The sequence below is a fragment of the Apteryx rowi genome, unplaced genomic scaffold (genome assembly GCF_003343035.1).
Source record: "Apteryx rowi isolate R43461 unplaced genomic scaffold, aptRow1 scaffold_49, whole genome shotgun sequence".
NCBI classification, from domain to species: Eukaryota; Metazoa; Chordata; class Aves; order Apterygiformes; family Apterygidae; genus Apteryx; species Apteryx rowi.
Window position 1 is genome coordinate 540233 of NW_020450749.1, and position 60948 is coordinate 601180.

Genomic DNA, 60948 nt, shown 5'->3' on the forward strand with positions numbered 1-60948 from the left:
AAGCCTAACATGAAGTAACTAGTCTGTGAAACTGTTATCTGTCAAGAGTAAATCCTGAATGTCCTCACTTATACCAAATGGTCCACAGCCTCAGCCTTCAAATCAGCCAGAGATCCACTTTTCTGGATTGAGGATCTTTTAGGGGAATCAAGCAGTTTTTGTAAAAAGGAAAGAAGAAGGGGGGGGGGGGGAAGCTTCACAGCTGTCTCCAGTAATGAAACCTGTAATGAAACCTGGCACTCCTCTTTGCCCTCAATAGCAGGAAAAATATATATTTTTAATCATTAATTGCCCATCGATCTTGCCTACAAATTTGTAGCAAGAATAAATAAGATGCACTGAATACCAAGCCCTCAATCAGTGTGCACTAACAAAACTAAAATTGGGCAAAAAATGCAGCATCAAGGGGACTGAAGCTATTTGCAAATTTGCGTCACATTCAATTAGTAGCTTGGCCAAAGGAAAGAGGAAAATTAAAAAAATATATTTACTGTATTTAAAGAGAAATGAAAAAGTGGACTTTTCATTCAGAAGCACATTTTCTACCTGGAACTTTATATTCTTTAAAGGATTAATAAAGGGTTTAGTGACCTGAAACTAAAGAAGCATTTTTAGCTTCCAGTTGGGAAAAAAAAAAGATACAAAACAAGAAATCCTCAATGACACCCTGGGGTCTGACATTTTTCTGTAAACTTGAAAAGAAAATGTTTTCAGTTTTAACTCACACTGATTCTTTTAAGAGTTAGTCCAGTCTCAGAACTGGAAAAACCCCCACATCTAGTCAACACTTAAGATTTGTCCTTGCTTAACAAGTAACCAAACTGTCATCTGTCTGACAAACTCAGTGACTCCCTAAAGTTCCTGAGCGAGGACAACTAACGCATCAGAAGATGAAGCGGTGACTTTGCAACAAAGTGCCACTTCAAATATGCCAAAAGGCTCCATAATCTGCTAGAAAAACTGACTCGACACATTAGAAAATGGGGACCACATGGAAAGAACATTAGTGGGATGCTTCTGCTAATAGGAGTCAATAACAAATTGAAGTATACTCACACAGCTCTGTAAAGCAAACTGACCCCTCGTAGGCTTACTCCCTGAAATCTTTGATTCTGGAGCTTCTGACTAAAGATGGTTTCTACAGCAAACCCCGGGCTGTAATTCTGGAAACTGTGTGAGGCCCTGATGAGCAAACATTCCATAGGTGACTTCTAATACAACTAGAAATCACATTTAACATCAACAAAAAGGAAGAAAGAAACAGGAAATTCTCCTGAGTTTTCAAGAGGGTTCTTACAGCAACAGCAGCTTGAACTGTGTGGAAAATTGAAGAGCCAGAAGTGCAGCTGCACTGAGGACACGAGGAAAGGTTGTGCAGCAGGCTCATGTGCCGAAGTGGCAGTCAGGTGGGATGGCGTCTCTTCCTGGCAGTAACAGCTGAGCAGTAAGGCCAGTGGGAACATCTACCAAATTCACAGAGATATCGTGGCGCTTTCTTTTTTCTTTTTTTTTTTTTTGAATGAACAATAAAAATAAGGGTTTTGTACAGCTACAGAATCCCTCTGAACTTAGTGTGGCAGAAATGCGTGGAAAATACTGAAGAGGGATATTCATTTCCAGCAGCATTTAAAATAAAATACTAGAGATATTCTTTATGTAGGGTTGTTTTTTTTCTGCAAATCTTTTTGAAAAAATGTTTATAGGTGAGACAACATTTAAGATAGAATTCCAAGGCTGAGTGAGACCTCTGTGCACTAGTATACAAGTGTCAACAARTAACTGCAGGTATCCACTTCACTGAAGGATGTAAAGCAACTGTGGATCTCTCTATAAGAACTGCTCTCAAAAAAGTATGAGCTACTATTATGAAAGTTATGCAGCTAAATACGAAAACTCATGTACTAATTTAAAAGATCTAAATAAACTGTCTATTAAGAAAAAAAAAAACAACTTTGAAAAGTTATTTTTTATGACTACGGCTATGAAGAGAATGATGTCTTTTCCCTCCCAAGTAATTCTCTCCTTCAGCACATGCATTATTTTTTTGCTGACTGGTGGTAACACTTGCTAACGATTACATGTCGTACCACACATTTCCTAAGAGAAGCCCTGTTCTTTTATTGTACAAGATTTTTCTTTTAAGTCTATTTTCTCAAAGTTGAATATTTTTTCATAGCAACGTATGTTCCACTGTTTCACTCTATAGTATTAGTTAAGAAAACAACTCTGACTCTCACTAGCACAAAGGCCAATTTACAGTGCCCTGGAAAAGAGCTTTAAAGTTAGACACAATTGTGATTGATAGAGCCAAAAATCATTCTGAGTATACAATCAGAACTGACAAGTAATATAAATGAAAATTGTGTTCTGTTTTATTATTAAATACCCTAAGAGACCAGTTCATAAAAAATAGTAAAGAGTAAATAGTAAAGAGCATTAGCTGGTTTATATGAATAAGTTTAAAAAACTAGTTTGTAGGGAATTTTACTTCTTGGTAGGAGACTGATGTCTGGAAACAATCGCAGGCATTTCTCAGTCTGAGTCCATGGCTCCTCAGTAGATACCTGGCCAGGCATGCGCAGGCATAAATACTACGTCTGCTCATTTGATACCACATGCAGACATGTCAAAGCCACCTGTACAGGGTGTAATTCCTGGACTCTGATCATCTCTCATATTTGTAATTATTCCCAATTCTTTTTTTTCCCCTCATGGTTTTAAGTAGCTGTTCCAGAATGCTTTCCCCAGGCTATATTTATCTCCTGCGGTAAGAAGGCAACACACGAGTTAGTGGAAACTTTCTGCAAGTCTCCATTTTAGCAGTCCAAATGTAAATGGGGATGTCATGCGCTGAGGCTCAGCCATGGAAGTTTTGCATGTACAGTCATCTCCAGCCTGTTTTTCATCTACAGTGTAACAGCAATGCAGTGAGGACAATAAGAACATACCGTATCCAGCTGGAGAGCACTGACAAGTGATGATTTTCACACATGTGCCAGGGATACATCCTCAGCACAAGCTCAGTATAACTCTGGTCAGAACAAGCAAGATAACCTGAAAATACTTCTACATATTCGCAGTCCTCAAGTCAGCCAGGGCTTCTCTCAATTGCCTATTCAATCAGTTAGGACATCACCATATCATAAAAAAGCACCAGCCATTTCCCCATTTACTTATATTTTGGGCCATGAAAACTCAAGATACTGTAAGATGATGGATGGATCATGTTAGAATTAGATAAAAATTCTGCCCTCATCTACTCCTTGGCAACACAGCTGCCTACACTGTGCAGTCAGTCATTGCCCTGTAATTGGAGGAATACATAAATAATGAGTAAGGAATAGTTGGTGTTTAATACTTGTGTGTAATCTGCTTTCTAGTGAAATGACATGCCTTATATAAAAGTTACTTGCGTTATTCTGGTATAATGAAAGGGAAGTATTTTGTGTAATTTATAGATGTAGTCACTTTTCTACATGTGATTACTATGGTATTTTAAACATAGTAAGCACATTCACTAATAACTATTCAATTACACATGGGTTTAGATATACCATTAGAAAAGACAATACCCCATAATATTTATCATCCAGAAAGTACATCTTCCCTTCATTGTGCATTCCAATAGTGTAACAGAAAGTTCTGTGCATCTATTGTTGTTTGGCTAAATGTATAGAAATGTGAATGCTTACATAACTTCAAAAAAATATAGCTTTACAGCAATAGTACAATTTAGGATAAATGATTAGAAGAAAGCCAGACAATTTAATACACTCATATAGCTTTTCCATTTAAACAATCCAACCACAAAATATGCCACCCACTCCATTTTTACCTATCAATAAATATCGACACAAAACAGTTGCAATCAAATCCTCTATTCCGAGAAGAAAAGAAACATTACAAAGTACATTGTACCAACCTTTTAACTCTGAAATCACTGTTGAGGTATTTATATGTTGGTTGGTGAATGAACTTGTTTCTACTAGTAGCTTGGGCCTTCTCACAATCTGGTCTTTATTTGCATCCGAATCATTTGCTGGTAGTGATAGCCCACCAGATGCCACATGCACTGATTTCTTTATAACAACGCTGATTTCTCTGAAAACAGAAAACTTCGACATACCCATATGTATGGATTCTGTCACGGGAGAAGCTGCCTTCCACTGTGTGAAGAAAAAGCATCCTGGAGTCAGAAACTCAATGAAGGCACCTCAGTCATCTCAGTTCTTTCTATTCTCTTAACTGACTGCAGTCTCCATATGAACAATCTGATGTCTAAGTCACTGCGATGAACTGGAATTCTCACCCAGTTGAAGACAGAGGTGTAGTATAATCACAACTGACTGCTCTTCAGTTTTTCATTCCCGCTATGCATGTCACTCCTCTGCACAAAGACAGGGGCTGTCTGCTTTGCATTATCATGGAACAGTTTACAGTTCCTGTTGTCCTACCTGGTTGAGACTCTGTACTGAGGAATCTGCTTAATCACAATTATGTGTGAACAATCAAAATGGAAACATGCATCTCTCTCTCTCCTCCCTTGCTGTTGGAATTGCTGCGAATCAGAAACTGTTCCTGCTCCTCCTCTGCAAATTTAAACTTTTATGCTGGACAGAGGGGAACAAAAAGAAATATTATTACTTGAAAAAAATTACAGTTAGTCAGTTTCAGAGGATAACTCCAAAAAGCTATTTCACCCTGTCAACGAAAACAAGAGTTTAATTAAAGACCCAATTTCCTGCTCAGTGTTTCTGATGGAATGTTTTTTATCTACTCTTATTTACACTCTCTCTGCTAAGTGGCAGTAACATTCAAAATCCTCTCACTGTTCATCAGCATGAACATGGAGTTTCAGCCTCCCTCTTGCTAAAGCATCCAAAACTGCTTAGGGGAAGGAGAGAGAGAAGAGAACAAGAAGTCAGAGAAAAGAAACTTTTGAGAGGGGAGAAAAAGCTTTATATAAAGAATAACTTAACATCTTTCCATCCCATTTCTCTACAGGTTAGAAGAGTCTTTGTCCTCAAAAGAGCTGTCAGATTTCTATCTATACTCTGTTTATGTTGGGACAGTCCCAGTCTCTCCCCCAAATTTACTTTTAAGCATCATATAAACAAAAGTCAATTACAGCTATTGAAAAATAATGAGTTCTACTGATGTCTGGAAGAGAAGTGGTGAGAAAAGATGAGGATGAGCCAAGAAAAGGGGTGGTGGGGGGAGAAACTAAGCTTTAAAGATTGTTTGAGAAAAGGAAGAGGGACTGAAATTCAATGTGAATGCTTAGAACCTCAGCATAACAATAACAACCTTCCATAAAAAGGATCTCCAGGGCTAAGGCATCCCTTCAGATTTCAACTTTGGGCCTCAGTCCAGCAAAGTACTTAAGCCTGTGAGTAGTATTATTGAACTCAACCTATGTCAATGAGATTGGCTCATATGCTTAAATTTCAGCATGTACTTAAGTTCTTTGCTGAATTGAAGCCTTACATGTTCTAGGATACGGTTACCCTGCAAGTGGGAAGTAATTACCAGGCACAATCACCTTTCAAATGTGCAAGGGATATCCATTGCTAGTCATGTAGCAAGTCCTGCGATGCTGGATGAAGCAGCTATCTGCAGCACTTCAGATACCACATTTTTACCATGCAGACAAACACTCTAAATTGAGCACTAGTCACTGGGACTTAAGTATCCAAGAGCTGTGAGTCTGCAATATACTTGTTAGAAACTAATTCCTTAAAGCATTCTTCCAGTGGCTGTTATACTAATAGTTTAGCACCCTCCTGGGACATCTTACTTATCCAGCCCCACAGAAAATGTGTTTCGTTTTTTCCCTGTAGTCCATGATCCTCTAAAATATGGAGCATGTTCCACTTTGAGAAAGTGCCATTCTAGAGAACAGAATTGTATCAATTTTTTTCCCTTGTCTGTCTCCATTTCCTCTCTCATCTCAGATGCTTTCAGTGAAGACCAAGAATAGTCTGAGGTATCTTGCTGTAAATATGCATAGCTCCTGGGCTACAAAATGCTGTACCATTACTTGTTTCTCCAATAATGAAGCAAACACAAACCTAGTAATAAAAAAAGTATTCCAGCAGAGACCCCCCAATATTCCAGCAGAGGCAAACAAGAACACACTTTTTGCTGCCTTCCTTGAGAAAAGCAAAAGAAAACATCCTAGTTAGTCTCCATGAAAACTGTTGCATGACTTGCCCACCTGGAGCTTCCTCAGATTTCAAGTCTGCAAAAAGGGATTTTCAGAATCTGCTCCAGAAATTTCTGAAAGTCAGAAAAAACAACTTCCCTGAGAACAAGAACAATGACAAAAGATAAAATGGTCAGATAAACCCTGGAGAACGAATTCAGCATCAGGATCAAACTCTTATTAGCTTATGGTAAATTGATAATGAAGGATTTTTAGACTCATCTGATTTATAATCCTAAGGGTCAGCTTCTTACAGGTAGCATGTTAACTTCTCTACACTAGACCTTTCTGGTTTTTAAATGGCATAAAGGTGACGCAGTTTGTTCACATCAACACAGTTCCTAGGGGAACACTTTGGTGAAAAACAGCTAAGAATTCTGCAGCATCTACCCTGACTCTGACCCAACTCTACCAATTCAAAAAAAATCAACATACAGCTAAAGCATACGGAAAGCATAAATCATCTACTGTGTAGAAAACTTCTTACAGGCTGATAGACATCCTTTGACACAAAAACACAGTCCTTAGTCCTGTTTTTAGAGTAAGAGGGTTTCTACCACCTTATATTCTGAGTTTAAATCTCTTATTTGTCAAGTGATGAGATTTGCATGTGTGCTACTTATATGCAACAGATAAAAACCCTACTGATGTGTGTATATATGTACATATATAAACAGACACACCCTTTCATGTATATAATTTTGAAATACAGAAAAAATAATTAATAATCATGATCTAAAATGAACTTTGAACTTTTAAAAGATGTCCATGGTCATGGGCTAAATAAGGGCTAAATTGTCAGTTATTAAAGTGATATTGCCAGTAATAGGTCAAAGATTTCACATTGCTAGTATCCGTAAAAGCACTAAACAAAGATATTCCCTACCCTGTAGCGAGTTTCATGATTCTGATCCATGACGCTTCACATTTTTTGCCTGCATACAGGCACGCACACACACTCAGAGCAGATGTGAAAGTCACAAGTCTCTAATGTAATTCATGCTCCAGTTTAGCAATGACGAGGGTATGCTGAAGACAACACTGTGACTAACACGGCCAATAAATTCCTAAGAGAATAAGAATGATTGTTAACAGTTCTGAGAAACTCTTCCTCTGGGTTATTATCCCATAGAGAGAGATAATGGGTCTAAGCAGTCTTAACCAAACAAACAGCTCTGAGAAACTAGACATATTCCCTCCGAGATTAGAGCAAAGGAAATACATAAAAGCAGCTTGTGTTAAAAGCAGCCTGAAGCATACTTGATACTGTCAGTGAAGCACTCGGACTTGTTCCTGCTTTTTACATCAGACCAGAATTTCTATGCTCCCAAAGGAAACGAAGTATTGGCTGGATAAAAGAGAAAGTCCCATTTATCCTACTGTTATCTTTTCACAGCTGGCTTGATTCTCTACAGAAGAACAGGAATGAGGCATGGGCACATGTAGTGACTATTACAGCTGCCAGAAAACAATGCAGCAGCAAATCAAATGGATGCCTGTTCAAAAGATTTACGTCAGGAACCCTCTGCTGACACACATCAAAGCCTAACTGAAAAGAAAGTTGCTTGAAGATTGTATTTTCTTGTAGCTTTGTCCAACTCCTTGAGCTAGCTGGCAAGTTAAAGACGTGATCTAGTCCCATGGCACTGAAAGTTAGAAATAAAGTAAAAAACTACCTGATTAATGGCTTAAGATGATTGAGATTTCACAATTGTCAGCCTCCTTTTTCTAACACCACCTCCGTACATTGCCTAAAGCAACTTTGCCATCATAACACAAGGTCAAAATTAGCAAAGTAACACTTTCCTAAATACATGAAGTAATGAGCAGTAGCTGTTTCCTCAGCTGCCTCTCATGCATTTTAAGCTGTATCCAAGCAAATGAAGTTAACAGGGTAGATGGGGTGAAGAGAGACAATTCTGTGACTAAGCAGCAAGGCTACAACTCAACTGTTGGTACTCCCACAGATTTCCCAACTCAGTCTTCTGTGCTCCTTTTCTCTCTGGAAAAATAACAACAGTAAAAATACTTCTAATCTTTTAAATTTTGTGTCACATTTCTTATGTGCTGAGAGAATGATTACCACAGTCAAACACTGTTGCAGGCTGAAGTTCATTACTGGTGTATTACTGTGATTCCCTATCCCCCCGATACATTTATAAAACCCCAGCGCATCCCTTAAGAGAACATTTGATAGCGTCACTCACCTGCATCGTCACACAGCACAGATGGTTGCAAAATGTAGGCAGCCGGGAGCCAGAGCAGCAGCAGGAGTACATCCTGCTGCAATTCCCCCTCTGGTGCTAATCTCGATGCATTTGGATAGTCTGTTGGTTAGGAAGTCTACAGCTTTGGGTGAATGCACCCGGAGGCCTAGCAAGGGAAGTACAAGGGAGCAGCTCCACTCTGTAGCTTGCCCACTAACAGAGGAACACAAATTTGCCAATAAAACCTCAGTAAAAGGTCACTGGCCACTAAGGCCAGTGACTATTCCCTACTGTGCGGGGTGAATTTTCTTTCCAGTTCCAGAAGGTTGGTATTCTGTTGCAAATGGGACAATTCTTAAAGATTTACTCAGAAATCTGTGCATTTCAGCAGATTACTATGTAGAAAACCCCAAGCAAAGAGGAAACAAGACTTCTTGCATTTGGCAAAAATCAATTTTATTTCTGGATTAGTTGTAAGAGTTAAAATTTTAAACATTCTAACATGTGTACCCTACCAGACATATTAATTGCCTTACTGGAACAATACTGCAAATAAAACAAAGTCAACATAATTACTCATCTCCATATAAGTACAGAGTTCTCAGGAATGTAATTGTTATTTTTCTGTGTTATATAAAGGAGGGTTTGCAAACTTTAAGAAGGTAAGGCAGTGTCAGTGGGAACTTGATATGCCAAAGAAATATAAACTTTTGCTCTCATTAGCCCAGATAAGAAAAATCTGAACACAATTTGAAGACCACTATACAAACTGGCAACTACAATGCCTTTGCATAGCTGTTCTGAAGCCTGGTATTTCAAGAGGTTTATGAAAACATTCGATCTTATTATATAAGAAAGCTACTACAGTTTGCTTCTTGCCTTCTGTATTTAAAACTACAGGGTGTAGAATATGTCAGATTTTATGGTTAATTAAGGAAACATTTAAATAATGTTAAATCTAGCATTAGCTTTAACCTATTTTTTTCTTTCTAAAGTGTCTGAGGTTTTGTATTGCTTATTTATCTGCATATATTTTTAGGTATATTATTTATGGAAAACAGTTACATTTCCAAGGAGAGCTCTTGATAATTTAAAGAAATGACTAAGTCTACAATTTTAATCAGACTTATTTGAAGTCAGGTTAATATAGATTCTATGGTCTAGAGGGAGTTACTTAAGCAGAAGACGGGTAGTCCCTGACAGTAAAGTTTTGTACTTGGTGTCTTCCTGCGGAGCTTACTTTCATGAATAGCCTCCCTGAGAACAAAGTACGTAAGTACAGACTGTGAATCACACAAGTTTTTCACCCATGAATATCTGAAGGAGCAGTTTCCACCACCAGTATGAAGATTCAGTAGTACAAATGCAACTGCACATAATGATTTTATCTGGAATATTTGCTAGCTAAGGAAAATGGACAAAATTTACTTTGTTGGCAGATAAGATCCCTTATACAACATAAGCATGACTAAAATTATTCAATATAATGCTAGCACTCCTGGTATAGCTGATATAGAGGGCCCTTGCAGAGGCAGAGTTTTCATACTCACAACGTATGGGCAACAGAATCAAACATTAGACTTACAGGGATATCAGTGAGAGCAGAAGCTACTCATATATACTCCCATTTCCCCATGGAAAAATATTACATACAGAGTAAAAATATAATCCTTTTGCCACCCAAACCGGCCTGTGAACATGTAATCACAAACATATGTGGGAACAGACATCTGTGTCCAATCTACATTTGTCATTTTGGTGTCCATTCCTAGGAAAACTGGAAGTTAGTTTGCAAAATTTGGCCCTCCAAGATGGAGAAAAAGAGATTTTGAGTTCTCACAGACCAAACTATGTTCATTGGCAGTCTCTCTCAATGGTCTCAATTTATTGCTGTAAGTTTATAGAAAGATTTGCAATTACTCAAATTACCTGAAGAATCTAAAGTCTCTAGTTCAATTTTCAGATCCAATTGTTCATATTTCTTTCAAACAAAGATGGATTCTACATGGCTATTGATTTGATATTAATTTACAGAGCAGCAGGTTTCTGCAAGGGAAAGACTTCATTTCTCCAGTGTAGCCTTCTTTATTTTAAAAAAATGTCCTGAMAAAAAAAAAAAGAGAGAGAGAGAGAAAAAGCTGCAGTTAGCTGCAGTGCAATTTTTTTTCATCTTTCTGGTAAGTACAGTTTTATATAACTAGATCTCAGCTGGCTCATTTTGATCTATATTATAAGTAACAATTGAGAAGACCACAAAATGCTTCACGCAACATGAATTCTTACCTGTCTTTTCTAGAGATCTATGACTGTACTTACAGAAACAACAACATAGAGAAAGTATACATGGTAAACTGAGTTTGTGAAACAAGGATCATTTGGGGACAAACCCAGAATATAGTGACAAATTAATAAAAGCCAATTTCAGTGAAAAACAAAAAGACATGAATATTTGTTTACATGCACATCGTAGTATAATACAAATGGAAACTTGTTCTTTGGACAAGCCTTATGGATGAAGTAATTTTCTAGTTACTTATATACTTATGAATTCACAAAGCCACAGCAGTGGTCCTCAGATAAGGAAAAAAAAGAACAAAGAAATTGTCTAGGCAGGGCGTATTTGTAATTAGGTGGATGATGAACCAATTCTGTAGAGGACTTCTATGAAGTGTAGACATTATGAAGCGTAAACTAAATACTTAAATTTTGTTAGGACAGACATGGCAAAAGCCCAAAGAACACTCCAACATGCCATGAACAAAAGCAAACTGTGGCATGCAACGCACAGGCAAGCACATGCTGGAAAATAACACAGCCTCACAATGGACAGTCATGTTAACCCAGGTCTGGCTATTCACCATGAGGGAACACTGCAGTGGCTACAGCTGCAGGAGATACCCTTGTCTGTACACAGGTGCACTGCCTTCAAAAACCTTTCTGTGTGTGTTGGGACTGACTGTTGATGAGGGAATAGTAGGGCTAAATATACAGAATATGAAAACACAAATAACAATGAAAGTTATTTCCTTGTTTGTCAGCTTATGTACAGGTATTAAACACAATTTTATAGCAACCTTCAGTTGGTGTTAGCCAGTAAAACTATACTGATTTAGAACAGCTAATAATCTAGCACTCTGCATAGAAGGAGTCCGGTTTAACAGTGACTACAAAACTTCCCTCTACCATTTTACTTGGTAGTAAGGGTATCTTCAAATCTTTTCCTTCAGTCAAGTTAGAAAACAACAGTCTTGCTTTGGAAGGCTAGATGTATCAAACTGATACAACTATCAAACTTTAAGCAATGGATTCTTCTGTTTCACACCTACACTGATTATCTTTAAAAGAAGTGTCTTTCTGAATGTCACAAATTGCCAAGACACCCAAACCACTTAGTCCTTTTGAAAATGTTACGGTTAGGCTGGTTAGTTCATTTAGACAAAGATAATAACTGTGATATAGCAACAATAATAATAAAACCCAGAATTAAATCTCTGGATGTGATGAAGAATGTTTGTAGCCATTTGTTTCCCCAAATTATGATCCATGGGACCACAGTTAATGGTCCAGATTTGAAATAAGCAGCTTTTCCAAAAAAGTCCTCAAACTGTAAACTGAAAATAAGAACGTGTGGCCACGTACAACCAATTTTGAGATTCACCATTTCAAAAAGTCTGGGAACCACTGCTGTACTGCATGATAGCTAATTCAACAACTACGTGATGCAGAAGGTTATGTAGTCCACAGTAAGTATTTTAAACATTATCTGTCTGATAAAGGGCAAACTGTACAGATTATTGTTACTAGCCATTTAATCCCCACAGAAAGAAAGCTTATGCACTTACATTTCATCATCATATTCCTTTGGAGGTGACACTGCAATGACTAAGTCAATCCAATCCTGCAACAGAAATGCATAGGCAAATGTGTGCTGCTAAATACTGCTGTCAGAGATGGTTATTGTACCACCATGAAATGTCAGATAAAGAATAAGAACGGTAATCTAGTCCTGGAAAAGTACAGGGAGCAGTAGAAAGATCTCTTTTAAACAGTTCTATAGGAGGGCTGTTTTAACATTCAGCTGTTAGATTTGCACCCTTAAATTAAAGAAACATCTACTCACTTTACAACAAGCTTTTAAAATAATAATTTCAAAAAATTCATCCTATATTTGCAGTTATTTCCAGTTTAGCAATTACTTCTTTCCAACTGATCGATTAATACATTTCTTGCAGAGAAAATGCTCATGTAGCTGAAGTGCAATGTTATTTGTACATTATTTCTCAAGGATTAGATAAGCTAAAATGTTATCATAAAGTTCCTAGCAGCTTCCAAATAATTTTCAATATTAAAGAGATATTCTACAGATAAATATACTATAAACACTCAAAAAAGTAATGTGTCTAAACACAGATCTTGACAAATGGCTAAACAACATCAACTTTCAGAGTAAACCATAGGCATGATTTTCAGAGTTGCTATATGCCAGTATCTCTTGCAGATGTCAGCTCACTTCAGTGATACATGGCATATCTACACTTTTAACCTTTGCAACCTTATTTGTATTGATGTGGCAAAATGTCATGAAACAAAAAAACACATCATATGAGAACTGTAGGTAGAATGGAAAAGTATGCCCAGGTACTTACCCCACCCACGTTCCAAGCTTTTGCTAGAGTCGCCTGCGCTTCTGCCAGCATATCATCAACTAAAATCTTGCCATTTACAGCCAGTATTTCATCCCCTTTCACTATGCCTCCTGGTGAAAGACCAATCAGGCATACATACCATAGTAAGCAAAATAATTTCTGCAACAGTTTTCTCTGTCCCATATTTATTTAGTGCTAAGTACTGCATAGTACTAAACACTACAGTGAAAAGTAGCTTCACTAGATGCCTAGGTTTATACTAGAAGTTGACATAGATGAAAAGGTTTGCTACAGGCAAAAGAAAAAGGAAGCTTTAGGTATGGAAGAGAAGCCAATCTTCTCTTATTGATTGTGACCTGTAAGACACTTGTTCAATGAAATTTTCTGAAGCAGCAGTTTGTCTGAGTAACCCATCAATACAGCTTATAAATTCTGATTGATTGTAGGCTGTTACTACCATGAAAACGGCAGCATTACTTAAACACCTCAGTGTATAAGTGGTTTTGTCAAGGGTTTGCAAGACTGTCATGCCTCTGCAAAAGCATGTGCAATGTTTAGTCCTGAGAACTGATTTTGACTTGCTAATCTGAAATGAAGCACAACCAGCTAACTGGGACTGGATTTGAAGAGGGGAGAACAAAGATTACAAAGGGACAGCCTCAGTTATAAAAAGAGCCCACAACAGGGGAAGAGTCAGTGAGGAATGGGCACTTGGGGCAAGAGATCAAGTGGCTAAGATGTTTTCATAGCAAGAGTGACTTGAACCTAGCTGCAGGTCTGGTCAAGGTCAAAAAAGACAACCTAAGGAGATACTGTCCTATCCATCTACCTGATCATCACCAGGGTGCTTCAAGGAAAGGGTGAGAGAGACTGGCCACTCTGAAACACAGCCTAGATGCATTGGGATGTCTGCATGTTCTCACGGCTTCCAGAGAGCTAAGCCTTAAGTCAGAAGGCTCTGGCCTTTAGTGGGATTTTGGGATTGGGGTCAAAAGTTTTACAGAACAAATTATTACTAGAAGTAGTAGTAGGAACAAGACTAAGCAGTGTAGTATAGCCATGGCCTAGTTAACTGATTTGCACATTTACATCCTACAAATATTATTGTTTAGGAAATGTGAGATAATGGAGACCAGATTCCACTTTCCTCAGTTAACTGACACCTTCACAGAGTCAGTAACTTTTTGATGTCAGACTGGACAAGGAGACTTATTAAGAGAACAGCTCTACATTTTTGGGCCATATTACTGAAACTTCGGCTGTCATAAGAAATACAGCAGTGACTATTTAAGCACCATTTATACAGTTTGCATAGTTATTAACGTAAGCAGCCTTCAAATCTTTGGCCTCTCTCTGAGCTGCCCTTACAGCTGAGACGGACCCTGGCTGCTTTGGACAATCTGAGTATGCCTGTCAGTAATAGCCATAGCTATGAAGTCAGCCAACAACTCTCAGCCAGCATAAGGAGTCACATTGTTGCAGCATTTAAATCTCCCGCAGTTACTCACCATGTTTGTCTGCAGCACCACCCTCATAGATAGCAGACACGACTATCTTCCCAATTGGAGAATCAATTCCTCCTTCGACTGCAAGGTCTAGTGATCCTTCCTATTAAAGAGTTTTAGTTCAGAAAATGCTGTTAACAATTCTTACCATCACTGGAGGCTTAATATTTCCTTCTTCCCAGTAAAAGAGGTTCTACGTGAAAAGAAAAGCATAGCAAATCAGTTTTGCTTTTTTCCAGTATACACATTCAATAGTTAGTAAAAAGAACTGGCCATTATTTTTACATTATAATAAAAAAATTAAAAACAGTAGCAATATGATGAAGTACTCTGTCTTGCTCATTCCAAGTTCTTGTCCTTTATTGCACAACCACCCCAATACTGCAAGACTGTGTAGAAATAAACAGTGCATCACATTGCTATCACACAAAAAAAGGCAGTGCTTACCAGAACCCTCCAAATATCCTCAGTCAATAACATGATATTTACCTTTTTAATGCGTAATAGCCGTACATCTTTTCCCATAATCTGTTCTGGAGTAAACTATGAAATTACATCATGGTTAGTCACTTCTACCTTGGAAAATTAGAAGCATAAAATGGTTAAGCTGATGTATACAGTTTACAAGGGAAAAGGGACCTTTCCCTGCTCCAAAATAGTGTTAGAGAGCAACCAGAATGCCAGACCATCTTTTCCTATATGAAAACTGTTTCAATATGACTAGAAAAACAGTAAGCAAGCCCAAGCAAACCAACAAGCAAGAATCCTACCCCCTCCTCCCAGTTCTCAAAATCAAGGATGTGTTTTTCCCAGTATATTTCATATTAAACAATGAGACATACTTGAATTCTCTCCTTACCATTGAATATGGGTCAAAATCTTCCACATACTTCTGGAAGCCCTGAGAATAAAACAATGTTTGGTTATAAAAACAGACTCATGCACACACTTAACACACAAATTCCATTTCATTTATTAGTGAGAGAACATACAACTCTGTAAACTATGAAAGAAGACTGTAAATGGAGAAAAGCACAGAGAGGTAGCAGATAGTCCATCCTGACAGTCAGAAGATGTTTTAAAACCTTATGATAGATCAACAGTTACAGCTGGTTGTACTGTGGAGCAACTCTAAGGAATGGTTCACCACTCCATAGGCTCAGCAGTTCCTCTCTGCACTTGACAGAGCAAACAAATCCTGGAAGCATTTTGGGCATGTTCTGCTATGCTTTTCTGAGCAGCCTTTCTTGGGGCCATCATCATGTTGGGTGCTACTTGACACAGGCAGAAGTGACAGGCTCCAATCCTCCTCTGTCAGCAACACTGCTCCATGGTATCTGGGTTGTAGTACTCTTCCAACCTCCTCCTTTCCTCCTTCCCATGGACTTTCAGGGAGTTGATTTGACTCCTTACCACAAATGGATGTGTTTTCATAGGATTTGCGGAGGACTTGCAAAGTTTTGGCAAGGGGTGTCCAGAATAAGAAAGATGATACTGCAGATAAGCTGAGCAAGGTTTAAGTTTTGAGAGGACCCATACCTTCTTCAACCTTCAGAACCTAGTGCATTACCCTTGTCAGACCAACAGTGCAGGGAAAAACATGAGCTACTTTTCTGCAAAGGGGAGAGATCATGAATCAGCAATCAGAAATCAATGGTGCTCGGGGTGGTGGTTTCTTAAGGAGGATTAGGAGTTACTGGGCGAGACTATGGGTGAGGTTGCAGATTTATAAAAGCTCGACACTTGTTTTGCATGCTAGAGTTAGGACTTTGGGATCTAACAGAAATCTTTACTGAGGCACCCAAATGTAGCTGCTGCACTATTCTTGTAGCTTTAGGCTGCCATAACCTGGGGATATGGGAACAATGCAGAACCATGCAACTCTACACTGACACAGCAGACAAGCCAATACCTGACTTGGACCAGGGGTTCAGTGCTCACCAACAGTTTCAGTCATCAGGCTCAACATCTCTATTATCAGTCTCTTTCCTAACAGATCCATCTGACAACAGAGTCTATTCCAGTCTCAAACTCAGCTAAAGCTTTTTTCCCCCACTTGTAAATCAGATGCACAACTTACGGTTCCTCCTGTATCTTTAAGTGCTGTTAAATGACCAAGTTGCAGCAGAAAACACTAATGCTCCTCCTTTATGATCTCTCTGTTGCCTGTACGATTTTTATGCGACTGTGAATGCTCCTCTGGAACCAGATATCATCCTTATCACCAGTATCTCCAACAACCAGTGAGGACTACTGAAGTACACCAGGCTGCATCAGCAGACCTTCAGAGGTAGAACAGTACTGCCCGTTTATCTCACTGTGTTTATTACATAGAGAATGCAACACTGGTGCTGATGCCTCTTGCACGGATTGGCAACCATTATATTCAGGCCCTCTGATCTGTACAGCATAAATCCCAGCTTTCTTGGAGGTTGCCTCTCTCTTCACCTTCCCTCTTGAGATCAGAAGATCAAATTAAGCACAAAGTGTCTTCAGTTTGTGACTACAAACAGAAGAAACATTTGCAAGGGTGGAAGCCTGACTGTTTCCACAGGCTCAAGAGAACTAAATCTTCAGGGGGTAACTGCAAGACTTTTGCTTACTGTCACAATTATTTTCCTCACAGGTAAAAAGGTATTAAAATCTTCTTTTGGGAAGAGGACCATGAGAAATCTTATTTAGTCTAAATGAGCATGGGTTGCATTTGTTAACTGCTAACTTTGAGGAACTAAATCTTAGTGCCATCTCTTTGCCACTCCAAAAATCAATGGGAATTTGATCACTGACTTTAGGGAGGCTAGGATTTCATCTTGGGAGAAAAAAATCATGCATTTGAAAGTATATTAATATTATGAGCACTTTTACTAAAACTGTAAGACAAACATTTTACAATAACAGTTAGCTAAACAACCGATAGTTTGAATAGGTGAATCTGTATTTGACCTTTAGAGTCACGGCTGAAGCAGACATTGATGATCTTGGAGCAAACAACTTAGAGCAAAGAACCCTAATCTCAGCAAAGTCACTAATTCATTACATAATCTAAAGCATGTCATTGAACTCTTTGTCCCAGGTCGCCCTCATGAAAAACAGATGTTGCCCTTGAAGAAAGTTTTCCTGGGAAAATAATTTTTAAACAGGGGGAAAAAATCCCCATCCCACTCCCACAAGAAAATACCTGCAGACAAAGAAATGATACAGTCTGCAAATAAGCATACAAGTATGGCCATGATACAATGAAGACATCCTCTGAACTGTAACAAATCTTCCCAGAAATGGGCATCACTAATCCACAGAGCAGAGAGGGCACTCCGCATCCAAGCAGGGGCTAATGAACCAATCAACACCGAGTGGAAACCATAAGGCTAATCCTACTTCTTGCTACTCGGCATATGTCGGGGAAAAAGTTAAGACCATTCTAGTCCTTTCTTGCCTTACAATAATGTTCACAGGACTGAACATAAGTGGAATATGGTACACTAGATATTTGACTGCACTGAAACAACTCCCTCTGGACTTTTAGATGAAAGATAAAGCTGCTACTTTGAAAAAAAATCATCTAAGCCAGTGGTACTGCCCCACTGAAGTTTCTAGCATGAATAGCAAATGAGACCTGATTTAAAACAAACACACACACACACACACACACACACAAAGAGAAACCTATGACCAGACATAACTGAATTTTCAGAAAAACACATTTGCCAAGAGCACAACTATTTATATACAGAACATATTAACATTCAATGGCAACTGAGCAGTCCTAGATTTGTTATCCAAGTCAAATCCAATTTTCCCTTCTGACACAAAAGTTCCAGCTAATGCAATCTGAAGTACATGATTCCTCAAGGGATACAAGGATTGATAGTGGCCCTGTTTGCAGAACCACATCCTCACAAATGCAGCCTTACACACTTGAAGAACCCCACTGAAGTGGGGGTTTCTCCTCACCATGGAAAACATTGACTATTAAAGCTCATCTTCCATTTATCATAGCAGACTAATTTCTACTGTAGACTAATGGAAATATTAGTATTTGACATTTTGGCAGCACTTCACATATTAATTTGACTACACCTATAAAATAGCCCTAATTCACAATTTTTATACAAATACATTATGTTTAATCTTAAAAATCTTTATTTTTCCTTCTGATGTATGTTTCACTTGTCTGTTGATAAAATGGTTTTATAGACCTTTTTTTCCCCCCGAGATCCATGTTAAATGTCAAGAAAAATTGAAACTGATCAAAAGAAAAAAATAGTTTTAATTTTCATGTGTTTTTTTTCCACACAGTGGGCTTTTGAATTCAAGCAACTGTGCTGCAATGTCTTCATGTAACATGACAACCCATCTAATAACTTCCACCAATAAAGGTGTTTTGCACAGAACCTGGCACATTTAACAGCAGCAGAGAAGTTAAACACAAAATATATTTCCTTAAAGGACAACCTATTGAACCACAGAACAGTCAACCAAACAGAAAGAAATGAAAGCTTCACCACTTTGGTTATTCAAAGTTTGACAGAGGAAAGCAATAAAAGTAGTATTATGACAGAAAAGTCCTGCACAATAAGGAGGAAAGGCTATATGAATAAGTGTTTTCTATCCTCAGTTCCTCTGATTTCCTACCAATAACTATGGTATGATAATAGCTCTATTTATTGAACTAATAAAATATTTTATTACTGAAAGCATTGTAACTGGAAAGTAAAACAAACAAGAAGAAACAGCAATTAAAAAAAAACTTGCCCAATATCAGATCAAAGTTCAACTATCTTAAAGATTGCACTAAACATGTAAGTAGCTGCCAAAGATTCAGCCCGAGGTGTTTACTATCCTCTCATTCCTCATCTGTCTAGGCTAGCAGAAGCCACAAGCACACGTTGAAAATTTACAGAGACTAACAGTTTTCATGCACTAGGGCTGCACTGCATTCTGTTTTAGAAGTTGAACAGCAGAGAAAGGAGGAAAAGTTTATAAGCTATGATAGGTCAAAACAAGAAGTACCACACAAAACAGGGAAAGTGTTATTTTACTTGTTTTTTGTTAGATCTAAATGATGAATTGTAAACCACCATCCTTTTAAACATCTCTTGTGGCTGCAAAAGAAAAAAAATTGCCAACCAGATATTAACTTTTCTCTGTAAATGAGTATCACCTAATCATAAATAATCTCACTGCTTTGTTGCTCTTAAAAGGCTTGAATCACACTTGCAGTTGTTAGCGCTCATTCCCTACGCGATTTCAAAATGGGAGAACACACCTCGTGAGATGGTACTAAACATAAAGAGGAAAGAATTTAGAGAAACTACAAAAATAAGGCACATGCCCATACCACAAGATTTCTTAAAAACATTTTCCATAACTCATCTATCTCCTCCTCAGTTTCTACAAAACTGTGCTGTGGTCTCTGCTGTGTCATTTCTGATCAAATCTTTGAAAATAAACAAACAAACAGCCAAAACCCACAGACAAAAAGCTAGATCAGTAATTTCCAAAATATTGAAAACTGATGATAAACATACATTATACACTTAAGATTTTCTGTCCTGTGAGGGATTTTCCTGTATTGAAGGGTGAATTTCATTCTAAAACATGTTTGAGTCTTATGAAACAAGAATGTCTTCGTACAAACTAAACTATCGTGATTACATTTCCAAACTAAATTTCCATTAAAACAAATGATTATCTACCAATTTCACTACTAATTCCATCTGAGGGGCCTATGTTCATACCATTTTTTGGGGAAAAAACTATCCATTCCTGAGCTGAAGAAAGATTTGCTGTCTGAGTGTGTATTAATACAAAGACTTAGGTAAGAAATAAGCTTTTATGTCTCAGAGGACTTCTGGCAAGTCGGGCCAGATCTTCAACACCACCCCTCTCTAGGCACTTGAGGGAACACTTTTGTATATTTTATTATGAACACAGATGTTTTTGGCATAACTATGGCCAATAATAACTGAAATTTCTGAACATCACAGACTTGTCTTGCTGCATAGGATCTAAATACCTGTCTCAGGTCCTCTGACTGCAGTCCTGCAGAATCCAAGTCTCAAATCTTGCAAATTAGAGAAAAGCTTAAACATTCATTCTTCCTTTCTGAAATGTTGCATCCAACCACAAAGGAGTTGGGAAAGGAAATCTTAAGCAGCAGCAATTGCAGCAAAGCCTTCTAAACTCGCACAACAGGATGTTTGAGATAGATGGGAGAGAACGGCCTGGTACTCACGTTGGTTTTGCCTCTGAAAACTCCACCACTAAATGACAGCAACCTTCTCCTGTTCTCTGAGCCAAAACTTAAATAGCTTTGCCATGAGCGTATTCCAATTCACTCTCTAATACAGCACAGACATGCAGCTCGCACTGATTTTGACCCAAAACAGCCCTATGCATTCAAGGCCACACTCAAGATTTAACTTCCGCATGGAATCAAATTATTATTATTTTTTTTTAAAATACATTTCTGGAAAGAGGCAGGTACCTATATGTCTGTTTAGTTTACACTGACATTTTCATTTTTACCTAATAAAAGTTGCCTCCTTCTTTTTTACATTACTTTGGTATCCATGCAAGTCTTACTGCATTAAGTCATAAAAGGAAGCAAGAATTAAGAGTTAACAAAACCAATTTCCAGAGTAATGTTTTTCCTCCAAGTCCTATCAGGATATTATTCCCCCGAAATCATGAACTTTCAACTAACATAAGGAAGTTTGGGAAAGATGATGATTGACATCTGAAACATTTTTGCAGTCTTGTGGTTTGGAAAATGTGCATACATGCATAACAAATCATGAGAAATTTCCCTATGGAGGTAGCTCTTTACAATTCTTCCAATTAATTGTAAGCAGTAAGTTACAATAAACTAAGCAACATTTTCAGCTTGTACCAGGACTGCTTAATCACACATAAAGGTATTCCTAGTTTTTCAAACTATTTTATATTTGCAACAGATATTTATTTTCAAGAGTTGATAATATTAACTGTACATTATGGATTTTACTCTTTTCATTCCTCCTCTAAGGAATGTAAAATGGCTCAGCGATACTAAATTACTGAACACAATCAAAATAAAAGCACCATGCATACAACTGAAGGAAATATACTGAAGGTTCTTGTACCTATTTTTGCTCATGTACCTGCCTTCTCTTGAGAAAGCAGCAATTAACCTTACTTTGTAAAAGCTGTTTTGTTTTATCATTTGAACCCATTTATAACAGAGAAGTTCTGAGACAAAAATGTCTGTGGTAAAATTGGTTTATAAGTATCTTTTGAATCTCTCCAAACTTTAATTAGGGAAATAAAGGAACAAAGTATCTAAATTATTAAAGCACAAAATGATGAAGAAATCCATTCCAGTAATGAAAGATAGCTAGGGATAAGGTGCACATCATCATTTACTCTGAGATATCACACAAGATAGTAAGTGAGTGAAATATAAATGTAACACAGTTGACTACACGTGAAAACATAAGACTAAATGTGACAACATGCTCACGTTTTGCTATATACTACCTCCCTCATATATATGTGTATATATATGCATGTCCACACATATATGGACACACAATTCTAATTGTAACGGTGTAAGTAACAGTTACCATCAAGAACAAATATTACAAAGTGGATCATCAGTTATCCTAGATGAATTTTCAGGGCTGTCATTTGGGAGTTATCAGTTAGACTAGAATGATTTCTTTCTTTTCAGAGAGCCACGGCTCATCATCTTTCATATGACGCAGTTCCCAAAGATACTACAATACTTGGTCCAAAAATACTTAGTCTAAGATTTTTTTCTTCATTTACATTTGAAGCAGATGTGAAGAAAACAAGGAAAAGAATCTGACCATGAATCAACTTTTGCAGGAACACCACATGACTATTATATTGGAGACTAAGATATTAACAATGCAAAGTTTTTCTTTGGAAATGCAAGAATGGGATATACATATATAGATGTATTTCAAGTATGTTCATGACTACTTACAAAGGAAAAATACAATATAATTAACTATTTCAATTCTGACAAATGCAGAATTTGCAAAATACAAATCAACATGAATAAAGGAAAAATAAAAGCTACAGAGTCTAAGGCTCTACACTTCTCTGGAATTACATATCCCAGTACAAAAATTGTCATTAAGAGTGACTTTTAGATCATGAAAACCAGAGAAATACCCTTTTATACTTACCATTAGTGATCACTTGAAAAATCTGCATAGATTTTAGTTAGCAGAAGACAAGACAAGCATTGATTCTTTGAGGACAAGTCAACAAGAACAAATCCCACAGTATTGCAGCACTCGGAAAAGAACATAAAAGGCTTACCAGGGCCTCTGATTTGATTGTTGGCCTGACCATTAAGTTTGGGTCAGGTTGCAGCATGACTGGTTTAGAGACTATTGGTACCCCTGGATGTCGTTGGGTAGGTGGACTTGGAGCAAATTGCTACGGGGGTTAATTTAAGAAAGTTACAATTCACCATGTATTTTTGTACAAAACCATCATTTCACCAAGAAAACCCAATATAAATAGCTTACCGACATCAATTTACTACCACTAATACAACAAAATACTTACAAAAGTATTTTAACTAAATGACCTACAAAGTTAACAAACCAAAACGTAATTTCTCTTGCACCCAGATAGTGGCTTTTTTCCCCCTTAAGCTTCCTCCACCAGCAAGATCATGGAAAATCTCATCCCTGCTTTTGGCATAAATCCCATAAAGGCAATGAACTGAATGAGGAACTACAGAAAAAAAGCTGGAATTTGAGTATAAGAACATAGTGAACCTGAAATGAAATTTTAACCAATCAGTGGCTAAACAGATCTTTTAAGGAGAAATTCACCAGGACTGCACTGACTGGCATTCTACATAAAGTATTTCAGCATAATTTACCCTGAGTTAGCATGGGTTAGTTACACAAATTACTTCCCCTTGACTCTACAAAGTACAGTAGATATCCAGAGGCATTTAAGAGCTAATCATCCAGCACGTACTGAACCCGATTCTGCATTGCTTACTCAGTGAAAACTCCCACTGACATCAAGCCTAGTTCTATTTGAGCAAAGAGTTCAGAACCGAGTCCTGTGGGTTTAGTTTCCGACTCAACCCCAGCAGCTCCCAGCACACTCTTGTTGATGTTTCTCAGAGGAATTGTGATGTATTCCAGATATCATTCATATAGTACAAGCTGTATCTTTGGAAATTATTTGAATTACTGCCAGTAAATTGGTTAAGCCACCTTTTTCGTCCCCTAAATTAAAGAAAAAAGCTTGGAACCAGATTTTTGAAAGTCCCTGTGGAAAAATGTTGTTTTCCCCCACGAAATATCTTGTTAAGCTTTCTGATCTCAAAAGAATCTGAAGATTCACAGATATTAACCTGTTAAAGCTGCACAGTAACTGTATGATTTCCCCTAGAGTTGCACACTTTAGAGAGAGACTTCTCTAGAGCGCCCCAGAAGGGGGAAAATTGATATCTGGCCATCCTTGAATCAAAATCAGTGCAAACAGTGGTCAGACAAATGGTTCTTCTCAGAACAGTTTGCTTCTTAGCATCCATTATGATTAAAATATACTTTGGTCCTAGCTCTATCTGCCTTGACAGAAGAACCAAATATACATTCCGAAACACCCAAGGCTTCACATGGAATATGTAAGCTTGGACCTTATATTCCTGAAGGGTTGAAATATGTCTTCAGACCTTTAGGAGTCACTTCCACTGGGTGATATTACGCATCTTGTAACACAATGATGAATCCACACATATAAATACAAGTGCTGAATTTTAAATAAATTGCTCATGCAGAATCAGACCCCTAACATTTCCTTGACATTAGCATTACACTGGAACTTTGTAAAACTACATTCATTATTAACTATACAGGACATACCAGTGGTTTGCTTGACACAGAAGATACTTTGCCGACATGGGAGGTGTTTCTTACAACCTAAACAATAACAGATTCAGTACTATGTTCAGCTAACAATAATTTTGAGAAACAGATCAATTTATACCAGATACTTCAACAGTTAGCTGCTAAGAATATATTTGACAAGAAATGTCATTCCTTTCATCAGGTGTTTGTTAGAATTGAATTTGAAATTAAATAATCTGGGGGAAAAGTTACCAATACTGAGAAGATTCACTAGTTTGAGTAATAGTGGAGAAGTCTATTTGCAGGACAACAATGGTAAGTCTTCGCTATTTTCAGCTTTGACAGGGATAAACACAAGATCTTTTATTGCTGAAGACAAACAAATATATTGTTTTTGTTTATATATGGTATTAAAACCAGACCTTTTAAAAAAACAACAAGGAGAAATTGTCCAGCTTCTGATTTTTCTTCCATGTCTGACACCACATTGAAAACCTGGGGTTATCTGCTTATAAACAAAGCAGTTTTGGCTCAGTATTAATATTTTATTAAGAGCTTAAGTTCTTTCCTCATATCCACTGCTATTATCTTCAGGGACAACTGGCTTATCACTTTGGAAAGCTAGGTTACTTTTTGGTAGCCTGATTTTTTTTTTTAAATTGTTGATCCATTTTGTCTAATGTACCTGGCAGTGAAAACTACCAGAAACATATAGCAGAATAAATGGATTTGGGGTCTAATTCAGTGTGGTGGGTTTTATATTCCTTTCTTTATCTGAATAATTTCTATTAGCAGTAGGAGAATATATTTCTCCTCTGAATACTGATGTTCTGTACGCTTGTGTGTGGTATCACATAAATACTTATTTTTATTTTATGAACTACTTAGGAAACTTGCCATGCATAAGAACATCTAACTGACATTTCATTTTAGTGGTCTAACATATTCTTGACACTTCAAACATGTAAAACACATTGATGTAGCACTATCAGAGGCCTACTTAAGTTTATAAGAAAGAAAAGATTCATAGTGCACACTACGGCAACTATTCAAATAGAAACAATGTGCCAGTTTCTATTAAGAAATGATTAATTGCCATATCCTTCTCCACCCCAGCTGAAATCATGCAAAAGCAAAGCCCATTACTCCCAGGTAAACATGCAGAAAAATGAAATCCCCCAAAGTGTAGTCAATCAATCCATGCAGAAAAAAGTGTAGGAAAGAAATGACCATATGGGAGCCACTTCTGCTCTTTGATATAAGAATCTTTTGCCACGGAAACTGGAGTATGAGAATGCTATTACACCTAGGAAAGGGAAGCATCACTATGATGAAGCACCTGACATTTCTATCCTAAAATAATGAAATCCTGCACAAAATTTCTTATATTGTCCCTCTTTTGGACTGAGACTGTAATAAGACAGTCAGAATGTTTTCTCAAAAAACCCCCCCAAACCTTCCTTTGTTTACAAAAAGACCAGCACACTTGATTTGCAATGAGATTAGTGACTCTTGTTCATTTAAAAATACTTTACTGATAATTTATACTGCATTAACATTTTAAAAGTTTCTGAGCTTCTGATTTCAAGGCTAATTTCCTTTGTCCACTGTTTTCCTCTAATAAAGCCATTTGGCAACACATTTAAAACACTTCAGAATAGTGATTTTCACTAAAGATATTTTCTCCTCAAATTTAACTATCAGTAACCCTGCCACTGCTTTAAGTATTGTGCAGACTTGCTATATGTCCTAACAGTTTAGTCCAAATTTTAACTAATGCACCCTGCATCTGATACCTGCATGTGGTGGCCTGGCAAAACACATGTAGTTGGGAGAGAGCGAAACTCACTGCACTTAATAAAAAAATAAAATTAAATTACAACTACTTCTGGACTTATGGAACTGCATTCACTACTATGCAACATAATGAAATCAGCTCATTTCTTCATTTAACGTTGTGTGTGACAGATGGATAGGCAGATGCAGCAGATAAAGTGGGTGATGGAGCAGAGGAGGGAAGCCAGGTAGGGGAACGTAGAGACACATGCATCCAAAGAGACAATGAGGTCACCTGGGAAGTTGGCGAGACTGACGGGGCTGGACCTCTTGAAAGTGGAGCATTTGATGCAGAGAGCAGATGAGCTGGTGATGCTGGAGTAACAGAGGGTGGTGGTGGCAGAGGTGGCACCACACGTGGTTTAGGCTTATCAACTTCATCTAAGTTAATATCGTCAAGATCTGTGGTATGAAGCTGCAGGCCACCGGCAAACTGCCGCATTGATGTGGCAGAAGGAGAAGCAGAAGGGCGTCCACCTGCCAACTATGTGCAAGAGAACAGAGATTTACCTTACTGGCTCATCTGCCTGCAACAGACCTGACAAATTAATGGCAAATCGTAGCACACCACTCCACCTAACTGCTCCTGTGCTGAAAGCTTAGTTTCTCATTCACAAACCTTTTTCCAATAGCCTCTCTAAAAGCACTCCTGGAGATTACAGTTTAAAAAGAAAAAGAAAATTGGAGTGTAGTGACAGTAATATGGCTATTGGGAAAGGGGGAGGAGGAGACAAAAACCTGCATGGAGTCTTCAGATAAAGTCACAAGATAATCACAGAAAACATGGATCCTTGCCTTTTTAGCCCTTAGGAACAAAAAGCAAGAATTGTAGAGGTGATCTATATATAATAAAAAAAAAAAAAAGTAATTGAAGGCAGGCCCTGGAATTCCAAATCTTTAAAGAAAAAAAAAAAAAAAGGAAAGGGGATTAATGAATCTGGAGTAAAGGTTGTAACTACACCTTAGTAAAAGAAAGGGGAGAAACTTAAGCAGCTATCAAAAAAAAGTTTTAGGGTGCTATGAAATTCAGATCCCCACAAGGTTCTAGACCATCTAATTTCTGTTAATGAGCACCAGAATCACTGTGGGGCTAATGAACTCTACAGAGTTTGAACAAAACAAGCAGTTCACACAAAAAAAAAAAAGTGTGTGCTCACAGAGGGAAGGGTTGGATATACGTGGTCACAGTTACTAACATTTCTTCTAGCTAAATGCCAGTGATCAGAGTAGAGTGCTGAAGAAAACCCAGCTGACACTCTTTTGATTGCTATTTTGTATACTCAGCTGAAGAAATATTAGAGGTATGAGCTGCCCTATAGATACATGCATCTTAGTCTAATCTGACATTACTTCCCTGAGGTGAATCTCTGTTGACATTCTTGGGGATCTCTTCACCTACCATACTCACCACTTGGTACTAAAAATGGGCATTTCTTTGGCAGAGCTCAAAATATCTTGACTGCTGTTGCACCCAAGGATTTATTACATCCGGTAGCAGTTCAGGCCTGTAGCACCTAAATATAGTTCAGCTGCATTTAACCCTCAGAAGCATTTCATCTTGATGTTTACCATGAGTTTAACATCTTGGGTAGTTTTATAGTAATAGAAGAATTGATGGAGCAAGTACAATACAGAGTACTTGTCTCAAAACAGAGCAGAGCTCTAGAAATACAGGTTTCCTTTTACTTTTCAATAAATGGGACAAAGATATAGCAGAACACAGCCAGGCCAAGTTAGGTAGTAAGAGAAAACTTGGCATAATCATTTCCTTGTCCTAGAGACCTCAAAGACTCTTGCACTGAAAAGCCACATGGTTCCAAGCTTAAGGACAGGAAGAAGAGAAGACCAGCTTCTTTTTTCAGTGGTGCTCCACATTGACCTGAAGGAAATCCAAGAGAGCATTCCCCAAGGGTCCCCTCTGCAGTTGCAATCGCTCAGTGATCCCAGGGGAGTCCAGCAGATTGTAGTGTTCTACTAGAAGCAGCTGTGCTTGGAGGAGAGCCCGAGCAGCAGGATGGTGGGAAAGCCGCTCTCCACATGTAGAGCCATCTGGCTCTAAGGCTCAATCACTATCTGCAACTCTCTTCATCTGAGGTGATCATCAAAAAACATTTTTGCGAGCTTCCTTATCATTCTCTAAAAAATATTTGCAAGGGCTATAATACCCGTCCCTTTATTATTTATGATTCCATGGAATCATACACAAGGAAGCATTCAAGAGTGCATTATCGATGAGGATCTTATTTGCACAGGATACTAAAAAATATGGCTGGCTGTTCTAGCCTCAGTTTTATTATAGCCTGCACGTCCAACCTAGCCCAAACTGTACCCAGGAGCAAACAAAATCAATTTTGTGGTCATAATCCACTTATATGGATGCAATAAAAGCATTCACTAATAGTGATACCCTTATCAAATACTATCACCCCTCTGAAGTGTGTGAACATTAAAAGATTGTCAGTTGTTGGCCACTGACAGTTTTTTTTCCACCCTCTTAGAATGAAGGCTGAGAAGGAAACAACAAGACAAATTTTTCTCAGTTCTGTCTTGTAAAAACTGTTACTTATAGGAGACAACTAGTGAGTTATTTAGAGGTTATACAATATATGGAAAAGCCATGATTTTACCTCAGGAGACTCATTCTCCACAGAGGAAATCTGTTCTAACCGTGTCTGACAAAGTCTTTCCACCCAATGCTGCACCTTTTCTGATTCCTCCAGGTCTTCTCGTTCTGTCTCAGACACCTTAACCATATCACCAATGTGTGAAAAAAGATTAGAGATACAGTTACAATACAAATAACTTTCAAAAGTTGGAGATATCATTTCAGTTTTAAAATTGTTGTTTGGGGAATGATTTCCTATTTTGCTGTCTTTCATATGTTTATCACTGCACATAGATGCTCATTAAACGTACAGGTATCCTCATTTGGGCAAAAACTGATTGTAAAAACAAGCAAACTTGGAAAGAGAGCTTTTGCAACAAAATAATAATTCTTTTAAACTTCATTAGCTTTTACAGGATTAAACAAACTTCCTGCTAAGATACTTCCACTGAAGATTCGGCTCATTCTCTTTGAATTCTCTTTAAAGTACATAAATATCAAACAAAGTTTCTATTAGAGTTCTAAACATATTCTCCTGATTTTTTTCAATATGCTGTTCTAAATTGTTTTGACTTGTCATGAGTATATAAGCACACTTCTTGAAAATGGTGGAGCTACATTCTTAATTCTATAGCTAATATTATTTTGCACCTGATAGCAGAATACAACATACCTCTTGCACAAGACGATTAATTTTCAGTTGTTTTTCTTTTTCCAGCATTCCTTCTTTCTCCTTGGCAAGTTTTTGTTCAAACTCCATTTCTTTTTTATTTTTCTTCTGTTCACACAGACTGTCACTTTTTGATTTCTTTCGCTCTTTCCCCTTCTGGGAAGTTTTTTTTTTAGTTAATCAGATTTTTACATCAGCTAAAAACATGGCAAACTTCAAGCTTGGTACATGAGTGTCTGCCTTGGCAATTTAATTACAGTCTGTGCAAATATAAGGATGGTCTTTTAAAAGCAATTCTAAAGCCCATTTCCTCAGCAATTTGCATGAAATTCAACTTTTTTTTTTTTTAGAGGGCCTATACAGCATCACTTGAACTATACAACACCAGACAGTTCAACTCTTTTGCTCCTCTGTAAAGTTACAACAATAAGGCACATAGGCCCACTACAAAAGTTTGAATATTCAAACAGTTTTGGTTGTCTTGATTTATCATCTCTCTGTTCTGTCATTATTGCATAAATGCAAGACTGATTGCTTTCAGGTGACAGATGCTCATGTATAGGTAGATGTTTCTACATGTAAAACACCTTCATGCTTCATATATTCTAAACACAGCATGACATGCCTTAATAGAAATGAAACAAGCAATCACAAGGAAAAGGCAGTTTAGTGCATAAACCAAAGTGCTCCCAGGCAAGAACACTGCATCATGAAAACAAAGCACCATCTGCAACCACAGGATAAAATCTACTCATGTGAGAGTCCTAACGTAACACAAAGCAGCCCTAAAATTTTACACGTACAGTGCAACCAAAGGGAAAAACTTCTTCATAGTCTTTTTGCAGTCTATGTTCCTACAGTCTTAGAAATACAACCAGCTCCCTATTTCTACTTTTAGTGATGTCATATTTCTGCTGCTCTCCCCTGTTTGTACTGGTAGGGCCTAGTTCATACCGAAAAGCCTACGTTTTGCTTTCTTTCCTGAAAAGGGAAGAGAAGCAACTGGCCACTTATTGGGGATTGCTGTCAATGCACAGAAAGGTTAGGCTTCAAGTTTGATTTTGCTCTGCTCATCTCATGAGCCACTGACTTTTCCTGATGGTTCGGTGAACTCAAAGCATGAGTGTTCTTCATCCTGCACGGAATTAGTTGTCATCCTCCCACCTTTTGCATCCCACATAGATAATAACGCCTCAGAAAACACTACCATTTTCCCTGGCAGCTACAAAAGTCAGTTTTCCCAGGCAAGTAGGTAATTAGAACTTTGTACTGCTGAGTTTCATCAAGCTTAAAGATGTTCAGTTGTTTTTGTCCTTTCTATGTGATACACATGCCAGAAAACCTTTTGCATTGAACACTCTGCTTACAGGGAGATTTGCCAAGGTATAAGTGGGAACTATATACTTGAATTTTTGAAATGAACTTTTGTCTTTGTACACTTTTTTTTTTTTTAACACTATTCTGAGGATTTTTGGAGAACATAAGACACACATTGCCCACCTGTACTGAACACCACCTGCAGAGTATTGACACATTCAATTCTCCCTGCAGTTGATGGGACTTGAGAATTCCAAAGTAATCAAATGGAGAATTTCTAAACAGTTGCATCCCAAAAGCATCTTAATTTTTTCATGTTAAATGAAGAAGCATTTTACTATATGGAGCATCTAGGAATAACTGAGGAGGAGGAAGAGAGAGGAAAAAAAAGAGGAATTGATATTCAAACACACAACAAACTAATTTACACACCAACAAACTTTGTACCTTGCGGATTGTGGGAAATTTTCCTTCATAACGATAAAACCATCCAAAAGCTACAAAAAGTTAAGGAAAATGTGTTTGGTGAAGAAAAGTCAAGTTCAGATCAACCCATGCTGATACATATAACTGATCAAAATTTATTTGAAGAAGCAAAACCAAAGGTCTGATATTACATGAAAAGTCCTTATATCACTTCTTGATCAATGTTCTATGGATATTTAGTCACAAATTGCCCATATTTTACTGATACACATTCTATGTTAAGCAAAGCAAACACAACAATAAATCTTCACACAAAACCGTATATCCATGGTCACAATCCTACTATACATTAGTTGTAACAAGCCTTCTTAAAATGAATCAAATTTTCAAACTCATTCAAGCTTGTGGCAGAAGACAGTGACTGTCAAAGAGACAAGAAAAGCTCCATTCCCTTGGATGAAATATTTTGAACCAAGTGCATAAAAACACTGCTAATTAAAAATATATAAAAGAATCTGTTATTATTATTTTATATAAGAAACACTGATGGCACACGTTTCTCAACACAATCCACCTTTCCGTAGGACTGACAGGCTTTGCATTCATGTCAAGGCGTCTTTAGAAAGCAGTGACCACAATGTTGTAACATTTCACCATCTACCCAAGGACCACAGATATTGCCTTAGCAAAACCAAATGATCAGTTCACTGTCAAGACTGACTGTCAGGAGGAAGTGAAACACAGGAAGAATCTGAATCATGATAGGAAGTTAAGGCTGAGCAGCAAACCTGTTTATCCTGCTTCATGATCACTTCATCCATGTCATCTGTTGCAAGTTGGTCATGTGCAACTCCCTTTAAATCTTCTAGAGAAACAAAGGAGGAAAGGAATGAGGAGACAGAAATGACAGTGTAACTGGAGGTTCCCATGAAATAAAGAGATCAGTACTGTGCAACTGGGAGTTTCCATGAAAAAAGAAATAGCAATGTGATATTTTTCACAAAACTGAAAGAAAACTCAGCTCTTGAGTGTATCAGCTCCTGAACCTTCCTCTAACCCTCAAAAAGGGTCAGGATTGAGGCAGATGGCTTTTCCTATAATTAAACTGTCAGTAGTTCTGGGATATCTGGCTTCAAAGAGAAACACCAGCCTCTACCATGCTGTTACCATGGCAAGAACTACAGAGAGTTCAAAACAAAACAAAATATCCCACAGTCCTGAAGAGTCAGAAAACGAAATGGATAAAAGTCAAGGTAGCAGAAAACGCATTTCCCCACAGCTTCTCACCCATAGAAAGTTAAGTGACTTGTCCAAAGTCACATAGAAATACTTTAATCAGGAACCAACCCAGGTCTTCCCTGAGCTATATACTGCTCCACAAGCACTTCCTCCTTTTTGCTTTGCCTGCAATCATTTTAAAACACTTTTCACATATTACCTATAGCTCCCACTTTAGCTTCTTAATTGCAAAGTAAGCTCCAGGCATGTTAAATTCCTCTGGAGAACTGAGTCAGACTTGCACTTCAGGACAATCATGGAAAAGTTATTGTGTACAAATGATACCCACTCAGTCTCCCGACTAATTCTGAAGCAGACTGCCCAATGACATAAAGGAGTTTTCAGGCTGCGCAGGCTACAGTCTTGGGGTTAAAGACTTGCTGCAAAGCAATATGGATAAGAACAGGGGAAAAAAAAAGGAGAAAGGAGGACAGGGGAGGAGAAAAAGGTAGCTTCTGACAGCTTAGTGAGCCTTTTTTTTTTTTTGCTGATGACTGTTAAAAAAGATGACTGTTTGGATGGATGTAGACTTTGAGAGCTAGATATCTGCTAAACAGCCATTAAAATCATATATCACACTCTTCCAGTCTTCTGAAAATAATCAAGTCATAACTAAGCCTGGCTTGGATACGAGCTAGTGATGTATTCAGTACAGTTCAGTCATGTTGTGTCTGAAACAAATACTTTCCGCAGCAAGCAGGTTGAAATCAATTACTTACTTTTGTGTTTAGAAGGAGGGGCAGGGTGCACTTCTGCAGTTACAGTTTTTAGAGATTTGGGAGGCTTTTTAGGCCCCCAGTCTTCTTCCCACTCCTTCTTAAATTTCTCTTCCTCTGCTGTTATCCTATAGTGGAAAAAAAAAAAACACAAAAAAACCCCCGCACCTAAGAATTCTGAGTATGAAAATAACATGATTGATGTAAATTCATTATAATTACTTAATGTTAAGTACATACTTTTTTTTTCCTCTTTAAATAAAGCATCATAACCTGTCCCTTTCCCCAAAAAAATTCTTTTTGTCAATTTAAATGTCGTTTTATTGACCAACTTAAATATTTTTAATTTATTGGAAATATGTTCAAACTTTAAATGAGCATGCACTTACATATACCTATCTTTGAGATGTGAAAGAAAGCTATTTTAATATCTGTTCACAGTCTCTAGCATTTTAATAGCTATTAAGACAATCCATTAAATAGAGTTTAACCATGTACAATATTCTTATTTTTTATTAAAATAAAGGTTTTTGAGGCAAGTTATAAACACAAACACCTTCACAGATTTTAAGCCCAGAGGGATACACTATAATACTCCAACTGCCAACTTAAAACAAGCCAAAACCCATGCCTCACCTACCAATTTTTAATTTTTTGAACTGTGAAGCACCCATTAGAAAAATATCCAGCTGTATTTTTGGCTTCAGCATGTCTTGATCTGGTAGACTGATATATGGTGCCAAAATTTACTAGGTCTCAGATTTATATAATGCTATTTCTATTTGGAATTTCTTCTGCATCTCTAAATTAGCTAAGTTAAATATTAAAATACCCACATGTGGTCAAAGCACTATTAAATCTTCATCTGAGGTTAGGCTGGCATTTAAATTTTGTACCATAGTCAAGAGCAGGACACATTATACAGAATGTGTAGGCTAGTAATACAGAATATTTAGGCTAGTTATTACATTTCACTTTAATAAAAAAAAGTAACTCAAAGTCCACCGAGAGTTAAGGACCTCTGTCATAAGGACCTCACATTTGAAATTTTTTCCTAAAGTGTATGTGGAATACTAATATACAGTGTGTTGACTTTGTAGGAGGAATTCCTGCAGAAAGGATTTTAGAAATGGAGCAAAGGGTCATCCACACAAACTGTTGATACAAGAAAGCATCATATTCTAATGAAACTGCCTGCAACTGCTTACTAAATTGAAGCTTTACAGTATGTAAATTCCTATACTACCATCTTCCTCCCCTCCACCACTGAAGCTAAGACTGATTTACCTAATTGGGGTTGTGTTACGGAAATACTTAACAATTGCCTGAATGGCACTTTGACATTACACAAGGAAGTATAAAGAAGTGCTAGATGCTACAATGAGCGTCCCCAAAGGCAGCCTAATCATGTAAATCTCACTGAGGGAATAAAGATGCTTTTAAGTTCAGAAAGATACTGCAGATATCAAACATTCATTAAGGCAAAGAGACACACAATCTGGATTTTAAGAGCAGAATCATTCCTCACTTGCGATGGTCTGCTTTTATAACATCCTTCCGCTGCTATTGCAGGAATTTCTACAGCATACCACAACAAAGAACAACATGGTATCTATTCCCCAGGAACTGGAAAAGGAAAATGTGTAAGAATTTATCTGCGCACTGCTGCAATGCCCATCCCAGGACTGGCAGAAGGTTTTTGTTTTGGTTTGGGGTTTTTTGTGACAGCTGGGTAATACATTCCCTTTACACCTTACAGACTCAGAGATCCCTGCATATGTTCCATCCACAGGCAGAGAATTTTAGCTAATACAGATACACGAAAAGGAACTTAAGTGAATGAACAAAAATGGAAAACTGTTTAACATGTCAAAGGTGCTAAGCTGAATACTTCAGAGTCGATCTTAGCTCTAAAAAGCTATATCAAAACAGATATTTTGTAATTTCATGCTACCTTTCATGCAATTTCTCCAATGTCATTTAGCAGGGAAATGAATTAATGTGATAACAACAGCACATAACAACTGGTTATTTAAGTTCCAAATGTAAAACAATGCTTAAGTTGCATTTATAGTACTGACCTTAATGCAATATGATCTTTGACAGAATTTGGCTAGTTCCAAGAATCACAGATTTTAAGACCAGAAAAGACTGTGATAATCAAAATCTGATTTTTTGAATCAAATAGGTCGTAGAACTTCCTGCTCTCAATGTAATAGTTGCAAGTTAATTAAATTTCTTTCTTAGAAAAACAAAAGCCTACTTAAAATTTATGATTACAAACTCCTATTCAAGATCCTCACATACTTAAAAATGCAGGCCTTATTTCTAATCTAAATCTGCATAGCTTTGGTCTTCAGAACTTTGATAGACTGAAAAGGCTATTAAATTCTACTCCCTGTATTTTCTTACGTATGGTGAACAAATTACCAGCTTGTTTTGATTTGTTAATCATGTAAGCTAAATGAATGTCATTAAATGCCCAAGTATATTTTCCAACTCTTCAGTCATTCTTCTGTGTCTTCCCTGATCTATCCCCAGCTCTGCATTATTCATTTCTTCATTCTGTTAGAATTAAATGTAGTGGTCCAGTGATGGCAACAGAGTAAGTAAGTTCTGAGACACAGGAGTACCTTATTCTTAAGTTTCTCTATACATTTATAAAGCAGATTTTAAATAAGTGCTCAACTTCCAGTTCACGTTGAGTTTATCATCACCATAATCCTCACGTGCTTCCAGGTGCTGGTTTTCAGGTCAGCCTCCTATCCTGTAAGTCTGATGTACTGATTCATATATATTGGACCCTATATTTAGCTAAATAGAATACCTATGATTTTAATACAAAAAATACGCAGAATGTTTTCAACTAGATCTAAAATGTAAGTGCTTTTTTAGGACACTATATTGCATATGTAGCTTGTTACTTACTGCTCTATTTCTCTGTGATATCTTTCTTCTTCCTCTGCAGCCTTCTGGGAAATCTCCAGTTTTCTTCTATAACAAAAGAAATTAGGACACCATGATAAAAATAATATTTTCTGAGTAAGAGCTTGCACAAAAAGTGTCAGGACACAGTTGATAAAATATGTACAGGAAGTACATATGCACTGAAGAAAATTGAATGATGAGCTTCCACCTCCTTTATAAAAGTTGAAAAGATATCAAGGGTTCAACATACATTCCTTGGAACCCTAAAGACATTCATGACCATCTGGATAACAAGGGCACACCATCTATTTAACTCTAAGTCACACTCTCCTCCTTAGACAGTTCCTTAGCACATTATTGTGAGAGTATGAATTTGTGACTGCCCTGCTAAAGATAACTAAGTACGGGGGAGTGGCATCAAGAAAATACCCGATATTTCATTAAGCCATAGGAGGATGACAGTTGGGGAACAAAATGACCCTTCTATTCAAGACACGCACTTAAATGATTTTGGCTTTGAAAACCCAGAACATCAACACCACCAAGGGATAAGGAAATATGAACAGGCTCCACAACAGCAAAATCAAGTTAATCTCAGTTGAGTATCTCCTCACAGATACCCTAAGCCTCCACACCCTTTCCAAATCCAAGCTAATTTTTTCACTCTCCTAGGCAGAGTCCTTACAATCTCTCTTTTTCTTGCTGCTCTTTGAGGATTTTGTTTGTCTCCAGCGCAATTCGCTTCTGATGCATTAACTCCTGGCGTTCTTGCTCACGGAGACGTGCTTCTCTCTGCCTTTCTTCTTCAGTCATGAACAGCTCCTTTCCCTGCAATCAGAGAGAGCCCCCACCCCCAAAAAATCATGAAAAAGTCTCATGAATGTAGCTCTTTTAGAAAATGATTCCAAACTGATTATTTAATAGTTCATCTGCCCTTTCCTCCCATTACTTTTCCCAAGGAATATTTTCTGTAAGAAAAAAAATAATTTCTGTGAAAGATCAGATCACTTAGTTCAAAAGAGCTATTCCAGTATTTGTGTCCCAAAGTTGCAACGTGCTGAATGCCTCATAAGAGACATGCATCTACTAAATTCAGCAGTAGTTGAGTGGGTTCATGCAAAGACATACTCAGTAAGTCAGCAGGAAGAAGCTCAACAGTCTATATTCTTGAAATCTGACTGAGCAACGCTAGTGAACAGTACATTGAACAAACTCCTCGGGTGAAGTCAACTACCCAGCTATTTTGTTTTTAAATGCTGCCATGCCTGGCTGCCTGTGTAAATGCAGTATCACTCAAGGAAGCTAAAAGCAGGGAGTGTGCATTGCAGAAAGCTGCACAGTCAATGAAAATGTTTATCTAATTTTCATAATGGAAATTAAATTTCCTTGTCAGTTAGTAAGGAAGAATTTTTTGTTTCTCTAAGGCTCAAAGTAGATGGCTCTTGAACAGAAACAGTCAGTGAAGAATGCCTTTGCACTTTGGTCTTTGCTGATGGGAAAACAGGAACAGAGAAGCTATCTCCTTTTGCAATCTCTCCTTCAGTGAGACGTGTACTGGGAAGAAGAGAGGCAGGCAAGGAGGTGAAGTGAAGTAGGGCAGAATAGAAGAGAGTCCTGTATCACACATTCACCATTTTAACATGCAATCTCAGTGCTACACACTGGAGTAAAACCCAAACTTTTCTAATAGTTGGTAATGTAACTGGGAGTTGAAACGAAGTCCTTAGGATATTCACTTCCTGGAGCCTAATAAACTAGTCTGGAACATTTGTTTAAACAATGTTTACGATGCCTTTGGACAGCTGCATCTTTTGTTATTGTAAAAGTCATTTAATTAAACCATGCATTCCTTAATACAGCTACATAGTATACCCTGAGCCCTTAGGAAGTAGCTTAAGTAATTTATTAAATCTTGTTTTCTCCATTTAATTCAGTTGTGTAGCAATTAGTAAATACTAGCTTTGATTAGTCTATGGAACTTGAGTATTCTATTGTATATAACCTTGCATTTTATTATAAGAAAGATTAAAGTACTAAAAACATTAAAACAGTTATTCAAAGCCACGCTGAAGTCAGTGGAAAGATTTAATTAATTTCAGTGTGGCTTTAGATCAGGCCCTAAAGGCATACAGTTCTGCTGTACAGAACAATATAAATGGAAAACTGAAGTTTTTAATGTGTTGATACAGTAAAGAGATCAAATTAACAGTTAAACGAGGAATTAATTTGGAACAAAACTTCAATATAGTAGCTATTTAGGAGGAAAAATTAATTTACTCTAATCCAGTCCACCTTTTATGTTTCAGCAAAAGAAGCCATCTATCAGAACACAAGCTCTCAAATATGAGAAACCATTACTGTAAAATTAATTCCTGATCCTTGTCAAGTGAACAGTTTTGTACTGGCACTCATGAGAGCAAGCCCACAGTCATGATGTTGTTTTATTTGAGAACACTGTGGATAGCTTTCAATTAAATAATCAGAAGCTACTCCAAACCGCCCTGGTTTGATTAGGGTTAGCAGTATAAACATTATAGCAAAACATACAGCTTTACTTCTGATGTATTTATTTTTACTATTTATTTGCCCATATAATAGTTTTCACAACTGTTCTGCTTTTATAAATTTACTACTTACAGCTCCTGCCACGACAGAGATAGTCAAGGTATGACTGCTTTTTAGCACTCTGACAGCCTGCAAATTAAACAAATAAAAAAACAGTTTGAATTTAGTGATAAAAATCTTGTATATACAGGATGACAGATACTGGCTGTCAAAGCTGAAATTTCAAGATCAGTTTAAACTTAAAGGTTGGTAGATATTCAAATCTCCAAATCCCCATGTTCACTACAAAACCCCTTTGGTTAACTGGCACAATATCAGACGCATTTTTGCAGAAGAATTGGATAGATTCTTAAAAAGTGGACTACTACTTATTCATGAAGTCAGAAAGTCTTAATCTTACCTCTTTATGATCCACATTAGAAAAATCCACTCCATTTACCTCTACAATCTGATCACCAACCTAAAGAAATTAATCCAGAATTAGTACAGATGCTAAATTAGTACAGATGCTAAAGGGAATTTAGAGATACACCCTGTAACACGCCTAATACAATAATCATGGATACTGATGGAGTATGAGGGGAATGGACTGTGGAAATTTGCCAGGCTTGTTAGCATTTTTATTGCCTCTTTTTGAGGCAAAATATTGAGCTAGATGGACTACTGGTCTGACCCAGGAGGGCACTTTTTATGTTCTTAAAATTTAGGAAACTTGCTTCATTTAAAGGGTAACCACACAGTATTTCTTTCCTGTGAAAAAAAAATCACATCTAGTGACTTTACACTGATCCAGAACTTTTTAAGAAGTAAATGCCAAATAAGATTGTCTTGTGGTACCTACCTTGGAAAACAGCATACTTACCTCTAAGCCCACCTCTGCTGAAAGAGAACCTGGCTTAACATTGCTGATAAAAATGCCTGGTTTTTGTGTTGGACCACTGGAAATACTGGTGTAAAAACAAACAAAAACAAACAAAAAAGCAAATATTGTTGAAGGATAATTCAGTGTAAGCAAGAGGTCTTTGTTTTCTTGTCATTTGTTTCTGATTCAAGAATCTTTTTGTGGTATCACCATGTTCTGAAACAAGTACTGTTATTTGCCAGTATATACCACAAGGGTTTAGCATGCTACTTGTCTATGCTTTACACCACAGAACTATGATTAAGAGAAAAATATTCAAACTGCTGGTTATGTTCTTAGATGCTGTAACATCTGTTCTTAGATTATGTAATATAATACACTGACCTATACCATTTAAGGGGCTGGGTTGCCAACAGCATTGGAAAGTTTGCATGTAACACAGTGAAGAATTAGTCATTGTTTACAGTTACTCACTGAGCTGTGGTATACTCTATGTATAACATTGCTATTTTGCAGGAGTATTTATTAAAAGCAAAAAGGATGTTGCAACCAGGGGTCAAAATTTGGGGTGAAAGCTAAGCTGAAGCCAAACACAGGAATAATTTCTGTGGATAATATATCCAGCAGGTAATAGAGAACCACCTTTCCATATTTGTAAATAATTTTTTTTTCAATTTAAATCTGCCAAACAATATGAAAGAAGTAGTTATGCTTCAGAAAATATTCTGTGCAGCTGAATCTTGCTAACTTCAGTTATCATATGTCCCTAAATATATAAGAAACCTTACAATATTCCTCCTCCCCCAACCTCTCTATAACTAGCGGCACAGACATGAGTCTTAGAAGCATCTGTTCATGTATCTGAAAGTCTTGCAAATTCAGCCTTAGCTTTAGGAACTATATACAGCTGCATGATGGCTTCTCGGTTCTGAAAAGGATCAAGAAAGGAGTCTAAAGTTCAGGGAGCCAGCTTGACACCGGACAGTGCTGGAACCTACCACATCACAGAGCAGCATTTATAAGTACACAGAACCCATTCCATTACACAACTTGTATTAGGTCACTCTAAGTCTGCTCTTATTTTTAAATTTAATTTTTTTTTGTTTTGTTTTAAGACAGAACTTGGCACACAGATAGTCATATTTTGTTTAATAACACATAACGTATGTCACAAATGTCCTCCTGATCCAGTTTCGAGCTCCGTTGCCCTGACAGCATACCAATGAAGGAAGGGAATGACAGCCCTTGATGTCTCACTTTAATTAGCGAGGTGCTTTGCAAATGACGTTAAGTAAGAATAATCTACCCACCTGCATCCCATGCCTTTTGTACCAATCAAGCTAATGAAGACTTTCTTCTCTTTACTGTCTCTCCCTCCAGATGAAGCAAGACCAGCGACACTGCCCTTTCCTTCCTGTAGGGGGATTAAAAAAGCTGCAGACATTGCCTTGTGTTGAAGTCCTAGCAAGACTGCTATTAAACTTCATGGAGTCAGGAACAAACCCCAATATCGAGGTTAGATCACCGCATCACCCTACTGGAGCTGAATGTGAAGTACTGTCATTTTAGAAGAGGTGTATGACTGAGGTGAAAAACTGAAATTACCTTTCTGTTTGGAGGGAATCACTTAAACAGTCAAACTTTGCCTCCAGGAAAGGGTGAATGAAAATTAGAGAAAGTGACATGGCAAATTAATGAATTAGGTGTACCCTGATAAAAGAGCTCATAAAATACATGATAGTGCTCGCTATTTAACTGAACTTTTCTTTCTGAAACCAAAAGAATGGAAGTCTCTGTCTTCATTGCTGCAACCCACTGAGATCATTGCATTCATACCTGTCATTCCAATCTCCACCAACATCACTAAGATAGGTCAAATAAACTGTTAAAGATTAATATAATAGAACAAATTGCATGGTAAGTTAATAACCTCAAACAAAATAAGGTACCAATTAATGAGGAGAAGATACTCCATTTGTATCATGCACTTTCGACATCTAATGATTCTAGGATTGTTTTGTATCACAAAAGATGTTTCTTCTAGAACACTTCTAACAAGACTTTGTACCATAAAAAAAAAAATACAGTAACTTCTGTGATAAGTTCAGAGGACAAGGTGTTTCAGAACCGTTACATATTTCCCCAGAAGACATCTTAGTAAAATATTGATCCCTTACCCCAGAGTCTGACACAAACTGGTCCACATATTGCCATTTAAGAGGTTCATCTGCTGAACTAGAAGGAAAAAGTGATTAAAAATAATGGTGAGAAAATAAATGTGAATGTATTCAAGAAGCTATTTTGGAATGCAGCCTTCTATTTGGCATCCACAAGTTCATTCAGACAGCATTCACAACAACTGGTACATTTTTGCAGCTATTTAAATAAAACATCAAGTAATCATGCAATTATTTAGACTAGTAAAGCTGGTCAAACATAAAATTGAACAAACCTCAACTGAAACAATTTTGGGAAACTCTATACAAAAAAAATAATAAAAACTTGAACAGTTTATATGATTGTCTATGCAGAGACATGCTTCCCCATCAATAACATTTGTAAGGCATTCCAGTTATATTATAAAGAACCAACTTTTCAACAAAAATTGGAAAAGGACATTAACAGTAATTTGAAATTTTTATAAGCGCTGCTGCTTCTCTAAAGCAATCCTCAAATGTTACATGCACACAGGAGCACTGGAGCTCTCTGTTAAGCTAGGCACATGGATAATGACATTTCCAGGTAACATAAGCTATAATGAAGAAATAGAAATTGGTTCATTTAAGTAGGCATCTGGCATAAAAAGCCAGATTCATCAAACAAGATATCTGCCTGGGTATCACACAAGATGTGAACCATTTTAATCACCTACAGAGCTGATTTACAAGTTTATACTACAAAAGAAACTACAAATTTTCAAAAATACAGAAAAACACCGAGAGGTTATTTGGATATTGAAAAGGCTATGTAAAAATGAATTAATCTGTATTCAAGTTAGATACTAATTTGTAGATACAATTGTTTAACTTACCTTTTGACAGGTATCATGCCAACATCTGAAAAAGAAAAATACTGTGTTAAGTAACACTTTCTACAGATCATTAGCCACCTATTAACAGCAACCTTTAGCGATACAGGTGATTTTTGATGTTACTTACGTCTTACTTTTATGGACACTATCTTCTTTGTGCGGATGAGATTTATCACTTCCTCATGTGTGCAGGAAGAGATGGAATATCCATTTATACGAACTATTTCATCTCCAACCTCAGAAATAAAATGTGGAAGGAAAAAATGTGAATCAATGTAAAAAAATTTCAAAGCAGTGATATGATCTGTCAACAAGTTTGATGCAGAGGTTTGATATGTTGAGCCCTGAACATTTCTGGAATTTCAGGTAAAGCCCAAATGAGAATTATCTGAATTTGTTTGAACTTAATACTCAGCACCAACGGGGTATATTAAGGGCCAGAATAACAATTTTACAGACGTGAGTATTTGGATTCAGATCACTTTGGGGTCATTTTCTTTTATTATACTTTGGTAGCTTAAGTTTGCTTTCACCCTATGTTCATCTGAGATACCTTTTTCATTTTGATCATTAGGAAACTACACTTGATCTGATTAACTCACCTGATTCTGGATTCAGAGCAATAGGATTGTTTTAATGCTCCATTTCAGATGCAACATCTTATTAATTACAGTAGTCTCTTACCAGCATAATGAATGCTTATTCTGGGGCTCAGTAGCCCAAGTCTTCTTGGTTCTTCTACATTAGTTAAGAATTTGCAAGCTATTGATATAACTGACAGCTTTTCAAGTGTTTCACAGCCACAGACCATCCTTCCTCCTCCATTTACTAGGGTCAGGAAGATGGTACTGCCACCCCATTGTGGCCCCTGGGCTGTGGCATTCCTCCTGTAGTATGACATGGAAAAAAAATGGAAAGACTTGAGAGAAAAACAGAAGCAAGCTCCCACCAGATAGAAGGCAATTCAATCACTTACTCCCAAGCTTACACAGGCCTCTGTGTGTGTACAATATATACTTGGGCTGCATGGATGAGAGGGAGCACAGACAGCTACAGAACGAATCAAGAATAAGCACTCTGAATATCAGAGACAAAACTACAGTTATGCCCAAAGCAAATTCAGATGAAGAGACCTTAACTCAAAGTAGCAGGAACTCCCACTTATGCTCCCCACTCCAAAAGGTTGGGTTTGGGTCTCTGCACAGAGAAGCAGGCCCACTTTGATTTCCAAGTCCTTCTTTCAAACCTATCTGCCTTTTGTCTCACAAGTAGGATGTGTAATATACTGAAAATCAACTGGAATTTTCTACACAGGTTTCACCTGTTGTACAGAAAAAGGTGCAGGCTTTCAAGAAACGTGATGACTGTCTTCATACAACTCTCTACTCAGAAAAAGAGAGTTATTACAGGGAACAAACAATATTGTATTCTATGGGAAAACACCCATTGTTAGCATATACCACTTAGCTCAGAACAATTCAGTATTTTTTCCTAAACAAACAACAGAAAAACACATCAAAAACTCATTAAGGAATAAGCAGAAAAAAAAGACAAGCCAACCATCCTCTAGCACCTTTATAAGAAAGTAGTGTACTATGCCAAACAGAAGTAAGATATCTAGACGAAAAAGAACTGTAGAAACAAAGCTATGTGGTGCATCAGTTTATCTCCAAGACTTGTTATCAGATCCTGAAAGGACTGGCTATACACAGGGACTGCATCTGCACCAGTACATTAAGCGTGGAGACCTTTCTCTAGCACTGGAGACAACCGTCATGGGAACAGCCCATATTCTGACCATCAACTCTCATCTTCAAAAGCAGGGTGGCTCCATGTGAACTGTCTGCTAGGAAGAGCCTCTTGCCTCTGTTATCTCCCCAACTGTGCATAGGAATTGATTGGAAGTGCTGGTTGGCATGGATCAAAGCCACCTTGGGGACCACAGGAATTTTTATAAGCAGACAATCAAAGGGCAGTACTCCAAGAATATTCCCTAGCACTGTTCAATTTACCAGTGTAGAAAAGCTGGGTGTTTTTTGTTTTAATTTAAAATCCCATTTAACAGAACACACTTAAGTGCAAATACAACTAATACGTATTTTGTGATAAAATGGCAATATATTACCAGAAAAATTTTATTTCGAAATAATAAAAGGCATCCCTTTCTCTAATTTAAATCCAAGTTAGGAATTAGATCTGATGTGACAACTAGACTAGAAGTCTCCTAGTTTCTCTGAACTCTGCCTAATGATCATCTTAGTTAGTTAGCCTGAGAAGGAATCAGTGATGGAGACTACCTACTTCATTTGAGGCTGTAGTTTATTAGCTGCTCAAGATGATATTGAAGAATGCCAGGGCCTTGGCTAGGGCATTATAAGCAAAGAGTTTTATCTATTGTGAATCACCAGGTGACATGACTGTGCGAAACTACTACTTATTCTCTTTCACTAGGCAATGCAAATTAATCCTCTGCACAGAAGGATACATAAATGATTACCAGGAAATGGCTTTAATAAGAAACCATCAGTGATATCCTGTTATACCACTGTACTTTGATCTCCACCCATGGCTGCACTGCTCTTCAATAGCTTTTCTTACAAGCTACCCAATACTTATTACTGTGAACATGTATTATGCAAAATGGATCAAAATGCCACTCTGATAGTTGACAGAATTTTTCTCATTAACATCAAGAGAACAAGATTATGTTCTTAATCAATGAAACTTCATTTGCCCTCTTGCAAATATTTCTGTTTGGACGTGAAGCTTTCATGGCAGTGTTGTTCCTAGTTAATGATTGCCTAACATCTTCCACCTAAAGATGCAGTTTCAAGCTGCCAAATTTCAGCTATTTAGGCTTAAATATTCACAGAATGGTTGAGGTTGGAAGTGACCTCTGGAGATCATCTAGTCCAGCCCCCCTGCTGGTATCTGCCTCAGGCTGCTTTTAAGTTTCAGCAAAGCTAAAACAATTCCTTCTAAAGAACAAAGTTTGGGTGGAATGCATTATCGCGTTCATTTAAAAAAAGTACATACAGTCACTTTGTTGAGAGGCTCTATGCTTTCAGTTTAAGTTTGGAACAGTTACTTCTACTACTAATTGAGTATTAAAAGCATGTGTTTTTTTTTTTTAAAAACACTCTTAGTGAACTTCTTCATTAATTAAAAACTTTAGGAGGGAGGTTAATCATAACATACGTTTGGTGGAAGTTTGTTAATATAAAGATTCTGGCTATAATAATTATGTTCTGGAGGGATTACTGTTTCATCCAGTTGCTTTGGGACTGCTGGGGCACCAGCCACTGGTACCAAGATCAGTTGTGAACACTTTCAGCTGCTGCTGTGAAAGAGTTGAGAAGTTAACTCTTCTCGAATGCAGTGAGCAAAAGAGTCATGCGGGAAACAAAGGGATGAAAAGCATCACTCGCTCTTAAATGCTAAGTGAGGAAATGCCATTGTGCAAAAAATAGTATCTGCTTACATAATTAAAGACTTGATTGTAGTATTTACACAACAATATAACAATAAATAGTGTCATAAATCTTTAACACAATGTTTGTTAAGACTGTACAGGCAAATGCCACTTAGATGACCCTGCAATTCAAATGTTTTTTAATGTAACATATGAATATTTTTTTCTGGTAAGCCAGATTCTTCCAGTCTCATTAAGACTTTCTAATTTTATTGTTACTGGAAGGTCAGGAGGTAACACTACCAGTCTTACTTATATTGAGAGTGATTTAGTGTGGCCATACAGACTAAACTATGCAATGTGTCCACTGGGAAGTTTTCTATCACACAGATTGATGGGAGTATCTGTGCCTGAAAAAGGGGGGGAGGGGGAAAATCACTCTAGCTCGCTGAGGGCTGCCTACCTTGGACCTTGCTGCCAGTTTCAGGGAGCAGAAGGTTACAACTAGAGGCTTCTTCTCCAGCACTGCACAGCTCAGCACTGAAAGCCTAAGTTTGCATTGCCACATTCATGTGGGAGGAGGAAGCAGAACTAGAAGCAGTGATACCTCAGTGTGGCCTGTGTCTTAGAGACTGTCGCATTAACACAGACTGTGACAGGTCCACCTCTGGGCAAGGGAACAGTAAGACATGCTGTTGACCAGTGTCTCTGTTCTTCTTCATATGTAATAAATATTATCATGCCTTCCTGCTGTGATCTGTTCATGTGAAAAGAAAAATCTTCTCTGTATTTTCTGGGAAGCACCATACCCTCTGTAGTAGTATGCAAAATACTAACATGTCCCTTCTACCAGCATACCTCACGTATTTCAGTCTCCTCTCCATTGCACTTACAAAGATTAACCGACACAACACAGCATCGTAAGACTACAAAAGTGAAAAATGCAATGAAGTGCAGGGAAAGCATGAATCTACTGAAAGAAAAAATTTGCAGAGGCAAAACAGGACTGCTGTCCACTTCCCCAAACCAGTGGGACTGCTCCACCTGCTGGACACCCGAAATCCTCACTCCTGCATGCAATTCTCAGCACTCCTAAGAGCTTAACTCTACTTTTGTTGATGCCGGTCAGATTTTTAATATAATCATCAATAAGAGCAGAGGTAGGTCAGTACTAAGGACTTTTGAAAATAGTCTGTGGTGGAAACACAGAAGCAGATGAAGAAAAAGCACACGGGGTCTGCAGTTTAGTGCTGCACCCCTCACAGTTCTCATTACTAGAGTCACGCTAAAGCTCACAGACACAACTTGTTCCAAATACTCAAAGCCACATCCACCCATTCGTAACAGAGATCTGATAGCTGCGCCACTGTACTACCCTTCCGCCCACAAATACGCAGTCCCTGTCCCAAACCCAAGGGATCATTTAGTCTACAACTGTTATGTTGCCGTCTACACTTTCAGGAAATACATAGTAAATAGTTTGTTTTTATGGTTGGGATTAGCACTGCCGATATGATTGTATTGTAACAAAGCAAAACGGCTCTCAGATAAATCAAACTCTAAGCATAAAGGCTTAACATCCTGTATAAACCATACAGATTCTCAATCCATTCAGGATTCTGCTGGAACCTGTGGTTATTCTAGGAAATGGTAGGAAAGCAAGTGAATCCTGCTTGCCAAAGAAAGGCTGACAGGGTATCTCAGTACTAAAATGTTTGCAAATCTTGCTCCATTCCCATCTCTGGCCTCTCTCTAGATTACTCACTTGCAAAAATACCAGAAGTTTGTGTATAACTATTTAACTCTGAATGTGTATTTTATTTTATTTTTACAACTTATTCTCCACAAGACTAAACCGATTCTTGATGAGAACCAAGTTACATAAGACCAAAAATAGAAAGGTTTAGTTCAAATCCCTCCTTCGCTGTCCTCTTGTGAGCCATGCAGGCTATAACGAACCTGGAGGCCTGGGTTTGCATAAACCCATCTCTTTTAGAGGACAGCTTAACCTACTGTGATTAACTGCAATGCCATGACACTCTGAATCATCCCAGTTTTAAGTCTGCAAATGGCATTGCCACTTCTTAAGTCTTCACACAGCTTTTGCATTAGTAGAACTGATGTTGCTCGGTGGATGTCATTACTTGCCAGAGTAGTTATACCTATTAGTGTATTATCTTCCTAATAAGCACACACTTAAAAAATTATAAATGCATCTAACAACATATTTTATTTTTTCTTCCATATGGGAAATGAATTGCCCTGTACAAAGAATTTTACTGTTCGTCTTTGCTGAGCTTCAGAAATGAAATGGAAAGACAACCTAGCATTCTCCACTCAATCCAGTGACATTTCTGTCACTCATTGATGATGTATGATTGACAGGGGCTGAGAAATATCCTTCCCTAGACTGGAACTACAGGAGACATCATAGGCATGTAACAAATTGCTTCTGATCAGAACACTTCAATTACTCTTTTCTCAAAAAGGAGTCTATATACTTAAGTAATAACTGTTTTAATTGCTGTTACTTTTGTACTAATATCACTGTATACCAGCCTTCTGAATCAAAAGCAGCAAAGAAAAGTCTGCAAGACTGAGAAGAGTACAAGAGTAAAAATTATTTTGATATTGCATAATGTTTCCACTTTCCCTATCTAACAGGGAGCCAAGAGATTTTTAAAAGAGAAGCTGCAAAAATAACTTTTCCTAATTCAAATGCCCATTATCTGTGACTTTTAACATAAGAAATATAATATTTAGTGTTCTCAGGAAATTGAAAGGTTTTAAATAATCACATCACTGTTTCAAGTTTCTCATTTTGTATACTACTTCTACTTTCATCATTCATACCAATCTCAAACACTTTGTATTCAAAAGAATCCCCACAGATACAAGTATCTGAGAAAGCAGGGGCAGGGGTAAGGGGAAGGAAGTGAAGCATATTTCCGCATGAAAGGACTAAATACTTGCCTTTTAGAGAAATTGTAAAAAGAAGGGTCAAAACTACAAGTGCCTCAGTGAAGTTCCATGATTATTCAATCATTTTAATGGGACTTGGAAATTACTTCAAGGAAAAATCATTATGTAAAGTGAATTTAAAAAAAAAAAGGCAGCAGGGTGTAAAACTAATGTTATAATAGAAGATCATTATACCTTTCTCAGACAGCATTTTTCAGCTAGAATATGTGTAGAGATTTAGTTAAATAAAGCAGGTGGATGAAATTTCAGAAGCAGTTGGCTTTACTGGGAGACAGCAATTTAGAACAATGGACTGCCTGTCGATTCTTGTTATTCAGTTGGTTTTAGAAAGCGTCCAGTGCCACCTATTATGAAGGCACTTTAAGCTGATTTTTAACTCCACATTTAAACAAATTGAAGCCAGACAGTTAGATTATCTGCAAAGCACCATCTGTTCAGATTAATACATATAATCTAACCTTAACAAATTCACAGTAAGAGACCCTAGGAGTTTCCCTTTTTGCCCCTACTTTGTCTTCCAAATGCCAGTGAAGTTCTGACTTGCAGTACAATTCATACAAACTGGCACAAAGATCCCGTACAATCCCATTCACTATCAACCACCAACACGGAGCATGACGGCCACAGTTATGGGGAAAAGCTACTAGTGCCTCTTGTGTGCACCCAGAAAAAATGAATATTGACATCCATACAGTAGCACAATACCTCAGTGTAAACTCAGTATCTATCGATTGTGTCAACACATTGCTCTGAGACAAACTGACAGAGCAGCAACACAGCATTAAGATGAATGCACTAGCAAGGCAGTTTAGGAGAGTGGCCATGAAATCCTTTATTGCTCAGCCCCATTAATGCCTTCCAGTATTTTCCGGGGGGGGGGGGGGAGAGGGGGGTTCAAAAGCAATATGAATGACTGATCTCTGTCCTTCTCAGTTCTCTTGCAGTGGAGGAAGGATATAGATGGAATACCTCACAACCCAGGAACATATCTCTTGTCTACGCTCCCCATTCGCACTGTGTGAAATAGTGCATGAGGTACATAAGCTTCCAAACTCTGGGAAGTTGCGGGAACGTCCTTCTCTGAAGTTTCCCCATCTGCAAACCCCATCCTTAGGAGCAGGCTGCTGACACACCCGCACATTTGTGGTCCTATGCCACACTCTCAATTCTAACTAAACAAATATTTTGCATGAGTGCATTTCTTTGAACTTTTGGATTTGTTTCAAGAGCAAGCTTCTAAGAGTGTCCAGGGAGAGGCTCATGTAGCTGGAAGATGGTACTAATCCAATGGTGATTCTTAATTAGAAGATGTGATATATTGGTATGAATGCATAAGCACAAGTGTATGCACACATACCCAGAGGAACATTTATTTCAATTTTAGAAACATCTCAGAGCGAATTATGTAAATATTGAACTCTAATTGTGACTAACTTGTGGAACAGGCACTTTTTGATTTCTAAAATTGGTAAGGGGTTACAACGAAGCACATTTACAGAACACATTAGTTGAATTCAACACCCTACTGAATGGTCCCAGTCTGGCATGTTTTGGACTAATATTAAATATAATCCTTAAACGTCAGCACTTCCAGCAACTGTTCACACTCTACAAATTTAAATTAATCGGAGATATCAGTGCTATTGCTTTCTACCAAGAAACACGCCAATACTTCACTTGATCAGCTACACAGGCGTAGGAAGAGGCAGACGTTTCCCACAGCAATTGGGACACAACACATTAACAAAGATTTTTTTTTTTTTTTTTTTAAGTGTGCATTACAGAAGTACTGACTTAGGAAAAAATGTATTTTTTACATACATTTATTTTGTCAACCTTGTCACAGTTCATGTATCTAGAATTTAATCACTGAAAGAGCAATTGATGCAGCTCAAAGGATACTGGAAAGGGTTAAACTGGGTCATGGCTTTTATGCACTCCCGCAGGATAAACAAAAAAAATAGTCTATACATGGAAGTTTAACTAGACAACTCATTACACAAATGATATCAATGCAAAGTGGAATTAACATTTTTAGTAATTTTGTACTATGTCCTACCTTTAATCAGAATTTGGTAGCTTGAAACATTCTTTCATAGGTAGTTAGAAAAGATCTTTTGTTCCATCTGCTTACACTTAATTGTTCCTACGCATGAAGTATAAACACTTCAGAAAGACCTTTTATCTTCAAAGATTATCATACTCCAAACATGAAAAGAGGTTTATAATTGGTAGGGAGGGGAAAAAAAAAAAAAGAACAATAACTTAATTCGCTATTGGTGTTAATGATAATTACTATGGTATTGACTTACATATTTTTTTGCAAGAGACAATGAGCATGTTAGTGACAGCTATTCATAAACATTAAAGAATACTTCTTATTGGATGCATCCCTAACATCATAGTAAAAAGGCTTTTTTTGCAGCACAGTCACCATGAATATTATTTTCTTACCTGAAGACCAACATTGTCTGCTTGTCCTCCTTTAACTAACTGCGAGATAAAGAGGCCGCAGCTAAATTCCACACCACCTCTCACACTTATTCCAAGTCCTTCAGGGTGCAAACGATCCAATCTCACCTCTTTCAGCTTTCTGCAAAGTTAGAAGACATCTGGCTGTTCAGCAGCATAATACTTTGTTGCAGTAATGCTTCATTTTAGAGTTATGGATTACTTCTCTCTTGGCACATTTAGACTTGGAAAAAAGAGCAAGTTGACTGAAGTTTCAATGGATGTGTTTGCTAAAACCAATAAGTTTTTTGTTTTTTTTTAAACAAGGAAAGACACCTGCTTCTGTTGAAGCTATGGATGCTTCTAGAGGGCTAGAGCTATAAGAAAATATTATTAAATGCAGGAAAAAATGAAAAAAAAGATTGCTTCAACTGGGGAACATTGTTTTTGGACTCCCATACCCTGCTTCTACTAGATTAAACTATATGTCAAACAATTTCAGGTAGATCAAAACTGTACTTCTGGCAATTATAGCAAATGTCAAAAAATTGTGCCCAGCCCTATAGAGGTGACAGGTATTTTGCTCAGAGTTTGTTTGAACAATAAATATTTCTTCGACATTTATTGCTTGTATTTTTCTGAAATTAGCTACATTGTTCTGCATTCCCTTACCGTGATCTTTTGGGTGTAAGCTGATCATACTCCACCTGGTGTTTTAATGGGATAAGTGGGCGGATAGCATCAAACAGAGGCAATCTGCTTGGTTCATTAATCACGAGCTTTAGGTCCCCCACAAGCACTGGGAGATTCATCGATCTACAAAATTACAGTGAGAAAAAAGGCTTAGCTAACCAACATACCAACATAAATTATTATTTAATAACTTGTTCTACATGTGACTTAAACATCTGTGTATCCCTTCAACCTACTAAGGAAGTTATTTATGTAGCTCTTGGTTAAACCAAAGCAAAATAGCCTTTGAAAAACTAAAACTTCTGTAAGCAAATAGGAACAGTAACCACATCCTTTAAAATAACTGAAGTCTCCTATACCTAAGACGACATCTTTAGTTTCATTCTCAGAGTCCCCAAAAGAAGATTTACGGAATTCTTCAGAAATAACTTTCCAGACCAGTTATACCTGTCTACTGTATTTCTATTTCCTTGCTAGTTTGCAATCCTTCCAAGTGAATCTAGGCTACAAATTCCTTCCTCTCTTGAATTCCGGGGACTAATCAATTGCTTCCACACAGTAAGAAATCACATGATACTCAGTAGAGAAAAGACCTATTTTAAGATTTGTTTCAAATCAAAACAAACCAAAATTGAAGGGCCATTAACCAAGTTAACCATCAATAAAATCCACAGAAGTAAAACCATTGTGACCATTTGTTTTCACGAGAGTTATGCTCCTGAGAGCTTGATATTGTCAGCACTGAGATACTCATAGCTCTAGAAAATGGTCTTTGTTGCCCAGCAAGCGTGGAACAGCTCTACATAAGTGGAGCTATTCCTACACAGCATCCGGTTAAGCTTAGTTTACAGTATCTGCTGTTCTCTCTCTTACCATTTAGGTTTTCTGGCATAAAATATATTTGAAGTGTATGTACTGAAAATACAGATCAGGAATGGCTATTACATGAAACTAGAGGTCAAATACTTTGATTTGCAAATGCTATTCACAGTGAGGTGGAAAATAAATGTTAACTCCAATAGCAATTGTGAATATTTTTATCCTTGAAATGCTTTGTAATTAATTAATTTAAAAAAAATAAAAATTGGTCACTAAATCCTCACAGCAATATTCGAAGTTTTACTCAAAAGTTAGTGCAGTTCTGGAAATTGAGGAAAAGTTACTATATGCATTGTTAATTTTGTAACTGCAAGAAGATTTTAAATAATTAAGAGCTACCAACTCAGCCTGCTTCCAAACAACAGGCATTATGAATGGAAAAGCAATTAGACAGACTCGACTGAAATGGAATCAGATATGCAGCTGAATGCACCCAAAATGATAGCTCAGTACAAACACTGCATGGAAACATCTACATTTCACTCAACTGAGATGCTATTAATTAAGATATGAATGGAAACAAGGTCTATCAGAGCCAGTTGTCTGTGATGAGTGGAAAATAGGTTCTCATATTCTTCAAGAAACAATGGATCAGATGCTGATCTCATTTGCAGTGATATAAGTCCTAAGCAACCATGGTTTAAATCAGTTCAGTAAAAGTGCTGGTAATTGGCCTATCACCTTACAATTTTTTTCTTTTCATTATGTCTTCATAAACCGAAGTTGTTAAACATGCTAGACACATTCCCAGCCTATTTTTTTCAGCTTTCAGATAAAACAGTTGAAAATAATTCTTAATCTGAAAAGTTTACAAAAAAAATCTTTAAAAAACAAATTCAGCAAAAGCCTCTGACCAAAATAAATACTCATTCTTTGAAAATATTAATGGATTTGATCAATACTCTCTTCCTTTTTCCTAAGTACAGCTTTATCACCTATATTCTTTTTTTCCCCAATAAAGGTCCACAAAACTGACAAGTCATAAAAGCAAAGTAACTTTAATATTAGCTATAGTAATGCTTCTTTTTTGTCAGCAGGCTACACTGTAAAAATATAAGACTTTGTTAAACAGAATTAGAAATTATTACTTTAACTTTCTAGATGGTATTCAGAAAGAGTACTTAAATAAAATCTTGAATGTTCCTTCTTTAAATTTAAAAACATTGGTGAAATTCAACACAAACGTATATAAAGTTAGATCTTACTGGTGGTACATCCGCAGCACATCATAAAGGTAATCTTTCTCGGCTTCATTGTCAATTAGCAGATTAACCTAAAAATCCAAAGACTTTATTGTAATTTTGTTACTAAATAGCTACAAATACTGAACATAAAAGGCTTTCACAAAATTCCTAAGCCACAGACCAAGGATTTCAACAGGGAAAGACTTGAATTTTTTTATTTTTTATTATTATTATTATCTCAAAATACAAAGCTTATAACAAGACTTTTTAAAATTAATATTGTGGCAATTGAACAAGGCAGCAAATACTTAAGTCACATATTCTGTATGTTAGATTTCCTCTTGGTAGAGCAATACCGTTACAATAATATCCCATTTGCCTTACCTGATAATCACTGTACTGCTGAACAAATGTTTTCAGAAACCTTTTTGGCCATTCATTAATATAGCACATGCTGTCACAGATAAAGACATCACACTGCTATAATTATAATCTATGTCCTGTGGCTCCAAACCACTGATTTCAGCATCTCACTTTGACATTATGCAAGCTTCTACACTACTGTTCCTCTTTGCTCCAGCTCTGAAGTGATAGAACTTGCTAGTTATTCTTTCCTTCCTTAGTAATAGTACATTTACTTAAACCAGTGTCACATTACAATGCCTGCTCTTGGATAATTACAGTAAAATAAATTAAAAAAAAAACAAAACCCAGAAACCTGATATGAGGAGCTCAATTTATATTCAGTGACATCAGTAAGACCCCCGCTGATCTTACTTGTGGTAAGAGTCCATATCACAACAATTTTTACCTTTAGACAAGCTTAATGTTTAGGAAAACAATTTACATCTGACCTAAAGGGTAATATTACTGTGACATGCAGTCTGAAGACCAATTTGCATACTTAAAGAAAGTCCCGTTCTTTCTAGATTTGCACCAGTTTGTATTATATTGTAAACTAAATAAATGCTTCATGTTCTCTTCAACCCTTTCTGCTCTCTGAAGTCAGCCAGACTCCATATATAAGTGATCTTCTATTAATTATATCCCATGGAAAAAAACGCTTTCAAAACAGTTAAAGGCTACAAAAAAAGGAAGAAACACATTTGCATTCATAACTGACTGGTTCACAAATACCACACACAGAAACAATTCAAAGTGATAAATACAAAACTCAATCCAATACTCATTTCTCCCTTCCCCATCAGTAAAAATACTCACAGCATGAATCAGCTTAGGGCCTGTTCTAAGAGACTCAACTTCTCCTGCTAGCTGTGGTTCTGTACAAGCCTACTTATGTGATCTCATGAAGAGCACCAAATATGTCAATGCATTTCCCCTACAGAGAAAAGGCCAAAACCCTCATCTGCTTTCCTTCTGACTGGGAAAGCAACCAGTAACACCACCAAAATTTTTCTCTGATGTGCTAGCTAGTGAACGCATCTCCCACACCCCTCAGTGAACGAAGGTCTGTGTCTAAACTTCAGCCTTTCCTTTCTGCTTGATTACCACACTTCTCTCTCTGAACCAGCAACCTACTCCTTCCTTGAGGGAAGCAACATCCACGTGACTTTACATCTATTCAGAACACTACTGCTGGGAAAGGTCTTCCTACACCTTCTCTCCAATTAGGTCATTCTTCTCCTGCTGCCTCCTATTTCACCAATTACAACTTTATTGTAGCCACCTGCCATCTCTTACCATTTTTCTAAATAATGAACTCCTTGGGACAGCCTTATTGTAGGCATACGCTTTACCTAGGCTCATAAGCAACTTCTAAAAGCTGACTCTACAGAAATCCCAAAAGATCGTGCCCTAACATATTAAGAAAAAATAAATGAGTGGCAACATGATGTAACCTGAACCAGTAAAATATTTTAGTATCTCTCTAGTTCTCCAGAAATGTAACTATGGAGGCATGGGATAGATGATTTCACAGCTTGTAAACCCAGGAGAGTCCATTCTACTCATTTTCATTATATTAAACTTCTGTACAACTTCTGTTGATTTGTGTACCAAGCCCATGGCTTCCGATTGAACTGCACCATCTCTTTTAGAAAGCTATCCAACTCTAATATTAAAAGATTGTAAGTGGTAGAGAATCCACCCCACGTATACTGCATTTCTAACCTGAGCAGGAGGGATTCATCTCACCTATCCTTTTCTATCTGTAGGTTAGACATATAGCTTAAAGCACATGACCATGAGCCCTTCATAGTCAATGGATAAAGGCAGACACTTCCATTTGAAACTTCATCCTAAACATCTTCAGAAGACACTTCATCACATCCTTTCTCCAAGGCTATAGAGGAATCCTGAAGTGACAAGATATGACTAAAATGAACTGAAGTTCTACCCAAAATTAGAGTAGATTATTCCCCTCCAATATGTAAATTATCAATTATTTTACATAGTGGTCTGTTAAATTTAACCTTTTCGTTTCAGAAACATCTTCTGTATGTTGGAGGGCTATAACACACCATTCTTTTTCATAGATACAAAAGTAATTTACATGATGAGTGGATCTAGTACTCAGTGTTACACAAGTACACACACACACACACACACAGAGTAAACTCCTCTGCAAATGTACCAACTATGATAAAGACACATACCTATCTCTTTAAAAGGTTAACGGATGGACCTCTCCTAACCTCTGACTTCAGCATAGTGAATTTTTGAAGCTCCTTTCTAACCTCTCAGTGTTATTCTTTGGATAGTCTGTCTAGACATCATGCTGGAGTAGTACTGTCATTAATATTACATTGGTATTGTAGTAGCAAGCTTAAAATAAAGAAGCATTCAACAGACATTTATCTAAAGCAAAATAGCATCTGAAATTAAAATAGAGACTGCAAGCGATAGAAACCCTCTTGGTTATAAGCGCAGGCCAATCTCAGTGAGTGAGTTATGACGCAGCTCTCCATTATGGGTTTCTTTCACTAGCTGCAGAAGCATCTTGCTATCAGCTATTGTAAAACACAGAGCTGATTGTTGGTCTAATCAAGTATACTAATTTATTTTAATATTTGTGTAATTGTTAAAGGCTTCAGGTTCAAATGTGTTTTTAAGAAAACTGACATAGAGACAGATTCTGTAAGCAAGAATGAATATGTATAAATGCATACATCAATTTACTGTTTCCTCAGTGAGCTTCAACACATACACCATTTAACTTGAAACACAAAACAGTAAACAGTGAACAGCATGACATCTGCTGCCCTTTCTAAAACACAGCACAATCTATCAACTGAAAAATAAATCAGTTCTGAGGAGTCTTGATAAAATGAACATGTGTCCTGATTGTTCAGCATAAGGCATTAGCGCTGTATTTGTAGCCTCTTATATGAAAGGTCAAAGCTCATGTGATCACGCATCTTACAAAATCGTATCTTGTAGCAGATATAGAAATACTATGATAAACAGCTTCATATGCTTCCATTAAGGAGTAATATGTTATTTGGGTAGACACCCAATGGATTTTCTTAATGTAAATGTATTGTATATTCCTTATTTAAGGGATAGTATAGTAGTTGTGCAACTTTCACATAGTTGTTGTGTAATTCTCAATCCTAGAATACATATGAAAAGTTGCTTATGCTCTATTTCTTACTAGATATATCACACCCTGTTTTGTTCATTTAAATTAGTAAGAAATCATCACAAAAATTACATTTACATACAAAAAAAGTCTGCAAGAGATCTATATCAGGTTATTCAGTAGAATAAAAAGTGTGGAAAAAAAAATCTAGAATTCTCCACACCAAAAAGTGCGTATTACAGTGATGCACTACTCTAGCAGCAGCTCTATCTGTCAGCTTTCAAAAATTACTATAAAGCTGTATTTAAACTGCCAGGTCTTTGGAAAACTATTTGAGAAAATGGAAGAACTGGCCAATATACTCATGAATAATTTATCTCTAGGACTGCTGCTTGGTTGATAAAGAGAATTGGTTAAAATTACAAAGAAAACAAAAACAAAACAGAAGTGGCAAATAGTTGACAGGAAACTCAGATCCTGTGGCTGCGTATTTCATCGTTTTGACACAGCTAAAGCAAGTACACAAGATATTAAAATCCTACAGAGGCCACTAAAATCATGCTGAAACAAAGCAATTTAAAGAAAAACACCTGCTCCAATGCTGTCTTACTTAGACAAATCTTTTTCACATAGACATGCATCATATTTACTTTCACCAACGAATGCTGATGACAAAGCTTCCTTGTGTTAGCTGGGTGGGACTAGCATAGTTTATGAATTATAGCAGAGATGAAAAGGAAGAAGGTTTAAGGTTCAAGATGGTAACCACTTGCCCAGACTTTATAGATTTGTTGCACAACCCACTGCTGAGTTATACAATAATAGGTAGCAAGGCAGAAATAACTTGCTAGATACCTGTAGTCATCAGTACACAGTATCCAGGTCCTTAAAGTTTTAGGACTTCATTTTGTATACAGGTGGTTCTTTGCAGCCCCTCTACTTCATTCTAACAATTCTTGAGTTAAGGGTTTTATTACTAGTTCATGTCTAACTGCTATAAAACACAACATTACACTACTGTCTTTTCTGGAACTACCTCAGAAAAGCCCCATTTACTAGCAGGAAAAAAAAAAAGTACTCAAAACTTTAGTCTGAGACAGTCGTAAACTGCAACGGCAAAATATCCCTTAAATGTATACACCTTTTTTTCCACTCATTTCCTTACGAAGGGCTCTTTGAGCTTATTTTGCTCACGCAATTCTGAGCTCTGCCAAGCACTTATACGACTGGGTAAATGACAAAACGACGTGCCAGGCAGACCGAGCCGCTGCATGTATCAGCGCGTTTGCACAGGGCTGCCCATGCACAAACGTGCGTCGCAGGAAAGTCAAGGTGGCTCCGAACGCGCCCGAGGCCCGGCTGCGCAGAGCTGCAGGCGCGACCTCCCTGCTGCAGCAGTGTTTTCTGACACGATTACAGTGGGGCGGCGGGGGGGAGGGGGTCATGTCAAGCCCTGTAAAAAAACCCTCACGCTCTGCGGACCGGTTTTGTCTCTCCTTCCCTTTTCAGAGGCCGGACCCCCCCGCCCCCCGCCTTACCTTGTGCCTGAACTCCCGCGCCACCCGCCGCTCCATGGCGCGCCGCCGCGCGGGGCCCGGGACGCGGAGCAGCGGCGTCCGCAGAGACCGCGCCCCGGCCCGGGCGAGGGAGGCGCGCCGCGACGCCTGCCTGCCTTCCTCCTCCTCCTCCTCTTCCTCCTCCTCCTCCCCCTCCCCCTCCGCGGCGCCTGCTCGAGGCTCAGCCCCCGGCCCCGCCGCAGCAGCCATCTGTCAGCCACGACCGGGAGGCTTTTGCTTGTTTGAGCCCCCAAAAGAGGGCTCCCCCCGCCACCGCGCATTACCTGCGCTTTGAGCTTTGGCGGCGTGCTCGCGGCGCACTGCTTTTCCCTGCGTTACAGTTAGTGCTTCCCCGTGGACATAGCCAAACCTCTCTCGTGTTAAGTATGGATGTCTCTAGCCCTGCTATTTAAGAAAAGCTCAAAGGTGTGGGGCTTAAAGCATGCTAACACCGGGGTGGGGGGGAGGAGGAATTGCTTCAGTGAATTGCTATACTGCAAATAATCTCAATGATTTTATTTTTAGGTAAGCAGGAGGACTTCGGTTTATGACTGTTGGGTTTCCAAGCCTGATCTCACTTCCACCAGCCTTTCCCACTAAAGGAATATTGTTACTTATGCATGTAGCTCCTGACTTGCCAACTGCCACTCTGTACCTGGATCAGAATCAAGCTCGGAGTGCCCAGAAAGAAGCCTGTTTCAGACTAATCTTATTTAGATAATTTTGTCTTGGGCTGGTTCTTCTTAACTTCTACAGTTAAGGTCGGAAGTGAGTGCAGGAGCCTAGCTAGCCTGTGTCCCTAGTCCCGTGGCAGACTCAGCTTTGCCTGCGTAACTCTGGAAAGAACTAACATAAGCACGAGCAGCTTACTTACCCTCCTGACGGTGTGGAAATGTATATGAAGACATATAAAAGAATGATAAAAAAATTCCATACTGCCAAATACAAACTGGAAACCATTATATTATTTCTGTGTGAAAACCAGCTTAAGCTAAACTGTAGAAATTGCTCTTATCCCTTTCAGAAGATGGCTTTGCTGTGTAGGAACACTTCAACACTACAAGTGCTGCCATTTTCCCCTATCAAGTGTCAAAAATGAAAAAGAGAGAAATGCATTTTAAACATGTATACAAACAAGGACAAAAACTGTTTTCAGAAACCAAAACTTTCTCTTAGCGGAAATGCAACTCACACATGGATGTTTTGTCTTCTACCTAAGGTAACTTCTAGTAGCACACAGTATTGAAAAGCTGTTCTATCCAAACATTAGATACACAGCCATATATTGTCTTCTCTGCATATGCAAAACAAAATTGTCTTATATTTGGTAGCAGAAGAAATGAGATACGTGAAATGTAAAGGACAGAGATGAAATACCATATATATTTCCTTTAAATTTACACATAGACTATAATATTAATTGATACATATCAATCACTTCTGGAATTCCTCACAGAAGTAAATCTTTCATCAGCTGAAAGAGTTATGTACATTTGAAATAAAGTGACCTTTTTATCATACAGATGATAAATGTTCCTGGAATCAGAAACTTCTCCTCCTGTAGCA

General features: G+C 37.6%; 2 protein-coding genes across 2 annotated transcripts in view; both read right to left on the reverse strand.

The window, feature by feature from the left end:
• The window catches only part of ABCC8 (ATP binding cassette subfamily C member 8), an 89343-nt gene extending 85219 nt beyond the window's left edge, over positions 1-4124 (reverse strand). The window contains exon 1 of the mRNA XM_026078846.1: positions 3923-4124. Within this exon, the coding sequence (XP_025934631.1) occupies positions 3923-4124 (202 nt within the window). The remainder of the gene's footprint in view (positions 1-3922) is intronic.
• Positions 4125-10396: 6272 nt separating this feature from the next.
• On the reverse strand, positions 10397-59400 carry USH1C (USH1 protein network component harmonin). Its single transcript, XM_026078847.1, has 26 exons — positions 59365-59400; positions 54307-54374; positions 52202-52345; positions 51533-51671; positions 42812-42920; positions 42685-42709; positions 41831-41888; positions 40964-41058; positions 39654-39738; positions 39192-39251; positions 38864-38920; positions 36912-37054; positions 36227-36292; positions 33302-33426; positions 31326-31375; positions 29565-29717; positions 28914-29030; positions 26522-26770; positions 22895-23014; positions 19603-19665; positions 15423-15464; positions 15053-15106; positions 14567-14666; positions 13059-13168; positions 12255-12310; positions 10397-10515 (listed from the first exon to the last, which is right to left on the reverse strand). The coding sequence occupies exons 1-26, from the start codon at positions 59398-59400 to the stop codon at positions 10503-10505; spliced, it is 2337 nt and encodes a 778-aa protein (XP_025934632.1). The 3' UTR covers positions 10397-10502.
• Positions 59401-60948: the final 1548 nt, after the last annotated feature.

Coding starts and splice junctions, on each gene's coding strand:
- USH1C (XM_026078847.1), bottom strand. CDS start 59,400: ATGGAGCGGCGGGTGGCGCGGGAGTTCAGGCACAAG. Junction 52,346..54,306: donor GTGCTGCGGATGTACCACCA/GTAAGATCTAAC, acceptor GTAATTTTGTAG/ATCGATGAATCTCCCAGTGC. Junction 38,921..39,191: donor CTAATGTGGATCATAAAGAG/GTAAGATTAAGA, acceptor TTTAATTTGCAG/GCTGTCAGAGTGCTAAAAAG.